General features: G+C 36.9%; 1 protein-coding gene across 3 annotated transcripts; it reads left to right on the top strand.

Moving 5' to 3' along the window:
- The first annotated feature begins 5,045 nt into the window (after positions 1 to 5,045).
- On the top strand, positions 5,046 to 57,406 carry Mbnl3 (muscleblind like splicing regulator 3). Of its 3 annotated transcripts, XM_051178807.1 has the most exons (9): positions 5,046 to 5,396; positions 34,912 to 35,076; positions 46,685 to 46,876; positions 47,946 to 48,188; positions 50,148 to 50,298; positions 51,402 to 51,437; positions 53,842 to 53,936; positions 54,847 to 54,920; positions 56,811 to 57,406. In XM_051178807.1, exons 1-8 carry the CDS (start codon positions 5,220 to 5,222, stop codon positions 54,901 to 54,903), a joined length of 1,116 nt encoding a protein of 371 aa, XP_051034764.1. In that variant the 5' UTR covers positions 5,046 to 5,219; the 3' UTR covers positions 54,904 to 54,920; positions 56,811 to 57,406. The 3 variants fall into 3 exon arrangements, with proteins under 3 accessions (XP_051034764.1, XP_051034766.1, XP_051034765.1); XM_051178809.1 differs by lacking the exon at positions 54,847 to 54,920; XM_051178808.1 differs by lacking the exon at positions 51,402 to 51,437 and having other exon boundaries at positions 5,050 to 5,396.
- The last annotated feature ends 14,683 nt before the right edge of the window (positions 57,407 to 72,089 follow it).

Below are 72,089 nucleotides of genomic sequence, written 5' to 3' on the forward strand. Positions count from 1 at the left end.
GTTGTATACTGGCTTATAGAGACACTGGAGAAAAGGAGTAGATAGGGAGGAGGTAAGGAAAAGGGACAAAAGTAGCTGATGGTAGTGATCTTGCACTCCTGGAATAAGTTTCTATCTCTGTCAGATCAGAAAGTAGTTCTACCAACTTTTTTGTTTTCTTTGTGCTTGTGATATGAAAAATAAAAAGAATCCTAAAAACACAGTGTACTTTTGAAAAAGATGCACTTACTAGTGAGTTCACTGTGTATGCCATTTTAAGTGCGTATAATTTTCTTGTATTTTATCTAGTGGTCTTATAGATGAGCATTATTTTGAAATTTAGAATTTTGAGAAAATACTCATCTTTACGGTTTCAGCTGATTCAAAACCTAGAGATGTGGACAGAGCTGTGACACTTAAAATGTGCTCAGTAATAAAACCCCTTTCTAGCAATGTACAGCTGAAAGGCTAGTAATATTAAATTATCATGCCACCTTAATACCCTTCGAACTAGGATTCCTTAGAAGCACAACGGGATTTGAAATTATGATGAAAAGATAAAAGGCAACGAAACTGAGAAGCCATGTTCTTTACTATACTCTAATAACAGAGCAAAATTAAGTTGTGATGTCAGCTAGAATAATGAAACAGGTGATCTGTGCCATAAGAAAGTATGTTGATATGGTTTAAAAGGTTGGCTCTGTCACCTACTTAGCTATGAGAAGTTGTGCAAGTTAATTCCTTAACTTTCTCCACCTCCATTTCTCCATCTGCAAGATGAGAGCAGTAGAATACTCTCCTGTAAGATTCTAGGCAGGATTAAATTTTAGTGTGAATAATTCTTCAGCTTTCTCTTCATGACTCACTTCTATGCAAGTGTTTGAGTCAAATTAAGTCATAGTGCTTGGTGTACCATTCATGGTGAGTTAGAAGCTTGTGTTGAATTCACAATACCTAGTGTTCACTTCCAACTCTTCACCAACTCTAATATAATCTTTCCAGTTCTCTGCATTAATTCTTTATCTAAACGACCATAGGAAATTCCACAAAACCAGAGAGATCTTATCAGTATCCTTAGTGGTGCCTGGCACATAGCAGATACTAAATTCATGTTTGTTCAGCACAACGTGGGGATATTATGAAAGTGATGATGCACACCAGGCAAGAATGGAATGTTGTGAAGGAAACAAGTATACCACAAAATGACTAGCTTTCCTCTTTGGAGATTCCCAAGGGAGATATATGCTCTCTGTTGAGATATGTGCACAAGTCTTGGAGTCGGAAGATATTGCCCGGAGTCATGGCTCAACCACTCATAGCTTAGTAATGTCAAACAAGTGGTTTAACTTTATGAGTTTCATTCCTTTCATCAGAATATTTCACTTATCACTCACGGTTTAGTGTATTTTGGGATAGCATGAGAAAGTCTTAGGGTTCCATTCTCAGCACTTCAGAAGAAGCCCAACAACTGCAATCTTTTTGAGAGATCCAAGGATCAGTGCAATGTGAACATGTGAAAACTGCAGTACAGAAAAGAACAAATGCACAAGTTTCATGTTCTGCATTGGAGAACTATAAATCACAAAGGCTCACAGGGTTTTCCTGTTGTTCAGATGTAAAGCAGTGAGGCTAAAGTTTTACTGCCTGCCAAACAAGGTGATCGTAAGAATATAGGCATTTATGCATAGCCTTTCAAGTACAGCTGCACGAGAGAACTTCACTTTCTCACCAGCTCATTTCGTTGTTGTACCTCATTTCTTCTGAGCCAGCTCCCCAAATATTTTCACCCTGAAGGAAAACATGCACTGGCTAGAAGCATAGCAAGGAATTGGCTAGGGTCCCATTCAAGGTCATAGGCAAAATAAATAAATAAATCCCTCCTCTCCCACTCCTGATGTTACATAGAATGCATGGCCAGAGGCCAGTTCCTTTTTGCATTTTTCATTTGTGTAAGTTCAAAATTAAAATTTATAATTTATGTCTGTGTCTCTGCATGATGGGCCTCTGTAGGAAAGTCTTTCTCCAGATCTTTGCTGTTTATGTTCAGAGCAAATACTCAACCTTTATAAGTATACTTTTTGTGGTTGTTTTTCTTTCATATATGTTCGGGCAGCCTATGTAATTTAGTTGTAGGATTAAGTGTGAATGTAAACTTAAACACTCCAGAGCACACTCTTTCAGTGTACTTTCCATAATATACTGAGCCACTTAAAATATGTGAACTGGCTTTACTCTTGGAAATTTACTTAGTTAACTAATAGTGCTGATATCTAATGTCCGAGGTGAATACAAGAAAGCTTGGAATAGTCAATCCCATTATTCTACAGATTTGCCTTTTTTATTTATATTTTTTATTGTTTTTGCTTCTGTGTCTCTTTAGACTTAAAAAAGTTATGTTTTATTAGTCCATAACACCCATACTGTCCAATGTATTCATCTAAAGGGGACAACTTGTCAGGTGTGGTAGCACCCTTCTGTCCCAGCATTCTGGAGTCATTGGCAGGTGGATGTCTGTGATTTCAAGACCAGCCTGGTTTCATAGTAAATTCCAGGACCACCAGGAATACATAGAGAAACCCTGTCTCAAAAATTAGTAATAAAAATAAAGTGCACAATTCAATAAATAGGTTATAGTATGTGTAAAATCATGTCAACATAACCACTATCTAATTCACAACATTTTATCACCCCCCCCCAAGGAGGTCCCTATGCTCATTAATCAGTAATCTGTTTTCTATTTCTGTGGATTTTACTATAACTATTTCACATAATGAATCCATGATAACAGGCTTATTTTCTTCTTTTCAAGATTCATCCATATTACAGTATGGGTCAACATTCCATTCCTTTAAAGCACTATATATCATTATGTAAATGTACTACATTTTTTCATCCTTTCTTTCATCTGTTGGTAGGTTAGTTCTACATTTTGGATTTGTAAATGATGTTTCTGTAAACATTGCCTGCATTTGAAGCCTTTTTCAATTATATATTCAGATATATACCGAGGCATTGAAGTGCTCGGTTATATGATACTAACATTGGAAAACTATCAGAAGTTTGTCATAAGCACTGCAGCATCTTTTTTTTTTTCATTTGCCCAGCGACTTTAACAATTTAATACATGGTTGTGTGCAATGCAGTGTGAAGAGGTCCTCAGAGAAGTGAGAGGAGGCCTGGAGCTTCTGTTGAAAGCTCACACTATGCCCCTAGGCCATTATTGAGTAACTAACTGAAACTCCTTATTCAAAAGTAGTCATTAAGTTTTCCAGAAAGGGATTAGAAAATCCACTGTGGCAGTAGTGGAGTTAAGAACAGTTTGCTCCGGAAGGAGACCTATAATATTTCCCAAGACATCAATGGCATGAAGTCTTTAACCAAATGCCAACTAGTTCAGTAACCTGTAAGAAAGCAAAGGAAGTCACATACAACACATTTTAGAAACTGTCTCTGGAGGATGAATCGGGGGGGGGGGGAAGTATGTTCTGCCATTGACTGAATAAGCTTACTTGCATTTCCTACACATTTAGTTACCCAGTGATAACTGAAAAGTCCAGTAAGATTGAATTTCTTCTGGACTACGGAAAAGGCAAGCGAAAAGTGGTTGAACATGTTTTAAAAATTAGTGAAATGTGTTCAAGACTTGTAAATCCACTTCGGGTGACGTTAACATGCTTTCTTGGCTTCTTAGAGCTGACTTTGCTTTACTCTTACTTCAGGTTGTGCGTGTGGTATAACACCAGCAAATTAACCTTGCATGTTTCTTTGTCAGCTGAGTTACTTGCCACTGGTGCTGGCTGACACTGGGCTAATTGCAAATCTTCAAGCTGCATAATTTCTTACATGTTGCTCAACAGTGCTTCCTATCTCACCTACTTGTGTGTGTTGAAGTCTTTCTTTCATGAAAACTGAAGAGTAGCCCAGAAAATACACCCAGGAAAACGCCCTATATTCCCTAGGAATTTTCTAAAATAGAAAGCCCATTTTCTATTTCCATTCCACATTTCACATCATATGAAGTGAGTCTCCATCTAGTTGTGTCATGATTGTTTCATACATGTCACCCTTTAGAGCATTTTCCATTTTCTCAGCACTCCCTGTGCTCTGAATTTTGAGGACAAATAATAGAGGCTGTGACCGGACAACGATAAGTTTAGTTTAAAGACACATTCCTAGAGCCTCTAAAATCCACACACATAACAAGTAAATTGAACGTGTAAGAGGCCGCCATGGCATTTTCGGCATAGTGGACACCACAATGAATTCCTGCCCTGAACATATCAAAAACTAAAGTATCATTTTAAGAGATGGGGATGCTGCCCAGTTTTATACTACAACAGGATCTAAGCAGTTACTTGCTTTTCCTCTGAAAAGCTTTACGCTGGGAAGTGCCCTTCGTTGATCATAGCTGACTGTACTCCACTGCAGTATCAGTGTGTAGATGCTTCCTGGTTTACAGAGGATCCAAGTATGCTTCCTTCCAAGTCTAGAGTTTAAAGGAAGCATTGTAGTGTTTTAGCTAATTTCATTTATTTTTTCTTGCAGGTTCTGAAAAGTGCCTTTTCTGAAAACCCTGCTGCTTGGATTCTACTCTCGAGCTCTCTTTCCAAGCCCTTTTCCATACACCCTGCCCCTACAAAACTTGCTGTGCTTGTAGTCCACTCTCAGCAACTTCCCGTTTATTTCTTTCTCTCATTCTCAGTTTTCTTAGTAATTTCCCCTCCCCTTAATCTTACAAAAGTATTTGTAGGTTATAACATTGTCCCAACCTTATTCTTCAGGGCAAAGAATTGGGGAGACAGACTTTTCTTCCCTGATCTGAGACCATTCCACACGTTGAAGGGCAGCCAGCAACATATGCTTTTTGTAAGAATAATTGAAAACATCAACTAGACAGCATAGAATCCTTTTGAAAGTCTGCCAGTTATTTGAAGCAAATTCAGCAAAGGAACAACATATAGCATTCGATATCTTAACCATTATATTTGCCTTTTTTAGGATTTGGTCTCTAATTTGATTTTTGGTTTTTCTGATACAAGGTTGACTTAATAAGTGGTTTTTTTGTGTTTTACCAGATCAGATTTGACTTCAGTGAGAACCTACGTGCTAACAAACACATTCCACCAAAGCAACCTGCTCTCAATTCACATTTGGTTCAGATTCACTTAGACTTCTTGAACCATCTACTGTCATTCTATTGTCCGAAAGAGGGTGCACTTGGTTGCCATTTTGCTTTCAATATGACAGCTGTCAATGTCGCTCTAATTCGAGATACCAAGTGGCTGACTTTAGAAGTTTGTAGAGAATTTCAGAGAGGAACTTGCTCTCGAGCTGATGCAGAGTGCAGGTTTGCCCATCCGCCAAGAGTTTGCCATGTGGAAAATGGCCGTGTGGTGGCCTGTTTTGATTCTCTAAAGGTGAGTGCCATGTGTATGCACATAATTACTTCAGTTTGTTAATTTCTAGACGTTTAGAAGGAAGATGCTACAAAAGTAAAATTAATAGAAGCATAAAATTGCTTTAAGACAAGGTGTAGCCTTTCTGTGTGCTTAACTAAGCCAGTTGGAGGCTCATTCTGCCAAAGTCTGCTTGTCAAGATAGATATACTTATAAAATAAAAATTCATGAATTTTTGTAGAACTGGGGTATTATATCCTTGCTGAAGTTTAAGCTAGTTCTCCATATGCATCTCTGTCTGCTGTAACTTACTAGGTAGAGCAGGCTAGCCTTGAATTTATAGCAACCCTCCTGTTTCTGCCTCCCCAGTGCTGGGATTGCAGGCATACACCACCACACCCAGCTAATTTACCAACTCATGAGATTTTAATTTCTATATAGAATTTAGACTTTAAATTTTTATTAGAATTATTCATTTTACTTTATCTGTGAATATGCTTACCTATGTGTATTGCATCATGTGCATAACTGGTACCCATGGAGGTCAGAAAAGGGCATCAGATCTCCCAGAACTGGAGTTACTGATGGTTGTGAGCCAAAATGGAGGTTCTTGAAATCAAACCTGGTTCTCTGCAAGAGCAACAACTGCTCTTTATCACTAAGCTATTTCTCCAGATCATAAAATTGGTATTTTTTTTTAAAATAAATTGGTAAATTTTAAATTCTCATGCAACAAACTCTGATGAATTACAGTATACATATAGGTTATAATTCATATTAGTAAGATATAAATGGCCGAGGCTAGTCAGCTGTCAGAGAATAAAGTCAGACAAAGCATATCACTTAAAATCTCATTGTTTAGGAAGATTAAGCATAATGTTATAAAACTAACTTCACTAAATTTTCTTATTGAACACATGATTGAACAGCTTCTGATTTTTAACTATCAAGAAAGTCTTAACTGCCAAAGTTGTAAAGCTTGAGTAAAGCAAAATTATTAGGGTGGGGTATTATATATAGTAAGACATAAATGTTTGCATAACATGAGAATGTATTCATTTTCATGTTTTCATAGTTACCTTAAAGTAAGGATGAGAATATCAAAATTAAAAGCAGAGATGCAAAAGTGTGGATGGATTCTTGGTTTAATTCATAGATTTGCCATCATGCATTTGAAATGATTTTTGAAATTACAGCCAGATGAAATGGTCTTAAAAAGAATTGTTAAATATTTCTCGATACTATGTGACTGTTATGATCAACTTCACCTCACTAACATTTTTATTGCTAGCTGCATTGGCTATTAGAGGTGTATAACTATGTTTGCTAGTTTATTCAGAGCACATTTTCAAATGCTTTACTGTGAATGATTCTTATGTTTGGGATCAGAAATGCTTCAGACTTCAGAGTTCTTCAGATTTAGGGATATTTTCATGTACATGATGAGATATCCTTGGGATGTGATCCAACTTTAAACAGGAAATTCATTTATATCATACATATACATATCATCCACCAGTCACTTTAATGCAGTATTTTAGTTCACCTGTAGTTTATATGCAATATGAAGTCATGTACGGAATTTTTCAAATGTGATATCATATTGGTGTTCAGCAACATTATATTTTGAAGCTTTTTGGCTTTTCAGATTATGGATGCTCAGCAAACCTATGTAGTTTTATTTACTTCTTAGTTGCTAGGTTTTATTGTGAACCATTTCAGTTCAATAGTAGAATTTTATTATGGAAAAACAGGGAGGAATATTACTAACATTGAAAAACTCTGAACTGCTTTTATTTTAAGCAGATATACTAGCAATGTTTTTTTTTTGTTTTTGTTTTTGTTTTTTTGCTAAGCCTAGTCACACTAACTTTTACAGGAGGCAGAGGCAGGTGGATCTCTGTTGAGTTCAAGACCAACCTGATCTGCATATCAAGTTCCAGGACAGCTAGGGCTACGTAGTGAGACCCTGTCTCGAAAGAAGAACTTACTTGTTTCTTCAGTCTTCACTCATTCATGCTTTATTCTACAGTCATTTTCTGTGTATTGCTTTCAATCTATTGCTCCAGGACTGGGTTATGCCTTGAGGCGAAAAAAGAGCACTGAGCTAGTTAAGTAGTGACATCTTTCATCCAGAGCACATGCAAGTCCAGGCACTGCACTAGGCTCTTTGTCATCTTGCTTCTGAAGATCTAGAATAAAGTCCGAGCCCCACTAACCTGATCCTTCAGCTCCTTTTTCTCTCAAACCTCGAGTGACTTTCTGTTTAATAAATACAATGCCTTGATTAACTTTCACCATGTCTGTGGATATCCCAAAGAGACAACACAAATGAGAAGCAAAAAGTATAACTACAAAGTGAATGAAGGTTATTTTCTTGCAATTAATTGTTTGTTTTAGGAGCTATTAAAGATAATTCCATTTAGATAGACTGTATTACTTAATGCTGCAAGCTCATATCCCCAAATCCATTGCTATGAGGGTAATTTTATTTCTAGAATTTATACATCCCTGTTCTGTAGTTTAGTCTGTGATAGGGAATTCATCACAGACTATAGACTCGTCTTTCTAGGTGTCAGAGAATGAGGGATATGTGTGATCTCCCTAATCTTTGATATACTTTAGGTCAATGCTCATATTAAAGGTAAAAGGGTACTTACTATAAAGTGAACACATTGAGGGAAATAGTATGGAAGGTAGTTGTTTACAAAATACATAATAGACATTAGCTCTTGGAAAGTGTTTAGTTCATGTACTAAATAATAACTAATGAATATAAGTTCATCACTTCATTTTCATATGCTGTATACACTGCTGGACCCATTGCTCTTAAAATAAGTCAAGCACTGTGTTAATATTTTGATGACCAAAACCGCAGTATTTCAAATACATAAACCCTTTTAACTTGCTTAAAGGGGTTTCTATATTTAATTTGCCATTTAGATAGCAAAGTCATCAAAGTTCCATGTCTGTACAAAAGCTTTGCTTTTCTTTTTTATGTTGCTCCTTACCCAAGGTATGCAAGAAATCTATACTAAGATGAGGGTAATTGATGTATGCTGATTGTACTCCTATCATGCAAAACACAGAAAGAACATACCTTAATGACTGCTGACACATTCTCTGCTCCTCTTGAATTTGTAATAATTGAAGCACCATTCAAATTTATCTGTGCACAATTATTTTGACAGTGGTTAAAGAAATGAAGCAATCATTTGATGATTTGTGGGCTGTGGGTTTTGATTCTTGGGTCATGCATGTGTATATGACTGTGTGTGCGCCTGTGTGTGTTCACATATGTGTATGTTCCATTAGCACTAGCTACTCAACCAGATAATAGTCCTTTTTCTATGTAATAGGTACAATAGATACTGTGTCCTATTTTCACCTCATAATGAGGGGAGGTCATAAAAATAGGGAGGTGAGATGAATGGATGATCATGCATTATGCTTGAAGAGCTTGTGCTTATAACTGCATGAATGCTACCTGTTTAATGAGAAAGGTTGTGCAATTTTCAGATAGGAATCTAGCTTGTAAAACCTATAGACTAATTCTCAGCTATATAGATGAGTCTCATATCATGTTGCTATGCCGCTGATTTTTTATTCAGTTGCCTTGTCTTCTTGGTACATTTATATCAAAACTTGTTTAAACCATTTTATACTGATTCCTTGGCATTACATACTGTCATTGATTTAGATTGGCATTTTAAATGAATTCCCTTAGATTTAACAAAAGATCATGTTTGTGGATGTTTCCATAGCCAGCTTACTCAGCATCAAACATATCAGGCATAACTTGAACCTTCCACTCTGTTCTTGAAGCAGCATATGATGTCATCTACCTGCTATGCAAGAAGTACATAAATGCAAGCAATATTTCATTATAGTAGATCAACAGTAATCATACTTACATGTCATAATTAGTACTTTGGGTAGTTTTATAAAACTACTTCCTAGTGAAGCCATAGAGCAGTCATATTCAGAGGATAATTATGTCAATTCCTATATATTCTAGAATGATAGGAACAGGGAGAGTAATATACACAAATGACCTCTAAACCATGTCTTCAAACTCCATATATGATTACAAGCACAATGATACTATGACAAGTGAAACTTGCTGTGTAGACATAAATAAAACAATTCTTATCCTTGTAGGTAATAATTGGCCCTACAATCCATATATTCTATATTTAGAGCTTCCAATCACAGTAGTTTTCACTAGCTTAAAATTTAAGTATTTGGGAGCTGAGGCCCAGCACGCTGTTTTTTTGGTTTTGTTTTGTTTTGTTTTTTTTTGCCCACCGTGGTCAAGGCCCTGGGTTTGATCTCCAGCATCACACACAAAAAGAAACTATTTTGACTGAATACTTGCACATCCATGTTTGCTTAGCATGCCAGAATTAAGACCCTTAGCAACATAACCTCAAGGGTTACACTGACACAGAACCACTAATGAACTCCAGTAGAGAGGTTTGCCTCTACTATAAAGAGAATAATGGAACAATAATGCTTTGTTTTAAAATGTTTTCTTTGAATTTGCCCTTTGAAAGGAATACTCCTTCATTTTTAGTCGTCTTTGGAGGAAATTTTCAAAAATCCTTTTTTAATGAAAAATAGATTCGTGATTAGTACCCAAACAGCCTCAGTTTATTTCAACTTTTTTTTTGAAATAAATTTAGAATTACAGAAAAAAATGGCAAAAAATAATAGAAGCACTCCCTGTACAGTCTGCCCAGATTCCTCTACTGTCAACAACTTACATTCCACTCATAATACAATTATCAAAACCAGAAAATTAGCACTAAGCAATGCTTCTAAAGTGGGAACTTTATTTACATTTCCCTAACTTGCTCCGAAAGGCTCAGTGGTTCAGATTATTAATTTGAAGAAATTCTCATGGCCATACAATTTCAAAAAAAACCAGGAAATCGAGAATTTTGGCTGCTGAAAGACTATTCAATGAAAAACTTTTACTATTTATATGTGGGGAAACTGAAGAATTTGTGAGAGAAACAATTAATTCTCAAGATGACTACAAAATTATCAGAAGAACCTGATGGTTCCAATCATTTGAGTGTTCACTACATTAGAAGAAAAAATGGAGAAACTATCAAAAAGGCATTTAAATTAAGGTTTTATGGTTCATGCTCAGTTCTTTTTCTAGGGTTAGTGTTGAGACTGGGTCTTAGAAGTAGCCCAGACTAGTCTCTAATCTAAACAGTTCTCCTGACTCAGCCTTCCAAATGCTGAGATTACTGATATGAGCCAGAATGTCTGACTTATACTCTTAGTTTATTGTTAATCATTTAAATGACTTGTCCCAAAATAGAGAGCAAAGAGGAGATACTGTTGGCTGACAAAGTTACTTAGAGTTATGATGATAGCTTTGCTCAATTCCCAAGCAACAAAACACTGTTGCCTCTACTCCCCTTTCCATTATTTTTCCCAAACACTGCCTTGTTGGATTAGCTAACCAGATTGGTGGCTGACTGTCGCAATGCTCTCTGATGTTGTTACTTACTAGTAAAATGCTCTGTCTAGGTGGTGATATCTGTTATCAATCACCTGAAAATATTGTAGTAGCTATTCAGCCTCAAAATGATTATTTAAAAAAAATAACTTCAACTCTAATTAAGTGTTTTTTTATAGGGCCATAGCTTAAGCTCATTTCTCTCCTGCCTTGCAGCCAAGTTGCAGTTGGGCATCTGATGACTCAGGATTTGGTCAGGAATGTATTTACCAATTGAAATTTGATAATAACATTTCCATGTGATAGGAGAAACTTGAAAATCAGAAATTACAAAATTTATGTATTATATGTCATCTCCTTTGTTATGAAAAACTCTGCCATGTTAGGGCAAGATAGAAATAATTTTAGTTGTTAGCATAGCTATTTGAAGTCATTGCAAATACTGCCATTTTCTAAACCATATTGTTTTGAACTACGGCTGTGTACTTAGGTACATTTGGAACTTGGGGATAGTTTTTTAGGCACATGACTTTGTACCCAGAACATCATTTATTTACTGCTCATTTTCTCCCCAAAAGATGAACTTTCTGCCTGTACCATCTTTGAAGTGACTCTCTTTTTCTAAATCCTGTGTAATTTGATCTTCAGCATAGAGACTTGTGTTGCAGACAAATCATAGCCATTTGCTGTCATTATCTTTTCATTTTCCTAAGTGTATTTAAATATGTAACTGGTGTTCAGGTTTTTAATTCTATTTTTGTGATTATTGTAAAACCTGGGTATGCAATCCTGTTTGAAGTTCCAGCACTGTTTGTATTTTCTCTTTTATAATTATTTTTTAAAGTTTTTTTTTTTTTTCTAGAGAGGCTCTGTGTATCCTCGGTAGGCCTGGAACTCACAGAAAACCATCACCTCTACCTCCTGTGTGTTTGGCTTAAATGCACAGGCCAGCATGCCCGACATGTTTCAGAGTTTTTATTTCTATATTGCCAGTTACTTTACCCAAGGTCAAGTTTATTGCCAGGTGTAATCGCACGTTTATACTTTTTTGTCTTAATGATGTTCTCTTTAAAACATTAGTAAACAATTCCATTTTGGTCCATGTTTTGTTTTCTAAGTGATTCTCCCCTATCTGGACTTAACCATGTGGTCACTGGAGATAGATTAAATTGGTTTCATGTCTTGTTCATGATACACTTGTGCAATATTATTTACTCTCATGCCTAATCTGTTATTTGGTTAAAGAACATATGGCTATAGGATCTATTCATTAGAAATAGTTTTTCAGCTATGACTTCTTCAGAAGAATTTATTAAATGTATGCTTTCAGAAGGATGTTTTCTATCATTAATGGACATTTTTTTTTCTGTTGCAATTCATTTTTGACACACTAGAAGTTAGTATAAAAAGCTAACCTCTGGTCCTACCCATATTCTTCTGGGTAAAGAATGGATGGACAGTGTGGGTAGTTTCCAAACTGTGGAAATTGTCCCTAAATTTAAAAGGGTAGAATACAACAAATTCCGTAAACCAAAACATATCTTGAGTGTTGGTCACAATTTGCTGACAATCTACATAGTAGCAATATTCTAAATTTTCTGCATGCAAAAATGAACAGATTGTGCTGTTGCGTTTTTGTGTTTCTGGGAATGGAAACAAAGGCCTCTTGCCTGCTAGCCACCAGTTCTCCCTGTGAGCTTCTTTCAAAGATCTTTTTTCTGTTTGTGTGTGTGTGTGTGTGTGTGTGTGAGAGAGAGAGAGAGAGAGAGAGAGGGAGAGAGAGAGAGAGAGACTGAGACAGAGATGGAGAGAAAGGGAGGAAGGGAGAGAGAGAGAGAGAGAGAGAGAGAGAGAGAGAGAGAGAGAGAGAGAGAGAGAGAGAGAGATGAAATTTGAGTGTGTAGCCCAGAGTGGCTTTGAACTCCTAGCCCTCCTTCCTTAACCTTTTCAAGTGCTGGGGATGCAGCTGTGTTCCCCTGTTTTGGGCTTCAGAAAACTTTTCCCCTCTATGGCTTCATACTCTTTATCTAGCTTTTTTTTATGCCCTGAAATGCATTGTGTGGACAGCATTGTACTATCACTATCTTGTACCTACAGGTGAGGTTGTTTTTAAGACTATATTGTTATTTTGTCTTCAAACTTTTGTTCCTGGGCCTATTTGTGAAAGATAGTAACACTAACACAACAATTTGAAGATATTTTGACATCTCCAAGAACACTGCATTTTTGTTTTAAAGATTTCACAAATACCTAATCCCCAAAGTTGTTTTACTTTTGTTAATATTTATGCTTATCACTTATGTGAACTTAAAATTTTGTCTAGCTCACCACTAAACCTCAGACTCCTTAATTCCTTTCTAGTGCTAGGAATAAAGGCATGGGGTCCCACATGCTGAAATCACCTTTCTGTGAGCTCTGTTTCTTTTTTAGGCTGTTTCACTCTCAAGCCTTGAACTCACAGAGATCCATCTGCCTCTGTATCCTGAGTGCTGGGATTAAAGATGTATACTACCACTGCCTGGCCTCTACGGCTACCTACTGTGGCTGCTGGTATTAAAGGTGTGTGCCACCACAGCCCAGCCTCTATGTCAGTGGCTAACTTTGCATTCTTATCTTCAGGCAAGCTTTATTAGATCATAAGCAAAATATCACCACATTCCATAAACCATATGTCCAACTTGACATTATATTGCTTGGACTAATTTGCTGTTATTGACTATTTTAAAAGTGAAGACAATTTGAAAAACAATTTAAGAAAAATATTTGAATATCATCAGATTATCACCCAAATAGATATTTTAAAGTAATATTCAATGGTAAGCACTCGTGAAAGTTTTTAGACTGGGGATCAAGTAGGATTCCTCTGTGGATAAAATCACTGGCTACTCTTGCGAAGGACCTGGGTTTGATTTCCAACATCCACAGGCATCTGTAACTCCAGTTACAGAGGTTCTGACGCCCTTGTAGACACCAGGCACAAGCATGTTGTACAGGTATATATGCAGACAAAGCTACCTACCATCAACAAAAATGGCATAATTTTTCATTAAAGTAAATTAGAGTTGGACTGGGGAGTGCCTGAATTGTTGCTGTGCTTACTGTGCAGGGATGAAGACCTAAGTTTACATCCCTATCACCCACATAAAAACCCAGGTGTGTTAACACATGCTTGTAATTTCAGTGCTGGGAAGCAGAGAAAGGATGATCCCTGCCTAGGACATGCTGCCCAGCTAACCTAGCATAATTGGCAGATTCCAAATTCAGTGAGAGATCTTGTCTTTTCTTTTTTTAAGGAAAACACGATATAGGAGGACATTTGATGTCAACATCTGCCATCTACATAATTGCACACACATCAGTGCACCCCTCCAAACCAGTGCACACATGTGACACACACACACACACACACACACACACACACACACACACATCACATATTTTAGCCTAGTTGTGGTGGCACACACCTGCATTCCAATACTTGAGAGCTTGAGACAGGATTGTGAGTTTGAGGCTACTTTAAGCTACTGTCTCAAAAAAATTTTTAAGTGAAATTTTAGTAAAGGCCTCTCCCCTTTCTCTTTTATCTGTTTTGCATTACGTTCTGCCTTACTAGCATATCTTTTTTTTTTTTTTTTTTTTTTTTTTTTTGTGACTAGCACATAATAAGGCCTACCCCGGTAATCAGAATGATGTATACACCAACTATCTTGATGTTGGAGCATAGAAAGACAAAGAACATTTCCAATAAAGAGAATCCATGCACTGATACTTCAAAAAGTGTTCAATAACTGGAATTTAGTAGCAAGAACCTCCTTTGAAAAGAAATAAGAAGATAATAAAAGAACAGTCTAAAGATATTTTAAGGATGGGTATCTAGGCAGCCTTATGAGTTATTTGAGTTTTTAAAGTGAGTACAGTCTCACTCATGTTCTCTTATCTTTATGACCATTCCTAGAGAGCAATGTCTGGTATTCAAAACAGAATAATCTTAGACCATGTGAAATCCTCAGTAACCAAGATATGAGCCAGTTTAAGCAGCTAACTCTGCTTTCTTTCAAAAACAGGAAAGATAAGTTGAGTATACTGGCCAGTGCCTGTAATCCCGAATTTGGGAGTTGGAGACAGAAGCATCAAAAGCTCAGGGTCAGTCTTGGCTATATAATGAGTTCCTGCCAAGCCTGGGCTATATGAGACCCTATCATAAAATATACAAATTATAACAACAGACAGACAGACAGAGGCAAGCTCATGGAATATTTTTTTAATGTTTCAACAAAGCAAAGAAGAGAGTAAGTGAAGTATTTTAAGTATTTAGTAGCACTCAACTGAAGTCAGTGATATCCGTAACAGTGATTTGAAAGTGTTAGTGGACAACTGACCTGTCAAGAGAATCAAGACACTTTTCTTCAAATATTTGGTGCTTTGCTTTGGTGGCACATGACATCTATTTCCTGTTGGAAATGACAAAAAATACTTTAACACACTTATTTCTCCCACAGTTTTCTATTCTCCCACTAGAAAAACAGGCAAGGAAGAAATGAAGTTGCTTTAAGTCACAGATTATAAAGGTAGAGGAGGAAGGGAAGCCAGGAAGGAAAAAACAAGGAGGCGGCACAAAAGGAACAGAGATAGAGCTGAAATGTCTTGACTATAGGTAAAACTATAAAGTGCAAAATGATAAAACATTCTAAGTTGCATAAATGTACAAAATGTATATAAATCAAGATAGTTTTATATTTGTGTGCATCATAAACAGAAGACCCTAAGCAGTCAACATACAGGAATCTAACAATTTAATTTATCAAGGATCTTGCCATTTAAGTTATTTATAGCTAACAGTTGCTAAAGTTAATATTATGTACGTCTACCTATATCCCATCCTAACCATACCTTTCCCAATCATACCCTAAATTTATCTAGAAGAGATACCCGAGTCTGAACATCACCTTCCATACCCAACCCTAAGCAACAGAAAACCAACCATATGCAGGTGTATATTATCCCTTAATGCCAACAGTAGGGAAAGAGGGGGCATTGTTTTCTTAGGATTATTTCCTGCTGAAATGGGACCACATGGCTCCATGAGATCCTGTAGGAAAAAAAAAATTAGGGCAACAAAATTTCTTGAGGGGACTAGCTGTAACATTTGTAGGTAATCTTTTTGGCAGGAAATGCTTGACTGAAGTTCTTATCTGAGGCTCTGGCCAGGGTGTAATATGAAGGTGCATGGTTTTAGCTAGCTACTCTGGAGTTGTCTCAAGCCTGATAGTCTTAAACCAGTTTTGGGGTGTTGTTTGTAGTCCAGATGTATCAAGTTGAATCAAGTGGATTTGATGAAGTGGGGCCCCATCTTCTTTCCAGAGAGTTCAAAGATTGCTGTTAGGAATTTCAGCTTTTATAGGTATGCATCCTGGGAAAGGCAACAGTAAGGATGAAAATAAGTATGAGAGAAATTAGGATTTCAGAGAGAGAACTGACATATGACAGCCTCTACATTTTGTTTTCTTCTGTCTTATACCATATATCTCAGAGAGATCCCAAGCCTCCCCATCAAACTTGCTCTTCCTCCTTCTCAGCTACCCATAGTCATCCTGGTCACCTTGGCTTCCTCTCCTGTTTTCCCAATCCCTCAACGGGCTTCAAGTCTCAGAATCCCCTCTGCCTTTCCTTGGGCTCTGCAACTTCAGGACAGATGAGGATGAACTTCATGGGTGAATTCCATGAGGTCTTTGGAGCTAAACTGGGTCCCCTTCATTTTTTTTCCACTGGAACCTTAGCACAGTCTTTTTGACATGAGAGGTGCTCGGTTTTTTGATCAGGGAGAAAGCTGCAATTCAATACATGTTTATATTTTATTTTGGTTACCTAAAAGCTGCATTACATTTGGGGCCCAGTGATGAACTTTACTCTAAATTTGGAATACTTTAATATAATTATTAAAATTTAAAAGAATATCCTGTCATCCGTACTGTGTCAGAAATAGTCAACATGGGAAGGATCTGATTTTGTGTCTGAGTTGCTGTTTTGCAGTTCATTAGGCTCCTAGATAGTTTTATTTAGACATGCTATTGTATTCTGAGCACTCCAGTATTGGGAACTAGAGATCTCAGTTTAAAATCGGTTTCCAGTGATGATCATACTGTGCCTCATATATTCAATACAATTATTTGTCAGTCTAAAGTAAAAATAAAGAAAAATGAACTAAGTGCACCTGCAACTAATCTTAATATAAAATGGAAAAAGAAAAACATGTTGAACCTATGTGAAAGAGGACGAATAAGGATGTAGCTCAGTGGTAGCATGTTTAAGGTTCTTGGTTCTTTACCCAGCACTATATGGGGAAGGGGAAGGGGGAGGGGATGGTGTGTGTGTGTGTGTGTGTATGTGTGTGTATCAGTGTGTTTGTCTGTCTGTCTGTCTCTGTGTATGTACGCAGGACGTTGGGTGTCTTCTAGCTCTCTGCCATATTGCCTGGAGACAAGGTTATCTCTTCTTGGTGGTTTCAGGTAGGCTGGCCATCCAGGACCTCTCAGGATCCTGCTATCTCCAGGGTTACAGATGAACTTTGTGTCCAGTGCTTGCTTTGAGAGCTGGGAATCTGCTGATCCTCAGTTTTAGATTATCCATATTGTGACTTTGTAGCCAGCGTTGGGCTGTTGGTTTTGAGGTAAAAGCATTTTCTTGCCTTTACCTCATATTTTCCAGGTATGTTTCTGGGAGGTGAAGAGAAGGGTTATGTTTTCAAATGACTGGGACTTTTTGAAGCCAGTGAAGGTATGAATTTAAAGAGAGTTGGGGGAGTTTTTCACTTCCATTTGGGTCCTGAACAAACATTCAGGAAAACACTCTGGCAATGCTTGTAGAGCAAACAGGTCACAATTGAACCAGAGCTCTCATGTACTTGCTTGCCATTATAACTAATAACCCTATTTTTGCAATCAGAAAATGAATTTATTCCCTAGGAACTTTGAGAGGTCCGGTTCTTCATTTAGTGATCTATCTGCATTGGCTTCCTGTCCAACCCTGCAATCACCATTACTGATGTCAGAATCATGAAGTAAAAATGTGCAACTCTTCACTGTAGCCTTTCATAAATAGAATTATCTGTAACAGGAAAATGCTTGGTAAATACCTAAATCTATTGTTTGATAAATAGAACAAACAGTATTCCCTGAGAGCATAGGTTCATAGAAGTATGCTGGCAGACTAACTTCATCTGGAAACTTGCTGTAAATATATGTTTTCTTGCTGCATCTAACACCTGAGGAAGAAAACAATCAAGAGGTATTCTGTTTTTGTTTTGTTTTGTTTGAGACAGGGTTTCCCTGTATTGCTTTGGAGCATGCCGTGGAACTCTAGCTCTGTACACCCGGCTGGCCTCAAACTCACAGAGATCCGCTGCCTCTGCCTCCCATGCTGGGATTAAAGGTGTATGCCACCAAGGCCTGTCAAGAGGTATTCTTGGCCTACTGTTTGCTTTTTGTTTTTTGTTTTTTAAAGAAACTCTCCCGGTGGTTCTGATGATCACAAATATTTGAAAGACTTTAGAGAAAAATACAACAATTCAAGATGATGTTTCAATGTTACAGAATCTTTACAACCATGTGTTGTTCTCTCCGGTGCCTGGTTCTTTCTTCCCACTTGTTCAAATGTGGGAGAAAGTGGTGTCTGATGCACAGGACTCCTATACCCTTGGAAAACCTGTTATAGTTCTCCATTCAAAAACATCACAGTGCTTTTCTTGTGAGGGAAGGCTCTGAGAGGGTCTTCATTTAAGACTGTAGTTTACTGCTTCATATCCTAACATTTCTTAAAAGTCTTTGACTACAGAACTTTATTTTGGTGGAGCACATAGAAACTTCTCATGAAATATTGTGTAAGTGATTAGCCAAGAAGTATATTGTTGGATAAATATGTGAAACTGAAATGAAATAAAATTGCCTTAACCATGCATCTGCTATAATGCTTTAGAAAGGTTAGCGAACTATTGAACCTCTGCAACTCTGTTGTTGGTATTATGGACCTACAAAGTTTCGTAAGCAGCAAATGTGAGGCCAAAATTGGTGTGTGCATATTTGCATGTATGTATTTACATATGATATATATATATATACATGTGTATGCACATGTCACTTAAAGTTATAGATATGTAATAACTAAGCATTTTGTACTTTTTACATTTATATGAATCAGCCTTAGCTTCCAAAAGGTTCGCCTGTTGACAGAAAAACTTTTACAGCCAGATTTAAAATGAGATTCAACTTTTATTATTTAACTACTTTGTGTAATATTTAAAATACATTTGCTATATATAATCATTGGTATTTTAACCACATATAATGTCTTCATTTACAATATATTCTTTTTTGCAGGGAGGTTTTATTTGAGAATTTCTCTCTCTCTCTCTCACACACACACACACACACACACACACACTTTGATCAATCTGCACCCACTCCCTCCCCTTCCATCCCTTCTCTACCCCACTGCCACAACTATCCCCCCAACTTCATCTGTTCTTTTTCATTTACTATTATTATTAGACAATCTGTTTATTGTTTTGTCCTCACTAATCAGAAACCACCGATGACTCGTCTTATTTCGTATCTTTTTAATAAATGTTATAAATAAAATACAATACTGACCACAAGAATGTTAGAAAAACTATCAAATAGTATATTTATTATAAAAATGATTTTTATATATTTCATTAGATTATGACATAAATTTCTGATGTGCTAGTTTTCAGAGACTTTGTTTGTTATATCTTCTGAGTTCTGGGACTAGATCCTGGGGCCTTTGGCATGCTGGCAGGTACTCTACCACTGAGGTTTACTCTAGCCTTTGTTACTGCTAAATCATAATGTTAGGCTGCTTGTAATAGTAAGAGAATGATTGTTCTCTTTGGCGCTAGTCTCTTGACAGTTGACTAGGGGGAAACAAAGGTTATTTGAAGTGATTTAGGAGAGTGAGAGTAATATGTGATTCTGGTCCTTTATGTTCTGTTCTCTACCAACCATAACACTAAGATAGGTTGCACCAATTGCTTAACAGTCATACCAGTTTTCATAAGAGAGATCTCATTTTTAACATTATGTATAAATTATTTGTCTAGGCATTTGATAATTTATATTACTGATATAATCAAGAAGTATATAGAGTATAGTGCATTACTTCCATTAGAGAGCTGAAATGATACAAATGCTTTAATTTGTTAACTGTAGTTAATTATAAGTATTTTAGTTTTATTGAAAAAATTAACAAAATGCATTATCATATGATAATTATTTCCAAAACGCTAAATGTTCTCAGTCCCCATGGTCATTCAAAGTACCTAAAAGTATATGGAATTAGGAATTATTTGTAAATGAACAGAATTTGAAATAATTACAATCTTGTGCACTTGGTTTCCACTTCAGTGTCCTTTCCAGTAAATCTGCATTTGTATATTGAAATTCATTCCTTAGTTTAGGAAAAATACAATTAGAGTATGAATAGTCTGTATTAGTTAGTTTTCTACTGCTATTACAAAACTATCTTTTAAAACAAGTTGTATTTTGTCTCAAAGTTTCGGAGGTTTTTGTCTGCTCTCTGTCCTTGGATCTGTTATGTCCTGTGATAGGAAAGCTTGTCACAAAGGAAGATTGCCTACCTCATGGTAGCTAAGAAGAAAATAAATAGATGGATGGATGGATGGATGGATGAGATAGAAAACTCAAAAGAGAAAGAGAGATTGATTGGAGTCTCAAAATTGACTTCTAGAAAGCATTCCAAGTGATCATAATTTGGCCTAACTTCCTAAAGTTTATGTCACCTCCCAATAGACTAACCATCTGGGTGGCAAGATTTCACACATGACCTTTTCAAGAATATTGCAGATCCAACGAAAAATAATCAGTTAAAAATAGTTGAGTCTCATCACAATGGATATGTCATTGTTACTGGGTTGTTATTTTTTTTTTTTTTTTTTGCCCTGTTACACTGTCTCTAAAAGTATGCTTTTTATTCTCTGTTTTCAGTTTAGATTCTTGTCATCAGCAAATGTCTATAGCAAGTTTTAAAAGTTGTGGGAAAGAACTAAATGATTAATTGAAGAGTTGATATGTATACATTACTGATGTATTTACATCATATAGCCATCTACTTACTGATACCTGATAATCACAAAGTTCATGGAACTAAGCTTATGTTGGAGGAAAGCTTTTGTGAGATAGTGTGTGTGTGTACTTTATTTGAGTTGCCAATTGCCTTTGCTTTTAGAGGAATGGAATACTTCAGATGAACAATCTGTACTGTTCTTTTCAAAACGAGGTTCAACTTTTGTCCCCTTTGGAGTTTTTTCCACTTTGTGATAATGTTGAACCTGTAGCACTCAAACACTTGTGATCAGAGTAAGCCTGCTCCAGAATGAAAACACTGTTTTTAAAGTTCTTTGCTTGGGGTAGAATAATGGTCACAAAGTGCCACTCTTTCCCCACTTTTCCCAGTTTTCCTGGATTGTTCCTTTTGTTGAGTCTTAGTAGCTTGTACCTAAGTTCCCATGACCCAGCTCCTGAAAACTTAACATTGTTTCTCCCCAACAAACTGGCAAAGAGCTGAAACTTGGGTCGAAGGACTAATCATTCCATTTTAGGACAGACGGAAGACTTTCTTTTTTGTTTCAGTGGCTGACTAGTTGGTGCATGTTTTTAAACTTGTGTGTGTGCGTGCGCGTTCGTGCTTGTGTGTGTGTTGCATGTGCTTGTGCATGTGCATGTGGAGGCCAGAAGTTGATGTCCTGTGTCCTCCTCTACCATGCTCTACCTTTATTTTGAGACAGAATTTTTTTTTTCTGAACCTGGGGTGCATGCTTTCAAAGACTGCCTGGTCAACAAGCTCAGGAGATCCACCTGATCCACCTCCCTAACACTTATTTTACATATCAATTCCAGTTCCCTAACCCTCCCATCCTCCCCTATCCCTCCACAAACTCCCATCCCATTTCCTTTCTGCTCTCCAGGGAGGGTGAGGCCTTACATGGGGAGACTTCAAAGTCTATCATATCATTTGGGGCAGGGCCTAGGCCCTCCCCATGTGTCGAGGCTGAGGGAGTGTCCCTTTATGTGGAATGGGCTCCCAAACTCCACTTGTATACTCGGGATAAATACTGATCCACTACCAGAGGCCCCATTGACTGTTCAGTCCTCCTAACTAACACCCATATTCATGGGGCATGGGTCATTCCTATGCTGGTTTCCCAGCTATCAGACTGGCATTCATGAGCTCCCCCTTGTTCAGGTCAGCTGTTTCTGTGGGTCTCTCCAGCCTGGTCTTGACCATTTTGCTCATCACTCCTCCCTATCTGCATCTGGATTCCAGGAGTTCTGCTCAGTGTTTAGCTGTGGGTGTCTGCTTCTGCTTCCATCAGCTACTGGATAAAGGCTTTAGGATGGCATATAAGGTGGTCATCAATCTCATTATCAGGGAAGGGCATTTACGGTAGCCTCTGTACTATTGCTTAGATTGTTAGTTGGTGTCATCCTTGTAGATCTCTGGACATTTCCCTAATGCCAGATTTCTCTTTTAACCTATAATGCCCCCCTCTAATTTTCTCTTTTCTTGCTCTCCTCTATTATTTCCCTGACTCAGTCTTCCTGCTCCCTCATCCATTTCATTTTGGTCACAATGGATTTTGTAAAGAAAACAATTCCTGGTGATGATGACAAGAAAGAAGGACCTACATACACTACTGGTGGCAGTGTGAACCAGGCAGCCATTATTGAATTCAGTTAAAAGATTCCTCAACATCCTAAAGATATGGCTACCATATGACCCAGCTGTACCACTTAAGGGCATATACAAAAAAATCCTAAGCCCGCTAACTACGGGAATACTTGCACATCCACATTTAGTGCACCAGATGAAAACTACTTTTAAAATTCCATTTATTTATGTGCTTGTGCACATGTGTGCTATAGTGTGCATGTGAGGGTCATAAGACAAATTGCATGAGTCAGTTCTCTCCTACATCGTGGGTCCTAGAGATCAATTTAAAATAATCAGACTGGGCAGCAAGCACCCTTAGCCACTGAGCCACCTGAGGAAGACTATATTTAGCATCCAGTTACCTTGTTTATTTTCTATTCACTCAAAATAACTCTGTACTTAATAAAGTATCACACTCTGCATATATATGTATATTAAATAGTTTCTGTCTATACCTAATATCAATTAATGTTCAGTCCTTGCTAGAGGGAATATAGACTCAGCTAGTAGAACTATTAGACATTATCTCTTAAACTATGCTCAGTTTAGCTCTACCAAACTATTACAATAAGGTGTCTTGGTCTTTAGAGTGTGATCTGTGGCGCACCTAGGTTAAAGTCCAAACTCTGTTCCTTTGTAATCTCGGTCAGTTAGGCACTTTTTTCATTTTGTATTTCAGTTCTCTCGATTATGGAAGGTCAATGAAGTAATGCATTTATAACTCTTTGACGAGTGTATGGTAAATACACAATGTCCATATTAAGATGGACACACTGAAAAATGCCATCCAACAAGGTGGGATACACACATCTGTATTCCCAATATGTAACATGAATTAATAAAAGACCCAGAGACAGATATTGGGGTTCAAGCTGGAAGAGCAGGGAAGCAAAGCAGCTAAGCTAACAGAGAGCTTTTACATGTAAAAGGGCTGGGGTGTTCCTATTTTCAACATGCCTGGAGAATGAATACCTGATACTGAGACCTTGCTCCTGTCTTTAATACATCCCTAATGTTAGGATTAAAGGTGTGTGATTCCAGGTGCTGAGATCATCTTTGTGTGAGCTCTTTCTCTTTAGTACTGGATCTGGGCGGCCTTGGACTCACAGAGACCCATCTACCTGAGTCCTAGGATTAAAGTTATGTACCATCACCTCCTAGATTCTGACTGCTGAGATTAAAGGTGTGTGCCTGGCTTCTATGGCTTGTGGTTGACTTTGCTTCCTGAATCCTTAGGCAAGCTTTAATAAATCATAAATAATATATCACTACACCAATACCCCAAAGCTGAGGCAGGAGGGTTGAGAGTTTGAGGCATAGGATGGATGGATGATAGATAGATAGATAGATAGATAGATAGATAGATAGATAGATAGATAGATAGAAAGTTTGAAACCAGACTGGGCTACATGGTAAGACACTGACTCTACGCTCCCCAAAATTAAGAGTTCACATCATTCTATAAATTCTTAAAACAACTTTTTGCAGTGATGGGGATAGTTAGTGGAAAACATAAATGTTAACAGTATTCTCGTGGCAAATCCAGCATACTTATAAATAGTGTGAATTGCTTAATACATCAGGGTTTCATACTCATTTGCCTGTATGGAATGTTGCATGTCATAAACTCACTGAAAAACATGAAATGGTATAAGACCACTCCAGTTATTTAGTAGAAAAGTACATGTGAAAGACGTGCATGGTGATGTTTTACACTACATAGCTTATTTTGCTTTATTGGCTTTATGAAATATTTTCAAGAATGGCATTTGACTTGACTTACATAAAAAGTGAAACTCATTTTTTCAAAGACCCATTTTCTACATTTTATCCTGATTGACAAGGAAGACATCACATAGATAGGGTAGATTTGTTTTATTGTTTCTACCAAATGGAGGACTCCATTTAATAAAGCATACTGATCAGACTGCACTATGGCATGCTGACACCTTTCTGTGCTGAATATATAAAATTTTCACATTGTAAAAAGTACCAAGTCTTCTTCTAGCTCTTTAAGTTGACTTTGGGAGGAAAATTGATAGATTTTAAAAATAGCTAATTAATTCTCTCCTCTCTGTTCTTTGCTTTCTTTTTCTCCTTGTTTGGAATTTGGAGATAGACATCTTTTGGCAATGATTATATTTCAACTTCTCTGTAAAGGAATGAAGCATTTATGGTTGAAGGATTGATTTATTCTAAAACAGAAAATCTCCCTTAATCTCTTTATTTTACTTAAACTAATCCATACTCTAGTTACATTGTTTGTAGCTGGCCTTGTTTAAGTCTTTGACTAGTAGGAACAGTTTCATCATTGTCAAATATTAACAGTCCACAAGAAGCAGCAGGTGAGTTTAATAAGATTGCTGTACTTCCTGAACCAGGTTTGGAGATGACCTTAGTCTTAAAACACATTTTTAAAGTTATGGTAGCAATCTCATTTAGAACTTTTTGTTAATTCAGTTTATATCTCTGAGACCTATCTGAATTTGGTTGAAATTGAGGGAAGTTGGTGGATGTTAAGGCAAGCAGAATCACTTGATTGTTTTCTTGTCTACAAAACAGAAGAGAACTGACATAACTTTTAAATGAATTTCAGATACATGTTGCTGAAAATGCCATTTATTTAAATATAGTACACTTGCGGTTTGGAGTTTTATTTTGGAATTTGTATGACACTCAAAACTACCTTGACTCTACATAGTACAGTTTAAATAAATATTAAATAATAGACTTAGACATAATAGATATACATACATATATATATATGACTAAGAAAATGTGCCTTAGAGCATGCTGCCAAGTATTTTAGAGGTGGTCCATGTCACCAAATAAAACTTCCTGCTTAGAAATTGCATTTTTAACTGGTTGGGAGTATGATAGCCTTGTGAAGAAAATAATAATTTTAATATGAATGTATTTGTCTCTTTTTTTAATGTTTGTAACATGATCCCACACTTACAAACTTAGCTTAGCAACAACCTGTAAACATTTTGACACTGTTATCTTAAAATTCATTATCTGAAGAAACATTCATCTTTAGCACAAGAACACTGATTTTTATCATGATTTCCCTAATTTTAAAATGCAGTGCTGAGTCTGTAATTGTAGTATTCATTATACAATCTGCGTGGATGGATAAGCGGCTTGACACATAATTATCAAATTTATTAGCAACACACCAAATCTTGCAAAGCCAACTTGTGTAAGTCTGAACAATAATTAGCATTTTTCTCATCTTATGTTCTACTTACATATTTGGAAGATATTTATCTAAATTAAATCCTTGTTTGAAACATATTTTACATAGAGGCAGGAAATTTAATTTTAGTAAATGGAAACCCCAAAGTTTAAGCATAGCCCATAACTAAACCCCATAGGAATGGAGAGAATTGCCAAATACCTTCCTACTTCCTGAGTTTTAGTACAGTTAAAACTCACTTGAGACCCTTAAGTCATGGAAAACCTGGAGTAACTGGCTTGGTTCCAGGGAAAAGAAGCCCAAATGTAGGAAAGTCAGTTTGACAAAGGTGACTTGAAGTTTTTATTTGAAAAGTTGCTTGAGGAAGACTTCAAACAAAAGAAAGCCACAGTAGACATGGCAAAATTCCTGATGAAACTAACAGCTTCTGAGAGGCCTTGGGAAGATGAGAGTGGGATGTTGTTTTGTAGCAATTATAGTAAAACGAGTCTATCTTGTTAGCTTTGAGGAGATTGATTCTAGGCAAAAGAACAAACAACAACAACAAAAACCATTGCAACAGAAAAAGTTCTTTTTCAATTTAGGAGAGAAATGAAAATGAAACTAAAACCAAACCAAAACAACAACTCAAAAACAACCCTGATCTACACAGTGCCATGAGTTCTAGTTTGAGCTTCATTTTCTTTATCTGTAGCGTTAGGAAGATGAATTGGATTGGGGTTTTCATGAGGCACTCTATAGAGAGATGGTAGTGGTCATTTAATGTAATATGGTAGATTTTAACAATTAAAAATGTTATAAAATACCAAATGAACAAGAGTGAGCATATTTCTTTACTGTACGCCATATAGGACTCTTGTATGTTTTCACTCTCTCAGAGAGTATCTTTCCAGTTTTGTCATTTAATGTTTCTGTCATATGTCCATTGATGTATAAAGTTCCCCATCATAGTGTAATTTTATTCATTTAGAATTTACTAATTCTGTTTTTTATAATTCCACTCAGAGTCAACATTACTAATGATTAAAAATAAATTCAGGACTGTGACTAGTAAGTGATTCCTAAATTGATTGCTATCTGTGTGATATATATTTATATTCAGTAATGAGAGCCTCTTATAGCCATTTTCTGGAACTACTATTTTGTTCATTAGAATTAGCCATGGCCTTGACTTGTCCCTTGTCTTAATAGGAGTAATCAAGCACTGACTGGAAAAGCTATTCCAATTTTAAGTATGTAGTTGCATAAATTTTATGTGAGTATATATAGTTACATGACACTAATCACTCATTTTCCTGGACATTAATGAATAACTTCTGCTGGAATTTGATATTCAACAGACAGGAATAGAAAGAAAAAGCCAGCTTCCCTGATGAACCTCTCCCTAGCCCACAAATTGAAAAGAAAGCCTTAAAAAATATAAAAGCCTAATTTTCATGCAGTATTTTGTATGTTCAAAAAATGTGTTGTATGTATTTGGAGTGAGGTTGGGAGTGGAGCTCAGAGCTCCCTGCAGGAGGCCCAGATTCCATCCATAGCTCTACAAAATAAAGTCAGTCACATACCATGCACCTTTTCATCTTAACCTAAAGAGGGAGCTCCAACAGGCATTGCAGTCACTCAAACATGCAAGTAAGTGTACAGCTTTGCCTCTGTGGCTTGGAAGGTGGAGTGGCTGACAGGCTAAGTGATTGGTCTAAAGCTTGTGGTGGGAGGAGCTATGTAGTGAACAAATTGCTGTCTCCAACAGTCAACTTCCTTCAGTTCCTTGCAGCTGGTCAGGTAAGCTGGAGCTTATCATTCCATTCCTTCTGGGTGACTTGTGTTCTGACCCTGGACTGATGGGTCCGGTCTGGGCCTCAGTGAAATGGGTTGGGGGGGGGGGGGTGAATTGACTTTATTTAGCTCAGTTCGTAGCATAGAGTACATGTGGAGAAAGTTACCAGACAGTCCTGAATGGGACATACTTAAACTCCGATCGTTTATCTAAAACTCAAACTGAATTAGGAGCCTTGTATTTTATTTGATAAATTTAACAACCCTAGGTAGGATTCAAAGCAAAAGCCTTAGGGGGGAAGAAAGGGTCCAAGCGGCTGGTGTTTTTTTTGTCCTGCCTTCCAATTGCTGTGGTAGATGCTGAAAGGGGTGTCCAGACAAAGAAGGTAGAGGAGCTGTAGTGCACTAGATTCTATCGCTGGGCAGAGACAGACACCCTTTTATATTGTTTCATAACGAAGTCTACGTAGTAAGTAGCATGGCTGTAAGGGTATTTGCTTCCTTGTGGGTAGTACTCTAAGTTTTCTGTATTTAAATGGCATTTTGCATTAACTGCTACCAGATACTGAAAGCCCGCTTCTATGAATACTTACCACCAGAAGCGCCTTCTGAAATTGATAACAATTTGGCACCAATGTGTTTCTTTATCTTATAAAGAGTTTAGAGTGGTTGTGGTTCTCTTTAAAATAGAGATGATTCATTCACAAGGAGCTTGTGAATCCAGTTAAAAGTTTATCTAGAATGATTGAAGGTATTTGATTAGAGCAGGGGTAAAAACTGTGTGTGGAGTGGGGAGGGGGGAGCAGCAGCAGTAGATTTGGGATATTGGTGAATTCAGCTTGCTTTGCCCGTGAACAACAAATAGGTTTTTTACTGTTACTCTTTCCATTTTTTCAAAGAAAAAAATTCAAGCTCGTGATCATTTAAAAGCAAATCTTTAATGCGAACTAAGGAGAACTTGGAAGGAATGTCTTTCTTTAAAGCTGGTATACAGTAGAAAGCCACAGTAAAGCCATGTATTCCACCTTTGTCTAAGTAGCTTAGGGGAATTTGACCTCCAGCGTTTTCTGAGAAATTCTGGGTAGGGGTGGGGCAGGTAGAGAAGCATTTTGTTGTAAACTGCCCCTAGAAATATAGAGCTCCCCTTGGACAGGCCCAGGCGCTGATTAGATATGGATCGGTGACGGGATTTTTTTTGCTGCTGTTGTTCATCCAGTGTGGGGAAGGGTATATTTTGGGGGATCTTGAAAGTCCTGAGAGCTAGGGGCCGTGTCTGCGTGCCTCATGGATTCATGTCCCTTCTGGTTCTGTTATACTAAATTACTAGGTTGTTTGAACCGTGATGGTCATATATTCCTCGGGGTTCATAATTATAACATCAAACTTATAGACTAGCTATGAAATATTAGTTTATTTAGAAAAATTCAACCAGGAGTCATCTCAGTCATGTGCTGACTAATACCTTTCTGGGAGAAAGAAGGATCTCATGAAGGGCAGTAGAAAGGGGAACAGGAGAAGTTTTAAGTGTGGTGCTCTATAAAATTGTTCACCCAGAGTTTGACAAACTTGTGTGGCCACTATTCACCAGGAACAGATACATCCCTGGGGGAATTCAAAGATGAGGAAGATAGAGTTCGTCCCAGACTACTAGACGCAAAGGCTAGTGGAGGAGATAGGCATGCAAACAATGCATTGATGTATTTGGTGATAAGTGCTAGGGCGATGCTGAGCATACAGGCACAAATAAGGGGGGATAGGGGTAGGAAGAAGGCTTCGGGAACAATCTTTCCAGACACGGACTCATTTGAACAGACTCCATATTGGGTAGTGAGAATGTGGAAATTTGGCTTTTGTGCTTACTAAGCTGCTTGTGAATTAGGACATACCCCTTCGCCTGTTCGGCCTTCTTTTTCTTTCCCTGTCAGATAGGGATGCACAAGATGTTCCTTCAAGTCTGGTTCAGCCCTAAAATGTTTCACTCCTCAGAATCAAGTTATCTTAGTGGGCTCTCCTGGAACAAGAGACAGTTGTTGAGCCCAATCATCCCTTTGTTCTTTGGAGGTCACAGCAGCAAAGCTGTCTTGAAGAAGATAGGCCAGAAAATTCTACTCTCTTCCCAGAGTCTTACCTCTTCAGACTGGATAGCTGGTTGCATAGAAGCCATGACTGCCCTGAGAAATGTGCCTTTGGGTTGTTTCAAGAAAGGATTCTAATAGTATGAAGGGAATGTTGACGAATTCAGAGGAGCACTCAGCTGGCCTAATTTTGCCTTCAACATATTTTTTAAAAAAATATTTGTTAAAACTTCTTTTTCCAGTTTTCTTATTAGCATCTCAGATTTATAATAAAGGTGGTATGTAGCATGTTAAGGACACTCAGTGTGATACATCAATACTGACTGGTGATAACCTATTTAGAAGAGAAAATTGCACAGATTATGCACAGAACTCCCAAGAGAAACAAAGTGGGGATTTGCTAGTATTTGCTGTTAGGAGGCTAACACTCCATTGGGGTTGGGGTAGACTCTCCTTTTGCCCTTTCAGATTTATCGGAGATTTCAGTAGGCCTGTGATGGTTGCAGAAAGCAGACATCCTAGTGCCCAGGAAATGCAAATTCAATATTCACAACTACATCCTCTGAGAAGCCACATCTGTGAGCATACAGATGTTACAATATAACATCACAGATCAGGATGTTTTCCTTTTACCACACGATCGTTAAAACAGGTCATATATATGGTGTGTTTAACATTTAATTTTTAGCTGCTGTGTTTAGCAGGCCAATAAAATAATGTCTTTAAAAAATTAATTCAGGTATAATTGTATTTGAGAGAGATTATTTTAATTCCCCCATAGATCCAGATGAGAGAGATTATTTTAATTCCCCCATAGATCCAGATGTATATGAAGAACCAAGTTATTTTGCAAACAGCTTTTTTGTTAAAGATACAGTAACTGATGGGGTAGTTTTCAGCTTCTCGTGCTCCTTTTCTTGTATATGGCAGGGCTTTCTCATGAAACTTAAAGGTACTTTTCATGATTTTTCCTGCAAACAGCACTCTGTTAGACTCTCTCCTAACTCTCAGGACTTAGGTAGGGTTTGAATCATTACAGTGCTGCTTTTCTTTCTTGGTTAACAGCTTTCCGTTCACCTGTCAAAAGCTTGAAGGTATGGCAGAGGCAATAGAGTGAATTTTGGAGGTTTTATTAATGCTCTGAAGTTTCTCCTTTATCTGTTATCAATTTGTTGATGTGGATGTGGTTCACAGATGTCATCAGCTATTCCCTCACCCTGCTGCATTTTGGTTGCATTTTCCAAGGGGGAACTGAAGATTCATCAGGGTGGGGATATTTATTTCAGCAGAGAACTACTTTTCCTCTTGAATCATTGTGCTAGTTGCTTAACTTAATAATGTAACGATGAACCAGTGAGAATGATTTGTTTTTAAGGTCAAATAAAGTGGGGAAAGAGGGAAACCGAGGCAAGCATAAATGAACTCACTCTCTAATTCCCTTATTTAAAACAAGTTACTGTGTATGGTTAAGGGATGAGGAAGATTGACTGCAATGTCTTGGCCAGCCTTAGATGCTGTTTTTAAGATTAAAGTCTCTTAGGCCAGAGGATGTTTTCTCCTAACATTTATGAAATCCTTAGTGACATGGTCTAATACTTACCATTATAATCCATGGCACCTCTGAGCCTCTGGGTCTAGATAAGAATACAAAAGGCTTGAGATGCCATTGACTTGGCTGTGAAAAAGGGTTATTTTTCAGAGCCAAGATTGGTACTGGGTTATTATGGATCCATTAAGAAACCGTGTCTTGTGGCCCCCTCAGGCTGCTTAGTGGTCCCAGGGACATCATAGGAACCTTTCTGGTCTAATGGTCATTATTTCCCAAAGGACAGCAGCAGTCTTTTGGGATAGTACCCATCCACATCTTATCCTATAGATATACACGTTACCAAAGCCATTTTACTGCTAAGAATGAAAAACAAGGGTTACCAAATTTCAGAAACTACACATATTCCCCCATCGTACCAATTAAAATATTTAAGCCTGTAACTAAATTTGGGGTTCTTGAAGAATGAACCTTATCAACAAATGTGCTACATATAAACACATTACCCTGAGTCCTAAAGTGAGTTTTAAAAATAATATATGAGGGGCTTGGTTTTCATTTATACCAGTGTATATCACATATAACATAGATATTAAATTACATGGTCTCTTCATCTATTGTTTGTATAGAAAATGTAGATTTTTTTTTTATTTTATAAGATTTTTTTAAAAACACAAGCAGCAGTCTCTGGTAAAGTGGTATTGCTGTGCATTTGCATTGGTATAAAATTAAATTTTGGAGTCTGTCATTCAAAAGAATGCTTTATAAATCAAGTAAAATCTCATAACTAAGATGAGTAAGTTCTTGTTTTGTTTTACTTTGTGGTGCCTCATATCCAATGCTTTGGTTTTATAGCCCAACTTGATGTAATTTTCTTTTTTTCTCTCCTCGATTTCTGTGTACTGTTTCAGCTTTGTAAAAATCCCATTAGTTTCTGAAAAAAGAACCTTAAGGAAAGCTACTATTGAAATGGACAGTAATATAAAATCATAAAGGAATTTTCAATTTTTTTTCTCTCTAGGTTGGCAGAAAATGTGCCAGATACACAGTACTTCCTTCATTCATTCTTTCTCTTTCTTCTATTACAGTAAATGTTGATGTTAGAATTCTGTAACTTTTAGCACATACTAAAATCCCAGTTAGCCCCCTTTCTCTCCCTCTAAAAGGCATTCTATTGTTTGGAATTCTGGATGTATTTATGGTTTTTCTCTTTCGCAGAGGGGTTTCAAATCATATTCCATAGTTACATACTTCTAATTTTCTTAAGCTATCTAGGCTTTGCAACCCAAGGCAGTTCTGCTCAGCAGCTGCCTGATTTCTTTTCCTCACTGCCCCAAACCATAGGGATTGATGCAATGTCCCTGACTGTGAGTCTGCAGCAAGATGAAAGATAGGCAAAGGTCAGGAGTAAGGTATTTCCACCTGGTTAGAGGGCAGGAGTCCCAAATGCAGCTGCAGCTGCAGATAAAAAGAACTGAAATTCAGAAGAGAGGTCAGAGATAGAGATTTAAGATCTGGACAATTACAGGGCTGCCTGCATCTTTGGAACAATTCCATTTCTCTGGGGGAAATGGTATGAGAAAAGAGGACAGGGCTTAGGCCTGAGCCTTAGGGAAATCTTTGCTGTTGGGATCTGAAAGGAGTGGCAGGAAGGCTGAAGTGGAAGCATAAACTGCCATGCCATGAAAGAAGTCACCAAATACTATATATCTTCTAGGCTTTGGATTTTTGAGCCAGGTAACTTTAGTTATGCTGCTGGAGGGTGAAGGATCTAGGCACTGTAATCCCCATGACTGTCATAGCCTTTAAGAGAGGCACAGTAGATGTAAACTGATGTTTATGGCTTTCTTGGAAAAAGGCTCCTGGGGTTGTTAGTGTGGGTGAAAAGTTCCTTACAGTTCTTGTATGTGTTGGAGTTGTATAGGTTTTCCTAAGCTACTTGGATGAATTCAGGAGAATCAGCTTAATAACATTTCCAACTCTCAGTGTGTATAATTTTTTCATTTTCCAGGATTTAACAGTAAAATATAAAGATATATTTGAAGTCAGGATATTATTAGATTTTTATAAATTATTTTAATTTGCTTAAAATAAATTTATGAGTGGAAGAAACAAAAAAGAGCAATGACAGAAAGCAATAAGTTTACTTTCAATTTTTCACACTAGGTTTTAAGTTATACTCTACCTCATGAATATGTGTAATTACCATGCAAGTGCATCTTGGAATTAATGAGGACTCTTCAAGAAAAGTGCAGTTACAATGAATTCAAATTTGCATTATATGTAGCTTGGTAAACATTTTGAAGTGCACACTGTGTTTCTCAGTGAAATTGTAGAATTGTCTTCATAGAAAGATACTGAAATATGAATAAGTGAATGCATATACCATTTAGGTATCTCAAATAAGTAAAATGCATAGGATCTGTTGAATGAAAACTCTTGGTGAACTAACCCATTTTTCTCCTGGGAATTCAGGTAGCCTAGCAACTTGCATTCTTGAGTCCAAAATGAAAAGGTTGCATTTTTTTCTCCGTTCATCTTCCTTCTCAAATAACTTCATGCGCTGTAAAGCATCAACATCTGTGGGAAAATGTTTTACTTGAAGTTGTGCTTATCTTAAAAGGCTTATGGTGGATTTAGTAAACCAAACAGGGATAGCTGTTAGTTGCTTCATGTAAGGGCCATAGCTGAATACACTGGTTGGTTATATTAAGACATTGTAATAAACAACTTGTCCAGTAACACTCTTTGCTACCACATAATTGGCAGCTGAGTCAGCATTTAGGTGACATCAAAGGCATGTGGGGGGTTTGCATTTGATTTTTTTGAAATGGGCTTCATTCTGTAGCCTAAGTTAACCTAAATTCATGGTAGTCCTGCTCCCTCTGTCTCCACAATGCTGGGAACACAGACATGAGCCACTATGCATGGCTTAATGGAATTAAAATATTAGCCTTTCTTAAAAGTGTTTAAACTATGAATAAAACATTGATGAGAATCCAAGATATACTTCAGTTCCAAGTATCTAAATGACCTAAGGACATTGCTGCTAGAACCTGAATAGCAATGTAACTGCCAGGCATACAGATTTATTCTCAGATTATCAAAACCTCATTGAATTCAAGGATATCTTTCACATCATATAACTTTGAGGAAATAAAAAGCTTTGGAGCCTAGAATGTCTCAGGTAATAGAGTCCAGAATTTATATATTTGTATGTGATTCTTAAATATCCTCCCTGAATTTTCTTAATTGGTTGTACATATGGATCCAGATCCCAAGTTTTAAATAAATGATTTTACATCTGCAGTTGAAAGCTTTTTATTTAACGTTTTAATTTCTACTTACATTTTATGACATACCCTTCCTAATACTTTATGGTCTAAATACAATATGATGCATATCAAAGTAGAGCAAAACAGAGCAACTAAGGGAGTTCTGGAGTCAGCCCAACTAGATTTTCATTCCTGTTCATTTTAGCACCTATATGCCCTTAGGCAAGTCACTTCATTTCTTCTCATCTCAGTTTCTTCAGCTGGGAGATGAAGATTTAAGAGTAGCAGTTTTGCAGAGCTGGTAGGAAAAGTAAAGGAGTGACTTCATGGATAGTGCTTGTGACGGTTGGCTCCTACGAGTTCACAAAGATTCTATTATTTCTTTAGTTATTTCAGAATTTCAGAAGTACTAAACAAAAGTTTGTCTAAATTTCTGCTGAAAGGGTCGGTGCACTCGAGAGAACTGCAAGTACCTACACCCTCCACCTCACTTAAAGTCGCAGCTGGAAATTAATGGGAAGAACAATCTGATTCAACAGAAGACTGCCGCAGCCATGTTCGCCCAGCAGATGCAGCTTATGCTCCAAAATGCTCAGATGTCATCCCTTGTAAGTTATAGCAGAGTGTCTGAAAACTTCTAGTGCATGAGGGGTATCCTGGTTGCTCTATGACTGTTTTCCTAAGGCTAGGTGCTGCTACTCACCAGCTCCATGTCTGTTGTCCAAGCATATATGCTTACATTGGAATACCTCTGCAAAGCCTTTGGTAAGTTAAGTGCCACAAAATTTAGGACAATACGTGTGTGCTAATTAACAGTTCAGAGCTGTTCATATGAAGGAAGCAGTCAGGTATGTTGGATTAAAAATTCGGTCACATTTATAGAGAGTTTGGATTTCATTCATATATATGTGTGTGTATATATATGAATAATTATTACAATGAAACCTTTGACTTGTAGAATATTATTTCAAACAAATTTCTCTTATTTGGTAATTTTGTTGTTTGTTGCTTGTTGTTGGTTTTGAGGTGAAGTTTCCCTATGGCCTCAACCACAAAATCCTCCTGCCTAAGCTCAAACAAACACTGGGATGCATAAGCATGTGCCACAATGCCTAGTTTTGTGATTACTTTTAAATAAATTCTCTTTTAAAATAATTTTAGATTTAGAAAACTCTCAAAGCAAAACATGGAACTCCAGTTGTATTTTATTTCTTACCCAGACTTCTTTCTTTCTTATTTTTGTGAGGTGCCAGAGATTGAACTCGGGGATTTGGACATGCTAGGCAATAGCTCTACTACTGAGCTGTACATCTAACTTTACACTTTGATCTCCAACAGTGAGGGTAATGAAATCTAAGACCTTGTGCATGCTATACAGAAATAATACTACTGTGCTGTATTCCTCCCACACACAGTTAATATATTACCATTATAGATGTATCAGACTCAACAAGCTGGTAGTTAAATATCGTTATATATACTCTGATTTCACTAAATTTTCCATTAATGTGTTCTTCCTATTTCAGTTTTCAATCTAGTAGGTAGCATGGTACATATATTTGAATTGTTCCTTTTTTGTCCTATGGTGTCTGACAATTTCTCAATTTCTTTCCTATTTCCTATGAGTTTAACATTCAAAAATGTAACTAAACTCCATTTATTCATATTATGCTTATGAGAATTAATCTTGTCCTGACACCTTAAATTATAAATCTGTGTTTTAGTCTGGCAATGGAAATTGCCCCCTCTCTGCTATAGTTCTTCACGTCTCCTGTTTAACTCAGTGGTTTCTCATTCAAATTCTAGCTAGCATGCTTCCTTTTAACCATTAACAAGACCAATTTGAAAGGACTGTGCTTCCTTTGTTACCCATTCATCAGTGACTGTGCCTGAACATTGAAAGTTGTCTGTAGCATTTAGATGCAGTGAAAATATGGTCATGGGACAATCTGCTCTCAGTAAAGCTTATCTCATTACAAAATTGATTCTCAGATTTCAAGGAGTAGCATGTTGACATGGTCCTCTAACTAGCATATCTGTTTAAATAAGTCCAACCACAGGAGGCTATCAAGTACTTCATGTTTTTCTTTATGATACTGTTTCCAGAATATCCAGACAGAGTAAGGTAGGTTAAATTTCATATTCCTCACCATCAGTTTGCCAAATATGTTTGCCTTCAAACACAGTGCTAATAATTATGTTGATCAACTAATCCTCAGGTAACCATTGCACTCTTTAGAGTTCATTTGACCTTCAGTAATACTTTACATGGTCAAAGTTCTTGTTGAACTCTTGCAGAATTGTATGTGCTGAAGAATCACAGTTCCTCCCTACTCCCTGTATGGGAGGATACTGGCAATAATGTTCACAGCAAAGTAGACATGTTTGTGACCCTAGAAGATGTGAGTACACAAGAATAAACAAAAGGAATGTTTACCATTTTCCACTTCATTGTGGTAAAATTGACAAAGTATATCTACTTAAGGTATATGATGATTTATACATATAATACATATATGCTTTATTAATAAAATGAGGCAACGTGGATTAACCTGAAGGATATTACATTAAACCATGTGGGACAGATCAGATAGAGAATAATAAATACTACATGATTTCACTTATATGTAGAATCTCAAAAGTGTTGAACTCATAGGAATAGAGAATAGATTATTGGTAGAGACTTTGGGTGGGGATGGTGGTCAAAGCTTGACTATGACAAAGAAATATTTAATTTGCCAATACTATTCTCAGCATCTTATGGGAACGAGCAAGAAATGGTGCAAGATTTTACTTGCACTTGAGCCCACCATGTCCTATAGTGCCCAGAGCAGACATTTTTTCAAAGATCAAGATACAGCTTCAAAGCACCAGTCAAATACCCTGTTTCATGGGATCAGAGAGGCCTGATAGGAGTAATAAGAAAGGAAGAAAGACAGCTGGGTGGTGGTGGTACATGCCTTTAATCACAGCACTCGGGAGGCAGAGGCAGATGGATCTCTGAGTTTGAGGCCAGCCTGGTCTACAGAGTTAGTTCCAGGACAGCCAGGGTTACACAGAGAAACTCTGTTTCAAAAACCAAAGGGACAAAAAGAACAAATATATTCTTTCTATTCAGCCTATGAGACCCTCTCTCTTTCAACTGTACTAATGGTTAAAGTGGCTCCTACTGGGCAAGTAGGGAGTGGCTTTTTAAAGGAAAGCCATTCATTGAATTTTGAAAGTTCTTTTGTTGTGCTTACTAATATGATTCTCCATGTGTGTGATAATAGGCTATATATCCTCTATTCTTCAGTGGGGGTAATTTCAGATCTCAGGCTTCAGAAGCTAACTGGTATGTTTCACCAGAGTACAATTTATTTTATGGCATGTTACATTATATAAGTATTACATAGAAGACCCCAGGGAACACTTAGAAAATTTTTCTACCTCATATTATTTAATGATAGCTGTTGTGATATAATAAGTTAATATAGATTAATTTCTGCAGCTATTATGTGCATAAAAATCTAATCCTAAAATGGTTGATAAGTTCCTCCTCATCTATCTATAGTCTAGGAAGTTGCTTTTGTAGATCTGTTGTAATTGAGATAATGTGTGCAATTTTAAGTGAAATTTACCAGTCTCATTTGTAAGAAATGTCTAATATGAATCCCAATCTCAGTAGTACAGAGGTAATGTATAATTTTGTTTAATTTCTGTGGTACCTACTTTTCTTATGAACTGCTCTCTTTATCTCTTTTAATCACCCCCTTACTAATAATTTGATACATGTCCTTAGAGCAGATTTTGTTAAAAATTTCCAGACCTGTGTTTGTGTGATAGCACACTAATAAACATTTGTATCACTGGCTTGAACCTCGGGTCTTTCTGCAAAGCATACTTAGAATTGTTTCTAGGATACCAGAGAGCGCATCTGCCTTTAGAGAATTGAATATAGCTTGGTTTTTTATAAGCCCCTAGATAAAGGGAGTGTCAGCCTACAAAGGATGGGAGCAAGAGAACAGATTCTGTTCAGTGTACCTGAACAATGAATCAAAACCCCACCTAGTCAATTTAGGTGAAATGCTTGCTATATCAGGCAAGTCGTTCACTGCATTTATCAGGTCTACATTGGCATTTGCTACTGTAAGGTCTACTTTTGAAAGCTTTTTGTTGACTTTATTAAGAAAGTTTAGCAGGTAGAGCAAACAAAGTGGCTCTCTAACATTTTCCAATGCATTGAAAAAGTCATTGTTTTTGATACACTGCATTATCAGGAAGCAAAATAACACTGTAGAAGAATAATAGAAATAGACACACTAGAAGACTTTCAAATACAGCAAAATTTTAAAAATCTCAGAAGAAGTTTAGTGATAGGAAAGGACTTTCACTACTACAGATGATGCATGTACATCATATAAAGTAAATATGGTGCTATGAGACTATATATATTTTTCTTTAGACATTTAGTATACCTGGACCTTTCAATATAGGGAAATTCCTTTACTTCTTTGAAAGTAGTGGTTGTCATGAAAGCAGATCTTGATGAACAAGTGACCTTGACCTAGTGAAGTACAGTCGCCTGATGATTTACATAAAGGGTGGTTGGCTAAGCACATTTGAGGTCCCATTGCAGTGTGTCGAGCCCTCAGATTCTGCCTTATGCTTTCCATGACTTTCATTGTGACTAAGTTAAGGAGTCCAAACCACAAATGCTATAAACCACTTCATGGTTTACCTTCATCATGGGTGTTTCAAATTGAGTCATACAATGTCTGTTGGGACCCATGCCCATCATTTTAAATATTTAATAATAATATAATATATTTAATAAATATATTTAATAAATATATTTCTCTAAAACAATATTATGTGTTAACATAATAAGGATTGAAGTAATTATTGTAGCCCTTTAGAAACAAATAGAAGACTGAAAGCTGAAGAATGAAATGGGGCATACTAATTAGCTATGTGCTAATAATTATAGACTCCAGTATTTTTGTTGTTGATCCTCTTGAACAATTTTAAGTAAGTGGAAATAAAGTTGGAAAATATTTGCTTTTCAATTTTTGAAAATCAGTAGTTATAAAACTTACAATTTGAACATAAAATCAAAAGTTATCCCCATTTTGAAAATTTTATTATTTACAACTGACTTTGTACATGACCTAAGCTCGGTTTATCTACTAATATGTTGATTCCATAAAGAATAGTTATTATGGTGGTCCTTTTATAAAATCCCAGCGATAAGATAGGGCCAGATATTTTCTGGATTTAATGGAAAAGGAAACTACGTCCATTGTTTCAGAACAGACTGATAGTAAGCTAGAGCCAATGAGTGCCATCTCCAAACCTATGTAATACCGAAGACATAGATACTCAGATCTAGAATTATATATAGTGTAGTTTATTGTGAGACTTCATGGCAGATGTATAGCCATGAATGGCAGTCAGATCAGCCCTGGGGTTTGTGTCAGAAAGAACAGCATATATAATATTGATTAACTGAAAAAGGATTTTACTTTAGAAAGAATGTACCTGATTTACTATAAACCAGTACCAAAGATTCTAGCACATTCATTGCCAGGGTCAACCTGTAAAGCACCACATAACTTTCTAATGGTTTTATCTAGTTATATTTTGTTGGGAAACTACACACAAAAATCTAGCAATGACCCTAAGCAGATCATTTCTGATGGTCTTGATTCAAAATGGCTTTGGTCATGTTACATCAAACTGAGTCCAGACATCCAACAGAATTCAGATTTGAATACATGCGCGCGCGTGCGCGCGCACACACACACACACACACACACACACACACTTGAGTTGGGAGAAGGAATAAAGGAAGGTAATAAGGGAAATAACAGCAAAGTATAAAAATTATATATAATTTTATACAATAGGTCATAATGAAACCATTTTGTGCACTAATAAAATATTTTAAACAGAAATAAAAGGAGTTACAATATATTTTGATGAAGGCTCTGCAGTTTGGTACTTAGTTTTCCATCTTGACATGGCGACACTGAAGTTGACAAGATCGCATCACAAGCATTGCCAGAGTGCTACTATGATGTGAGATCAGAATTTCATCTAGATTTGAATACGTTTTTTTAGAAAAAAAAAAAAACCTGAAGATTATGCTATTTATTGTTTCAACTTTATTTCAAGATGTAGACTTAACATTGAGACTAATTAAGGATAAATGCTTCTGGTTTGTATTGTTTTCTTCAAGTGTCCTGAGAGGAACCCTAGCAATGCCTTTAAAAGGTGTTTGCTTGCCAGGCAGTGGTGGCACACACCTTTATTTAATCCCAGCACTTGGGAGGCAGAGGCCGGTGGTTATCTGAGTTAGAGTCTAGCCAGGTCTACAAAGAAAGTTCTAGGACAGCCAGGGCTACACAATGAAACCGTGTCTTGGAAGGAAGGAAGGGAGGGAGGGAGGGAGGGAGGGAGGGAGGGAGGGAGGGAGGGAGGGAGGGAGGGAGGAAACAATGAATAAAAGAAGATAGGTAGGTAGGTATCAGGGCAATCTACAAAAGTAATTGATATGTTCTTTGTCCTGAGAGCCTCCAAAATGTTTAGGTCCTTCTTCATCACATTGTATGTTATACATCTTAAAGCTCCTTTATATTAATGTAAATTTCATATCTATTAATAGGTTTACTTCTGTACCTCAGCTGTTAGTAAATAGGCTGTGTGAGCTCGGTCTGTTCCTTTGAAAGGTTAAAGGAAAATGCTACCCTTTCGTCACCAGAGGCGCTTCTACATTGTATTGTTTGCAGTACCTAATTTCTTTGAGGGTAACAAATATCAACATCCTTCCTTTCTCCTCCTTCAGTATTCTCATGGGATAGATTAAAGGTAATCTGGTCATGGCCTGTTTTGCCTCCTCACCCTCTGGGACTGGTTAGCTAAGTTTCTGACATCTTGATACTAATGAGACCATGTGGGCATCCCGGCTTCACTACTCCTGTTCATAGTCTAAGCTATGAGCCTGCCACCACAAAATTATTTGCTCTTGATCACAAGTAGAAAGAAGGGTACAGTATCTGAGGGAGGAGGGGCTGGGAGGAGCAGAGGGTGGGGAAACTACAGTTAGGCTATATTAGATGAGAGGGGAATGAATTAAAATGAAAGGTAGGATTTTGGAGTGTGCTCCTTGATAGAAATTAAACAAAGCAATTTGACAGTCTCATCTACAAATAATGTTAGGTTGTTTTTTCTATCAAAATCATTCTCATGTATGGGTGAATATAGTTTAGAAGATTGCCACTGAGAAGACTGCCAGAAGATCATGTGTGAAAAACTATGACTGCCTTGATGACTGTAAATCTTTAACACTAAATTCCTAGCTTGCCTTTAAGGAATGTTCTGTATTAATTTAGGTTCTTCACGTACTCTTTTCTTTAAAATATCCAGTGCATCGTAGTCACATTAGTGATGCACTAACCTAGAAACCAATAAGAAGTTGTGTATTTTACCACATGACCTCATTCACATATGGAGTCGTCAAAAGCTGTTCTCGTAGAAGTAGAGAATAGAATAGTTGTTACTAGGAAGGGTAATGGGGAGAATATATGAGGAAGTAGAGAGGGAGTCAGTGGTTAGAATTTCACAGTTAGATGGAAGGTGATATTTGTATGTATTATATACACACCATGCATAATATAACACAGTTGAATAATGCATGGCACAACTGTGTCTTTAAAATAGTTTTCATTCTACTGAAATACTAAATTAAATATAGATGCATATATGTTATATAAAGAGGGCGAGTGTATATTCACTTAGCATATTATGCCCAATAAATATGTATAATTATGAATAATTTTAAAATGGACAGTTACATAGCTTGATCTGCTACATCACAAGACCATTTTGTTTGAAACTCTTCATTTCTTAGCCTCTGGTACTACCTGGGTAACTAGTATTGGTACTACTAGCTAGTAACCAAATAAAAGATATGTGTATACATATGAAACACACATATATGGATGTGAATATAAAATATCTTGTGCTTTTGAAATTGATCGAGCTAACATGTCACATCTTAATCAGAAATGGGAGTATCCATTTGCCTAAAATCTTCCTTAATTGAAAGACTGGTGCATTCATTCAGTCTCTGTACCACTACTTTTGAAACTACTTTGGTTTCTTTTTCACTGCGGGGTTTTTGCTTGTTTGTTTGATTTGTGTGTTTTGGTTTTTGGTTTTTCGAGACAAGGTTTCTCTGTATTGCTTTGGAGCCTATCCTGGAACTAGCTCTGTGGACCATGCTGGCCTCGAACTCTCAGAGATCCGACTGCCTCTGCCTCCCGAGTGCTGGGATTAAAGGAAAGCACCATGAATACCCAGCTGCACTGTGGTTTTTGAATTGGGATTTTTAAATTTGGTAAATCAAAACAAGCCAATGGTTTAGGAATCTTTTTTATCATTCACTTTAGTAAATATTTATTGGTCCATATACTTTGTGCTAGGTGGATAATGGGTAGATCAAAAGATGAATTTTTATCTGTATCTTTTCAGTAAGATATTGAATGAATGTTTCTGGTTCTTCCAAGATTTTCCATATGTTTATCACTGCGGGCTATTCCTTTTATACTATAACATTTTCTTTCTAATAACCATGCAAGGCTTTGTCTTTGCTTCTATTGTTTTATTGGTGGATTACCTTTGTCCAAAACTTAATAATAGGAACTCTTAGTACTCATTCATATCTTGGTCTTGCATTGAAACCTTTGTAAATACTTGTGGGGTCTGGGTTCCTCTCAGTTCTTCCCATCCCCCAGCAAAAACTTTGTGCTTTGTTTCATACTCTGTTAAAACCAAGTAATAATTTGAATTTTAAAAATATTTCACTGGGTATTATTCACATAGTTTGGTATCCTTGGAGATGAGCACATATCATGAAGTCACCATAATTCATGCCACAAACTGTGTCTTTAAAATGGTTTTCACATTTCTATAAGAATACTAAATTTAATGAATGCCATTATTAACATATGCTAATAACCAACAAATGATTTTTAGATTCATTCTTGCTCATTCCTCAGAATAGTCAAAATTCCCTTGCTTATAAGGTCTTAGGCTGTCTGCATATAGAAGCAATCATTTGCTCTTTTCCTATGCTAATGTGAGTTTGGATACCCTATTGTAATTCCTAGACCTGTATTGCAGCTTCTCAATCCACCAAGTAAGTGTAGACCTGAACTGTGGTGTATGTTCTCCTTTGTGCATCTCTTTATCCTTTATATTTACAATAGTCTATCAGTCATTTGCCTACCTGACTACTTTAATGTTTCTTTTTTACCCAAAGACATATTAATCATTAAGATCAGAAATGCCAGATGTGGTTGAGGACAGTTATTTAATTTTAATACTTGAACTTTTCCCCTTAGCTTTCTCAATAGCCAGAGGGGCTTATTATTAACAATTATGATTAGTATATAAACGCTACTATCAGTTTGTATTTATTTATAAGGTTAACACATAGTTATTGAGGTACAATTTAACTAGTCTGGAAATTTCATGGGCCTTCTGCAACCTTCCTTTTGACTGCTTCTGTCCCCAAAGAACATCACTCAGTAGGTGACCAAGTAAAAATGAATGAAACATGGGATATTCAGCTGTTGTCTTTGTGAACAGTTAGTAGAGTCTGATAGAAACTACAATCATGCTTTCATTGTTCTTCAGAATTTTCTGACAAATAAGTTGGATGATGATACAAAGGGCTTACTTCTTTTATAAAGCCCAAATGAACAGTAAAGGGAAGGTATTATGAATGATAGTAAATTTTAAGGGCCCTGTTTTTCTGGTATTAAAATTGAGTCAAGAAATTGCTAACAAGGGTTTACCCTTAAGTAAAAGAAAATGCTTAGTCTTCTACCTCTAAATAGAAGTTCATAGAAGGCCACAGCTATTTTGTGGCTTTTAGGCTGGGATATCATTTGAATCACTTAAAATCTTTTGTATTCGTCAGTATTGTAAATGATGTTGGATATTACCAAGTGCAAGTAGGTCTCTTTTGTTAGACAAAGCAATGGATTTGGCATAACATTTAATTTTCATTTATTTCTTCTAACTTGATGAATAATACGTTTTAAGTAATAGGTTAGTTTCTGTTCAATACATCATAGTTGTAATTTTTTCAGTTTTAAGAAAAAAGCAAAATTAACAAGAAACTAGGATTGGGAGAGTGACTTCAATGAGAATGTTTATAGAAGTCTGAGAGAAAACAAATAGAAAACAAACAAGGCTTCTGTGTAGTTCAAATGTGAGGTTTTAACTTTCAGAGATTCTTGCTGATTTTGACAAGTGTATGAGTCTTTGAATTATTAAGATCTGACTTGTCATGTGTAATTCCTGAAGATGATGAGAACTTTGACAGGTTCCTGAGAACTGTTCCATCACAGGACTTACCTGGGCTTGGTCAGCCTAAAGCTACCTGTCCTCAAACCTGAGAGTCCCACCCCAGACTACCCTGTCTTCTTTTTTTGCCATCTAGTGTGGTCCATTCATCTTTAAATGCTTCCTCCCTTACCCTAATGAGTCCAGTTCCTTTGACTTGAATTCTTTCTGTTCTTCTTAACAAAGCAGACAGCTTATTTAATACATTACTTAAGGTGGAATGCTAAAGTGGGAGCACTTCCATCTCAGCCAACTTGGCCTTTAAGGGTTGTCAAGGCAGCTGTGCAAGTGAAAATTTGAAGTAAGCCTGAAGGATAAGATAAGGATGATATATATGACCCCACCAGACTCCAGAGATTCCTATTGTCCCTGTATTTAGAGGAAGCCCTTTGACTGCAATTTAGCAGTCCAGTGAAAGAAAAAAAAATTGAATGCAAGAAAGAACACACAAACACATAATAAAATACAGTGAGATACCACCTATTAAGTCTCTATTAGAAATATATAAGTAATATATATATATATATATATATATATATATCATTCATTCATTACACTTAATTCACTTAATTTTTATTTTTAAAATTATCTTGAATTGTATCTACAGGTCATACATAGTAAGTATTCAGTACTCTAGGTAGGACAGGGGAACTATCAATGAAATGATAAACACTTTGAAAAGAAAAGAGGCACACATGTGGCATGAACTGAAAAAGAGCACAGTAAAATGATTTAAAAAAAAAGAAAGAAAAAAGTGCCATTCCTGATACTAAAGGCAATACTCATACCAATCTCTTTGAGTCCAGGAATTTTAAAGAGAAACAAACCAGTAAAAGCCCTTTGCATTTCTAAGGCTTTTCTTTACTAGTTATACTCTACATTATGGACGATATAACCCTGTTATCTTATCTCTTATTCCTTAATAGGGATCGTTGTAGCATTTCTAGGGCCTCCTTTTGAACTATGAGTATCTGGCCCCTACATAAAGACAAGGCAGGGCAAGTCAGATCCATTTATGAAACAGGACCCGTAGTAAAATAGTAAAATAAAATGGCAATGCTATCCTCATTTTATATAGCTGGTAAATTGTTAAAGTATTCCCTTTTTCTAAATTTTCTTTTTCAAGGCTTCTATAACTATCAGTGGGACAAGAAAAGGAAGAAGGGCGCTACTGGGTGACTGGACACATAGTAGGACAGGCAGCCTTACTGCCAAGCATTATAGCTAGGAAGAGGAAGAAGATGGAAGGAGAGAGGCTTTCAGGAGTATACAAAGTCCACAGTGAAAGGCATGGCTATGTGAGAAATCTTGTGTATATGTGCTATCATCCATTGATGAAATTATGGCTTTTTCAAAAATCACCTTACGAGTAAAGTTCATGCTATATAGATAGTTGTTGTTTTAAAAGCAACTCCTAAATGGGAATTAGGAAAAGACAAAAGGATCAAAACACAGTGATAATTACGTTTAGAATATATACATATGTATACATTTCATTTAAGAGCATTTAATAGAAAAAAGGACATAAATTTCGAAGAGAGCAATAAGAGGGTATATGGGAAGATTTGGAAGAGGAAAGAGAAGGGTGAAGTGATATACAAATATAAAAATTAATATATAATTCATAACATTTAAAATATATAAAAGAAAAATATATAATTATATAATAAAGCAATATGATTATATACTCTCAAAAAAAACAGGACAACAGAAATAGTGGCTTAGGAAATGCTATAATTCCTTTGAGAATGCCTAGTATAAAAAAGTAGTAAGAAGGATATATTTAGCTCAAATACCTCTTTTTCTCTCTTTTGAACACAGGCATCTTTTCCTATGAATCCATCACTTGCAGCTAATCCTGCCATGGCTTTCAATCCCTACATGCCTCATCCTGGCGTGGGCCTGGTTCCTGCTGAACTTTTACCGAATGCTCCAGTTCTGTTTTCTGGAAACCCACCTCTTGCACTGCCAGGAGTTCCGGCCCCAAAACCACCTCGTACTGATAGACTGGAGGTATTTGTGAATACATAAATGCTTGTAGAATGAATATTAACTTTATGCATAATGTACCTTTTCAGAGCCAAATTTGTTGAATGTTTTAAATAAGTGTATCTGAGTACCTTTTAGCATAAGGAGCCTGAGAAAGACTGGTAGCCATTTTTTAAATTTCAGTTAAACCTTGTTCTGAAGTGAATAAATTCTGTTGTGCAGTTGGTCAAACAAAGTTTCAAGTATACCCATACATGAACCACTATATAGGAAGTCTGAAATTTTTCTTTATATCCATGCTGGAGCTGTATAGAATGGGATAACTGCATTTGCTCATGAGTTTCTACTTTTTAGAAGTGTGAACTAGAAAAGAACATAAACCTAACATTCTATGATTATAGAGTGTAAAGCTATATGAATGGAAGTTATAAGTGAATTTTATCACATGTAAACATTTTCTCCATGTTAAGAATGATCTACTTCATAATACCACATAGACTTAAAGAATTTAAAATAAATTTCAGACATCCTTTGATTTATTGGCACCCTTTAGTTTTCCTTCAATTGTTATTCTTTGTTCACTAGAATAAATAACTGGTTAATTTCTTAGAAAGTCAGCTCCGTTGGCAACCAGTTGAATACCTGCTCGTGTATTATAATGGAATCGAAAATTACATGTGACTCAATGTGGTTTACAAATTGGCAATATAAAATTCTGCAGTGCATTGTTATATGATAAAGAACCACCCCAGACCTTAAATAATTAATTACACTTGAGACTATATGTTAACTTCAGGATTCAAACACATTTTCAGTAATACTTTAAAGTCCTACTATATCAGTATAAGGCAAATAGACACTCTCATCTTTGTGAAAAATGTGATCCTCCCCCCTGGAGTAGAAATTGTGGAGATTTTTTATCCTAGGGTTAATATTACTTTGTATTACCCTTCATCTTTTATAGCTATTTCCTACATAGATGACAAAATGCATATGTGACACTCATATCTTCTAGGAAGGTAAATAAAAGCCAGTCACCTTCCAGTCATCACTGGAAATGTGTGTGTGTTTTTGTTTTTGTTTCCATTTTAAGGTTTGCCGTGAATTTCAGCGTGGAAATTGTACCCGTGGGGAGAGTGATTGCCGCTATGCTCACCCTACGGATGTTTCTATGATTGAAGTGTCTGATAACACTGTGACAATCTGCATGGATTACATTAAAGGCCGATGCTCCCGGGAGAAATGCAAGTACTTTCATCCTCCTCCGCACTTGCAAGCCAAACTCAAGGCAGCTCATCACCAGATGAACCATTCTGCTGCTGCTGCTGCTGCAATGGTACGAATAGGATGGGTCTGTGGGCTTCATGTAAGCCTGCTTTGTCTAATAGTTTGCATACATAAAAGACTGGCTACTCAAGAGTGCATCTTTATATGAATAGCCGAAGTTTAATGCTTGAAAAGAGAGAACCAGTTTATTCTACTTTATTTGCTAAGACTTTTAAAAGATAATTATTTAAAAGCTTTATTAGTGATTTTTAACCCACGATTCCTTTTTCCTAATTTTAGAAAAAGGTAAATTTTATGAGTTAAACAGTAAATTATGTTGAGTGCCTCTCATAGTCTGACTAGACTGAATTTTTAAAGCTGGCAGGGTTGCCTCTGTTCAATGAGTCACTTTCACGGGCACTTTGTTACTCAAGTCCTTAATGCCCTTTGAAAACACCGTGCTTAAAAGATGGGGTATTGAGTAGCTTCTAATTTCCCAAAGGTCAAAGTTATCTTTCTGCTCTAGTTGTGTGGCACAGACAGTGACAAAGAGCAAGGCATAAGCCTGAAAATCTTCCAAGAGACTTTGACAAGACTGAGGGAAAAGGCCTCTCCTTTGAGTTGGCGTAGCACTCAGTGACGGGGAAGAGTTAATTCTGATTGATAACCCTAACAAGTAGCAAGCAGAAAAACATAATTGTATGGCACTGTGGTGTGAGGTGTCAAAGTTAGAATTACGCAAGTGTTTCACAACTATGAAATATTTTGATGTGTTACTTGCCACACTCTTTGCTTGTTTGGTGTTTGCTATTAAAGATCTTTACTCATATTCCTAGTGGGGGACAAAACTGAATAAACTTCATATTACCTGTTTAATCCCAAATCAATCCCATAATCAGTATGAAGCAAATTATATGTGCATGCATTGTCCGAATAGAGACCTTGTGTTTTCCTAAGAGACCATCCCCTTCCATTGTCCTTTCTTCTCTCCCATCCCACTTCCCATCAGCTTTATCCGTCTCTGTTTCTCTGTGATCTTCCTTTGCTCCCCTTTCCCTTTCTCCTTTCTTTCTTTTGTCTCCTGTGACAGGGTTATACTCTGCACTCCAGACTGACTTCAGATTCCATATAGTTCAGGCTAGCTAGCCTGCAATTCATTATCTTCCCGTTTCAACTTTCTATGAGTAATATATTCCTTTTCAGCCATCTCTCTTTACAAGGTTTTCCTCATACCTAGATGAAATGTATTTTTCTGTAACTGGAATTTCGTGTTATAAAGTCCAGTCACTGTCCTAAGAGGATCTCATGTCCCTGGAAGAAGGGCTTCAAGTTTCTGATAGGTTTTAGAATTAAAACTTGGAGCTATTTAATGGATCAAACATTCCATACTGAAGTGTGCAGTCAGCCTCTGTAAACGAAAACTGTAAACACTTAACATTTCACTTAACCATATAAAACAAGAGTGAGACTGGCGATAGTGGGGATGACTCACCTGCCTTTTCCTTACAGGCCAGTTTCTAGGTAAAGCCTAGTAAGATTTGAACCTGAGGTCCTTGTCTAAACTAGATTTTTGTTTTATAGGTCTATAGTATTATAGTCTGTTATATCAACCACATGCCATTTATGCCCATCCATGTTGGGACTTTAAGGGGCAGAAATCTTTGTTCTCTTTTGTCATTTCTGTTCTCCTTTCTATTGTTTACTAGGTGAACACATCTCAGAAGTTAATTGTGTATGACACCTTGCTGTTGGAGTTTTGGCATATCCTGTCACACGTGTTAATGGATTAGGGACATTAAAAAGGACCTTTCCCTTTATATCTCTGTTTCATACTAACTTTTTTTGCACTGAAACAGCCAATATTTATTGTTTGCCCTGCTGAGTAACTACCACTTATGGAAAGTCTTGCTCTATGGATACCCTCGGATTGGCTCCCCAGGCTGTAGTATCTTAGATAACTGGCACTTGTTTGGTTAGAGTACATTTTTACTTCTCTGATAATAGTGACTATTTCATCCCTTCTCTATAGGCTCTGCCACCTGGTGCACTTCAACTGATACCAAAGAGGTCAGCCCTTGATAAGAACAATGGTGCCACCCCAGTCTTTAATCCCAATGTTTTCCACTGCCAACAGGCTCTGGCTAACATGCAGATTCCGCAGCCGGCATTTATCCCTACAGGTGAGAACACAGCTCTGGGAGTCTTGAGTTTAGCAGTTTGAATATGTATACTGCACCAGCAGCTACTAAAGGATTTTTGTTGGGTAATGGTCACCATGCATTTTGACTACAAAGTAAAATAAAGCAATTACGTTTGATTTGCTATTACCTAGAATAACATATGATTTTAGGGATGAATGGATTGAAATTCAACTAGAAATTGAGTTTTGGTTTTTTTGTTTGCTTTTTTGCTTCTAAAGGTTGATTCACTAGTTTTTTATCTCAACTCATTACTAAATTTGTAGTCATTATTTCACAGACAACAATTACCTGTCAAAAGAATTTTCTAACTTCAATATTATAAAGTTCTGTAGTCCATATAATGATATAACAATATCAATAATTTTTAAAATCCTTAAATTTATAGTAAATTTACAGTGTATGGAAACAGGTTGTTTTAGCCTCTAAATATTGGAAGTTATTATTAAGTGAAAGTAAAGATTTGGGGATATATGTCTAATAGAGAACTTGTCTAGCATGTGCAAAGCCCTAGACTTAATCCCAAGTACTATCAAAAAGTTGTGGAAAGTTTTCTTTAAAATTGTGAAGCCTTTAGTAAGTATGGTTCCATTTGCTTTTTAAAAAATGACTTTATAAGATTTAAAAATTACATAAATACGCCCAGACACATAGTATTGTGTACTCAGATATAGGGAAAATAATAAATTGATCAGTTAATTAATAGATTAATTCTCTAAATACAGGCTTGGATCCTGGAGCATACCTTTAAAAGGATATTTGTAGTAAACAAAAAAAAAATCTCTTACGATTAATAAATTATTTACAATGCATTTGTCTAGGACTAAATATATAATTTAAGTGAGATGATTCCTTTAAAGAAAAAGTAAATTTCTTTTTTAACCTAAAAATTACTTTTTTCCCTGGATCTGTGTTCTTAAATCTAACCTGTAATTATAAGCATGGGTGACTACTGGTTTGCATGTGCTGATTAATTGATATAGCAAAAAATTGTCTTTCTAATTAAAATTCACTTCTATCTGTAAGGCCTTAATAATGAAATCTCTCTTTTCTTTACTTTCCACGCTTTTCTGCATGGTGTACAGGGCCAATACTGTGCATGGCACCCGCTTCAACTTTTGGTAGGTTTTGTACAAAAATTCTCCACTTTCTCTAACCTAAAAAGATTTTTCTACTGTGACTATGAAAATATGAGGGACCACATGATATAAGTGGACATCTTTTGAGTATTTAAGGTTTAGGGCAGTATTTTTTGGAATCAACGTAGACCTATTTCTCAAGTTCTCCTAGGTTGCCACTGTAGCCAAATTTTAACCCTGCCATTTCCATTCTAAAAATAGCAACTAAATATTTATAAATGCTTCTTTCCATAGTGAAAGTGTATGATTTTCTTGGCCTTGTGCCTCCTATTTTAAACATATATTTCAAATGTATAATTTCTTTCCATGGTGAAAGTGGATGGTTTTCTTGGCCTTGTATATTATTTGAAAAATGCATTTCATATGTATAATTTATAAACTACAATGAAACAATCCCCTTCCAAAGTTATCCTTATAGTGTAATTCATTACTACACAGAGAAAGAATGACCTTAAGCAAAGCTAGAACATTCTGCTGTGTTCTGTGATGGGTTCTTTTTATTATTTGAGCTTAGCCTTTAATGGCTGAGCGATCTCCGCAACCCCTGTGATGGATTCTTTAGTGTTCAAGGATGGAACATCATCTGCTCAGAAATTAGGCCCAGAATCATTTCAAAAGGGTCTTGGGGTGGTGATGTGGTTTTCAAACTACCAGTCACACCCTCTTCATTCTTTTGGCTAAGATCAAATGATGTAACCAATTACATACAATTCTTTAGTTAACCACCACCATCATATGGTACCCATTCCTAAGCAATCTTGTATTTCACTAATAGAAAAGAAGATGAGAAAGCCACTGGGAGGTCACGGTTCCTATAATCTTCACGGGAACCAGGAACAGAGCATGAGAAATTAGTCTTGTTTAAAGGAGGGAAGAAGGAACACATCTTAGCTTCTCCTATCAACTCAGGTCCTCTCATCTTTAGAGAATTTGTGGCAATTTGATATCAATCCCACTAGTAGACTAAAGTGACTACAGAGTGATTGAGATAAAAAAAAATAAAAGGAAAGGTCAAAATGATGACCACATAGAAGCAACACAAATGCAACAAGATTTGAACCCTGGCAAAGTGAGGAGACCTGTTATTGAAGGATTAGCTGTCACCATAAGAATTAACATTGAGTTGATACTAACAGGAACATTCTGTGAATGCAAGTGGAAGAACAGATAGATGCCTGCAACTGTTGAGAAATGTTCCTCTGTTTCTTGGGGATGCTTCCTTGTCCTTTTCCTTTCAGAGCTCTGCTTATGAATGCAATTGCATGCTTTGACACTGCTGCTCCCTGCACAGATGCTGTACTTCCAGTGAGCGAAACATGAGTGTTTTTAGATAAAGTTAGCACGTGAGACAGTGAAAGGAGGCTGAAGGAAATAAGTAGCCAGAGATGTATAAAAGGAACAACTACGGAGTTTCGGTTGATCACTATTTGGGGGACAGTCTTTCTTACTTTGGCATTGATTGCCTTTTCCTCCTGGCCATTCACATTGTCAGTAGACTTTCAGAAAATCTCAATTTGACCGAGGTAGACATGATAGATTATGATATGTGCATTATTCCCAATCCCACATTGCCATTCACATATTAATTCCATGGTTGGAATTAATTCCATGGCTTTTCAAAACAAGTAGAAATTAGAAAAGCAACCAAACTTTGAAGATGAAATAGAAAGTAGCAAAGCAAAGGAAAACATCCTGAAAGAGATTTTGCACCTGCTAGCCATTGTAGCTCTAATATTTGCTGTGAAGACAAGATTTACTGTGGAACACTCAGGTATTTGGGAATAGCTAAAATTTCCAAGGAACTTACCAAACTGAATACACAGTCCACTGTATTCTTCATCCCTGCTCTTCTACCACAAGCTTACCAACAGAATCACCATTCTTTTTATATGCAGATCAGGTAAGTACTCATAAAACTGCCACTTGTACCAAAACAATCTAGTCACAGACTTGTCAATGAAACCAAACACTGGTTGACAATTCCCTAATTAGTTTTGACTGTCCAAGCCAGTGATTTGTCGGCTTACCTAACTTCAGTACGTAGTCCTGGTAACAGCAGAATTTTTTCATATACATTCATTACAACCCTTCTTGAAAATTCAGCCCTTTGAATCCATTATAGTGTCATTTTGTTCAAAATGTTAGGAATGGCTCTGTTTTCCTTAATAGTAACTATAATTGGCTTTCCCCTTTTCTCTTTTTAAATTCTCCACCATTCCATGCTGTGCTGCTTTGCACTGACTTTGATTGCATGCTGTACCCTGGTGTATATTCATCATGATGGCTTGTTGCTGGGATATCTCTCCGCCCCATTCCATCGTATCTATCATGGTTGTATAAATGCGTCACCCTTCCATGTGTTGCTTCCATGATTTCCTACTGAAAGTGCCCATGATGCACGGTGCTACACCTTCCACTGTGTCTGCAGCAACAACACCTGCCACCAGCGTTCCCTTCGTTCCAACAACTTCAGGCAATCAGGTTTGACCATTTATTTCATCTATTCAGACCTAGATAACCACACGGTGTTGAAAAGACACAGTATATGCCTTTTGGATTGGTGAAAAGCCTTAGTCCATATGCTTATATTTTGCATAACCAGTCATTAGATTTGGAACATATATTTGTATGTATAATTAAGCTAGTGTATGTGATTTTTTTATTTTACTCAGTTTTAATTGGCAGCAGTTTACTCATTGTTAGTTGGTAAGCAGATGCTACTTATGTCTTTCTATGTCAAATTAGTGCTAACACACCAATCCTCAAATGCATATGCTGTACTGAATGTCTTAAATGCTTCCTCATCCCGGTGAAGAAGAAAAGTGATTTTACTGCCCCCTTGTTTTGGTTATTGTGTTTGAACCTTGATTTAGTAAACACATCACCTTTACTTGCAATTCCACTGGAAAGAAAGCATGCAATCACATTTCTTTTCAAGGAATGCACATCTTTATTATCACCCAGTGATTACATCAGAGATTCCTTCCCATGTAGACAATAGATGTGCTTGTGTCGTTCCCATTTTCATTTGGTTTAGGTTTTTCAGGCAGCGTCACAGGCAAATGGCCAATTTTTGGAAAATCTTGAAGTTGTGAGGCAATTAGTACAATAGGTACTGAATACTGTGATCCCTGTTTTGCCTTAGCAAAAGTGCTCACTTGCAGGCTACTGCTTAAATTTCAAGCATGATAGCCAAGAAGCACACAGCATTCATTTGATGGATAAACCACATTCCAACCTGTGCTCTCCCAAATTGATATGGTGGATATAGTAAATATAGTTTTCTGTGAAATTTATTATCATTTTCATGGAACAAACTCAAGCACTCAACAAAATTAATGGGATTCTCCTAAGAAATCATTTTAATCTAAAATCTTTTTTACTACTATAGATGCCCCAATTATCAGTAGATGAGCTGAATAGGAGCATGTTTGTTTCACAGATGTAGACGTTACCAGTAGAACAGTAAGTTTCTTTAAGTATTAATAGATGATATTTGTAGGCTTTATCTTTTGTTTACACAATTGTATTTGTTAAGGTTTGGGCAAATATTTTCACTGAAAGACATTGCTTATAACTTGATTTTGACTGTAAATTCAAAAGTTTTGAAAATGAAATGTGAGCAATGATTTTTTTTAATGTGGAGATGACAGCTGTTGCTGTATTTCTTGATGAGCTCATAGACTCATGTCTATTTTCAAAGAGCCAAAAAAGTTTTAGCCAAAAGCACAAATAAGATTTGAATTTTAATTCCTTAAGCCTTTTTTGTTTTGTTTTATCTTCAAAGCAAGATTTCTCTGTAGCCCTGGCTATCCTGGAACTCACTATGTAGACCAGGCTGGCTTCAAACTCAGAGATCTGCCTGCCCCTGTCACCTGAGTACTGGGATCAAAGGTGTGCACCTCTTCACTGGGCTTAATTATTTAAGATTTTTAAGCTTCATTTTTTTTGTTGAAGTAAAACAAAGTAAACTTGTCAGAATTTGGGTGATATGATCATCTCAAACATAATCAATGTTATGTTTCTTTCTGAGTCAGTATAGAAAGCTTTGCTCTTTCTGTATGTTGCAGTATGTTGCTTCTCATGTAAGTCAAGTAGAATTGCACTAGCTGTTTTAAAGTTTGAATGATACAAAATAATGTAGTAATTCAATAATTATTTTCAATCTTTTTTTTTAACCTTTAACATTTGACCTGTGCTTTGCCTGGGTCAGAGGCCATTAGTAGCACACTTAGTTCAAGCAGCCATTCACATGGAACATGTCTGTTGAAGATACTTAGGAATCTCTAGATTCCTACTAGGATAGTCTAGATTCCTAACAAATGAATCTTCTCCAAATTACATTGTTAGTGTAGAAAGCTTGAAGGTCTCCCACCTTCAGTATGTCATTTGGTTGAAGGATGTAGCTGATATGTCTGCTGCTGGCCTAGTTCCCTGTCTCCCACTAATAAGTTCATAATCCTGTTTCAGACAAAGCCCATAGCTATTATACACTAGGTAAGCAGGTCCACTCAGTCATAGGAATGTTTTAAAAAGATGTGGGAGAGCTGAAGGAGCTGGAAGTTCGAATCCTTTTCACAGGTGTTATTTGGGATAGTAGCAACTTGGGAAAGCCCTAGACGTGAGAGTGGAGGTTTGTCCAGTGTTTGCCAAGTTCTCATAGGCTACTCTACATGAAATCCAAACAATTAGAATGATTTTTCTTCTACATGATCCCTTTAACAATTATGGAGGGTAGCCTTGCTCAGAGTTTGAGGATTTCCCATGGGAGGCCTCACCCCTGAAGAGTGGATGGGTGTGAGGTGGGGAGAGGGTGGAGGCAGAGGGAGAAGGGCCTGGGATTGGTGTGTAAAATCAGATTGTTTTTCAAAGAAAAAATAAGACATTTGGCAGAACATAATAACTTTCCCGTGTAACAGGTGTGAAGTTTTTCATCAAAGATCAAAAATGTCGTATAATAGTAGAAGACTTTCTCAGGATATTTCTGGAAGAGTGTAAGATATTCAGCTAAAAGTGTAAAGCTTTTCAAAGTGTTTGCTATTAAATACTTCTTGAGGGTACAGGTCTGTTGAATGAGTTGAACTGGTGGATGATGAGCAAAAGTTTTGGCATTGTTAGATGATGCCTTAAATATGGCCATCAAGGGACCCTCCCATGTACTGTCCTAGCTATGTCTGCTTAGTGATTGTTTGCATTAGTCCCACTGCCACAGACAGACTCTGAAATTCATCGTGAGAAACATCTTGGTTTATGCCATTTACAGAAGGAGAATACAAACCAGTCTCCTGACACCTTGGACAATAACCCTTCACTGTTTCTTACTGACTCTCCCATTTTGTTTGTTTTCTGTTTCAGTTGAAATTCTGAACAGCAGAGTTACAGAGTATCAGAATCTTTCAAGAAGAAACTCCATATGGCCTTTCTATATAAATTCTCATACGTCCTCTTCTACCAGCACAACAATAAGTATGGTGCAGTCAATATATTAAAGCACATACACCAGTCGAAAAATTAAAATTTAAAATAAAGCATTCCAAAATCTGTGAAGATGTTAAAGCAAATAGAAAATTGACCACTGTGTGTTACCTAATTTGGATTATTAATTGTACATGAATTAGCATATAAAATATAACCATACAGCTTTGTCATTGATATGAATTATCAGGCCCACATTAAAATGAATTATCATTCAGACATGAGTTATAGTGAATATAACAGTAAAAATTTTTTTGATTTTTTTTTTCCAAAAATGATTTATGTTAAATAAACTTCCACAGTGTACTGTAGGCTTACTGTACATTCTTGGTGGATCAATTCTGTTTTGGAAGTGTTACCTTACTGTTTGTTTACAGGATAGTGTATTGGATTGATATAGAATGTAACTAATATGTTCAGTACCATTTTCCCCCATTGATATATTGTATTAAATTGGGTTTTGTTTAGCTTTCTCATGCTAGTGTTTTGTTGTTTATATGTTGTGTTTGGTTCCAATTAAATGTCATTAGTGGGCAACACAGGTATATGTGATTGAAAAACATGACAGGTTCATGTTAATATGCACTCTTTAAAACATTTCTATAAGTTTCTTGAGGCATACATTTAAAAGTCCTCACTTTTGAGTGTACAAAAAACCTGTTCATAGAATTTTACATGTAGATCTGACCTTGCATAGTCAATAATATACTCAAGTTTTAAAAGAGAATATAGTTACCAACATATGCCAGGAAAGTTCACATGTTAACCTCAAACCATTCCTTTTAAATAACTTGAAAGTCAAGTATTCACATTCCAACAAATTTCTGAGCATGTATAAAAAGTATGTAGAGTAGCTATTACATTTATTGTGTCACAAGAATCCTATCTCTCAGCTTGAGTGACTAAAATTGAGCCATTTGTCATCTTCAGTTGAGAAACTGGTACTTGCTAGTTTAAAGGTATGCTAATCATAGGTTCTAAATCATCAAGCAGAGAGATGTGGGCGTGGAGACAGTTTTTATGTACTGGCAGAGAGTGTGTAAACCCTTTGCGTTGTAACCCTTTGCACAAGTGCCATTTTCCAAATGCAAATGGCTCATGCACTTTCAACTATTCTTTGAATAATAAGTGAGATGCAGTTTAGTAAAAGCCAATCCAGGTGAAAGAGAATTGTTTCCAAATGAGGCCTTACCACCCCAAATGGACAATCTTTTCTATTGATCACAGAAGGAGGCTGAGTACAGGTTTGGAAAAACAGCATGGATGGGGACAGGGAGACATTTAAAATGGCAGATTATGCAAAAGGACTATAAAAGGTTTCCACAACTGTCTTTTACTTCATTTTAGTCAAGATTTCAATTTTCTACAAGCTCCAGTAAAGTAGCAAGCTTTGACAAGGTTTTTCCTGCCCAAACTTTAACATCAGAGTTGAGGGGGGGGGTGTTTGTTTCTCTCAGAACAAAACCTATTTTTTTTCTCATTTGAGTTTATTTGCCTTTATGTGTGATTCAAAATTATAGTTTTATCATCATTTGGCTAATATAGAATAGCAATATCCCATGGACGTGTAGTATGAATTCGTCTTACTAATACGTATGAAATAATCTCACAAGTACCAAATAGCAATCCATCTATTTCTGTGACATATAATGTACCTTTTGTGCTTTACGTAGTTATTAGCACTACTATTATTATAACATGGAAGAAACATTTTCCAACAGCTTAAGTAGATTCAGTGTTTTCTACTCAATACCCATGGAAAGTATAAAGTCGTCAAATTTTGGATGTATAAAATTTGTTTCACTTTCTGAAAATCACACGAAAAGAGAAGACATTTGGGATACCTTAGGACAGGTACATGGATTAATTTTCAGAGTGGTGGAGTTGGCAAAGACTTTATTGCTGTTTCCATAGTTGATAAAACAGAAAGCCAGGCCATGTGACTTGCCTAAGGCTGCCTAGCCATAGTGGGAACCAATTGTTCCTCTTTTTTACATTTTTCTTTGGAACGTTTGAGACTCCAACCCAAAGTAAATCAGATTGGCTCAGAATACAAAAAAAGCAAAATTACCTGGTGGTTGGTGTCCTGTTGATCATACTTGTCCAGGTGAATCGTGTTCCCCTGTGATTTCTAAATAGTCTTGTATTGTATGTTGGGCCTCTGCCCTTTGTTAACTGTTGCCTGGAGTTAGAGATTGAGAGTGGTGTGTGCTCTTTGGACCAATTAGTTTCTGTTTTCTAAAGTCATAATTTCAGAAATAATGTATGAGCTAGTCTAGATGTAGTTCTTAGTGGATATGGGAATATTTTGTGCAAAATGAACTTTTTGTAGTGTGACATTTTAACGCAACATACTATCTCGTTGAACTTCTTAAACTTTTGACAAAAGCAGACAGATGAGAAACTTAGAGTAGAGGTGTTCTTATGTTGCTCTAAGCACCAGAAGATACTAACATTGACTTATTGTTAGGAAGCAATTCAGTGAAGGACATTCAGGGTCGTTGTCTTTTTGGTGCAACACACTTCTTTGACATTTTAAAAGTTGCTATGTACGTGAAGTTTAAGAAAGCAAGCTCAGAGCTCGGATATTTTGATCCAGTTTTATCGAGTTTTGAGGGAAATGAAACTTTAAGTTGGCACTCTTTAGTTGTGTAATGACTAATGATCTTATTGAAGAAAAAAACAAGTCATTCGACTCTAAATTGAATTAACGAGACAAGTCACAATGAATCAGTGACTCTAAACAAAAATTTACTGAATCATTTGTAAATAAACTAAATTCTAATCAGTTGTGATTCTTAGTTAGCATTTTGTAGTCTTTGCGTTTTACAATGGCCTCTCTTTTTAGTTCTCCAAAATTACTGGTTTTGTCCATCTTCTCAGGCTTTTGCCAAAATTTGCAAGAGCACTGAAACTTGGATAAAACATGTCAAATATAGAGATAAGCAATCTAAACATGTCATTTCAGAAGGGCTTAGTAGTTTCAGTTTTTACTAAAAGCACTATCTATGAGACCATAATATTTTAAATAGGGATGAAAATTAAATTAAATGGATTCATAAAATTGCTATACAGCATTTATTTTTGAAATTGGAGCATGAATCCACACCCAGCTGTTGCTTTTGATGTCACTTTTCTAGATTAATTTTTAATTTGCATCTGGTCATGAAAACAGTCTTCTTATTCCATCCATCTTGCTCATCCATTTCTGATCATGCTCAAGCACTTTGATCTTGCCAATAAGTGTTGTCCACTAATGGGAGCCCTCAACTCCCCTGATCTCCAGGACAAAGCCAGTACCTGCTCTCAGCTATCAGCAGGAACCAAATGGAATTAATGTTTTTGACTTGATTTAGCCTCAACTGGCACGACCAGTAAGACAGTGATGTGTGAAGAAGGAACCGCATCTACACTACATTGTAGGAAATGATTGGGGCAGTTGAGGCAGCTTGTTTGCTACTTGGAATGCCAGTTGTTCCTTTTCCTTGTCTTTGAAGAGTGTGTTGCGGAGGATGCCCTTAGGCGAAATACAGCCCAAGTTAGCTGAAATCTGTCAGTCTGGGATGGGCAGTGTTATGGCAGAATGATTAATAATTGTAGTTCTCTTTCCCCCTTAAATAAAAAAAAGCTCTTCTACATTTCACTTACATTAAAATGAAAATAAGTAAAATTGGGGGGTCCAATTCCCAATTTTGATTTGTAGATTTAATAAGATAGTGCCCTAATTTTACCAGTGCCTGTCGGGTAGTAGAATAAAATAGGTAAAACAGTTGAACATTTTTTTGCAAGTTTAGCAGATAGTCTAATCAAACTGTAAATATAATTACAAATATAGGCTCTGAGTACCAAGTCACTAATTGGTGCCATGTTTTCATTTTTTATTATTAGTTTTTAAGGTTTTTATTGTACTACATTTTTATATCTAAGTAACTAATGAATTTAATTTTGAAGAAGAGTTAGAGCAAATTTAAGTTTTTACTACATATATTCAGACCATTTATTAGGCTCTAAACTGACACTGTAGCATCACACGGTATAGATTACAGACCACAACTACACTCTGCCATTCAGTTTAAGAATAAATTTAGCTTTATATGCAAATACTAGTTGTCGGCTAAATATATTTACTTGTTGCTTCGGCAACAAAACTACAACATGGCTACCTTTAGACATATGTGCATGTAAAACTTTTGTTGGTAAGCTATATGGGGTTCATGGCAGTGCACACATATAGAAGATACAGCTCAAAACTGATGATGTTTTTGAAGCTCTTAGATCCATGTGAAAACTGCATTTGAGTCCTCTTGTAGCCTTTAGTTTAAAAAAGTTTGTAACACATGGATTCTAGAGTCAGGCTTTATATTTCAAAGAACTGGTTGTGTTGAGAGGGTTGATACAGTATTTTGACACCAGAACGAGCCTGGCATATATATTACCTGACCTTTTTTCATAAATTCATTCAAAATTACCTATTCATGTAGTATCTGTAGCTATAAAAAATCCTATTTTCTGGAGTTATATACTAAAACATCATGAGGATGAAAGCATAATGCAATGTTTAGAAACTAACTCCTATTAATGAACCAACACGTAAAGATACTATGGAATGACCCCTGAACAGTGTTAAGAAGCATATGCTGCAGTTACCTAACTGTCTCAGTTAGGGTGCGAATGTGTGAGACACGCCTTTTTTTGTTTGTTTGTTTTTTTTTTTTTTTTTGCACTTATGTACATAGTCCATGAGAGCAATCCTTGGAGCTAAAATATAAGAAGTCTGTGGTAATCGCAGAAAGTTAGTGAAAGTGGTTTCCGTGGCTTTGAGAAGACAGTTATTCTTTGCTCTGAGAATTAACAAAAGCATAGTGTTGCAGTGCTGTTGTGGACACTTGCTAGTTTGCTACAGTTCACCAGAAGCTCAGCCTGCTAACATATGCCAGATGCCCCTTAACACCACTGAGCAAAAGAACAAAGCACTTCTTTTAGTAAGGCTACTAGCAAAGGTTATTTGTTTTGTGGATTAATTCCCACTGTACACACACACACACACACACACACACACACACACACACACACTCATGCATGCTTCCCAACAGAGGTTTTCATTTTTTTAATTATAAAATGCAGGAAAAAATACTCTGCCCCTTACAAAATAGTTACACATCCAATTAAAACAGACTTCATCCTTCACTGTTAATACATATATCAATTAATATGGATTTAAGTGACAAACTGTTAATGTTTTAACTAAGCAGAAGAAAACCAACCCAAAGCTAACATAACATGGAAGTTGGGAGACAACATCAATCTATCTAACCCACACTATCAGTTTTCACTCCACACTTACAGATAGCCACGGAGCTTGATTGGTGTCCCCCCAGCAAGGCACTGAGGCTTAGCAGTAGTGGAAGTTTGAAAGGGTAAGGGATGGATTACCCTGGCACTTAGACTCCTTCCCATCTTGAGGCAGGTGTCGGTCACACTGGAGAAGAAGCCATCCTTGGCTGAAGGTAGTTATTGTGAGGTGCTGCTACCCACAATGCTAACCCTAATAAGAGCTGCAGCCATAGGTCAGTAGTAGAGCACTAGCCTAGATGAGTGAGACCCTGGATTCCATCCTCAGCACCGCAAAAGGAAAAAAGGGAAGAAAAGGAGAGAAAGATGGAAAACAAACCAAAGCCAGAAAGCAACCCAAGCCTTAGATGTATCCTGTAGCTCAGGGCCGGTTGGCTAGAAATTACTTTTCTTTTTCCCTCAGCTCCTGATCACTTAAGGGTCAACCATACCAAACATCCTGACAATCTGAGCAGCCATTTTGGCCAATAGAAAATGTAAATGGACATTTATTTTGTAGTTAGGAATGCCCACTTCAGCCTTATTACCCCCATGATTTCACTTTGTCTTCACATGGACATTCCCTTGAAAATTTGTAATTCATAAAAATATTTTATCATAAGGTCAATAGATGAAATTTTGTGTGGTACTGGGAATACAGATCAGGGCTTTGTGTGCTGTGCAAGTATTCTAACACTGTGTCTATTCAGATATAAGAGTTTAAATCCAGAACCATCAACCATAAATTAGTAGCATCACAAAAGATAGACAATGAATTTACAACATGTGCATGCTCACAACCACTTGTCACATGCTGAAGCTTAAACATAGTGACTGTATTTAAAGCAGTAAGACAGGATAGAGAATTAACTATAACATGCATATGACTAAAGCCAGAAGAGAATTGATATTAAGTTATGACTAATTCATAATTTATAGCCCTCTATCTGCCCTTACCTATAAGTGAATTTACTCACTGACATTAAAGATCTGAATTATCCTAGAGGAATTTTATGTTTATTGCAGAACCCTTCCTCAATTGTAGTGTACCTAAAAATGAAGAGTGCTTTTGTCTGAAATAAGTTGCCATTTTTATAGATACTGCAAGAATCTTCACTAGTACTCTTTTACTTTTAAAAATACCTCTGTAAGAAGACCTAAAAGAATTAAGCAAGCTTTTTATCCCACACACACAACCTTAAGACTATCTGTCATAGAACTACATGGTTCCAAAGCTTTATTTCTGTATACAGATGCTATCTGTTAATGACAGAAACCAAACTGTTTTGTTGCTGTGTCTGTGTCTAGCAGTTGAGTGAATGATACAACCATCCATTTCATTAGATTCTGGAAATAGTCTTTTCAAAATGAGTTCCTTTTAGTATTATAGGTATTGCTTTAGTTATAAAATGAGCCATTTGCTCCCAAATTACAATTGAAATGAAGTCCATTTTTTAAAAGGTGAAGTCTCGCTCACTACACTGTGTAAACTAATCCAAATTCTATCGCCTTAAATGAATTGATTCTTCCATCTCAGCCTTCCAGGAGGCTTATTTTGTTTCAAATGGTGAGCTAGGTTACTCCCTTATATAATTTAAAGGGATAATTTATGCTTATCTAACAATGATCTGGATTATAGAAAGTGGAAGCATTTGTATTGGGCAGAAAAAAAATGGCAATTTAAGAATGCTATAATAACCGGGTGGTGGTGGCAGACGCCTTTAATCCCAACACTCGGAAGGTAGAGGGAGGCGGATCTCTGTGAGTCCAAGGTCGGCCTGGTCTACACAGAGAGTTCCAGGACAGCCAGACTGCACAGAGACCCTGTCTTGCTATAGGAAGAAAATACTTAGAACTGTGCTACAATTACACGCTTAAGTAATGACCAAAATATTTTGCAAATAAAAACTGTTCGCATTATATCCTGTCCCCAAATGCAGTAATTCATTCCCTCAACTGCAAATGTTTGGACTTTATCAAGTTACAGTGTTGTATTCCCTGTTTGTGTTTAGAAGTATGCATTATATAGCTCATTTTACTTTTTTATGTTCATTTTTTATTCTTTTAATAAAGTTTGCAAATTCCTTGGTTATGACTTCTTTTATGAATCCGAATTCACACATTCAGCCAAATGTTATTCATGTTCTAGTATGCCAAACTTGACATTAATAACTCTAATATAAATAACTCTAATATAAAATTTAACTAGTGACTTGGCTCAGTGTTCTATTCCATACACAGAGAAAGTTTATTTCCAGATGCCTTAAGTATTTTGAAATAGGTAGATCATATATTCATTATCTTATCTTTGTATTGTAGTTAGTAACACAGAAAGTTATACTTCGTAAATAAATAAATACATAACACCAAAAAATAATATCCTAGCTTTTATTTGCCTCACAAACCCTAAGGTACATGAGAACTTTGTGTGTACCAGTTATCCATTTTATCCTCTACTTTCAGTATGACATGTGAAACCAGTGCTGTTCAGTCCACTCTTGTCAAGATGGGAGTCAGTGGTTTCATGACAATGAAATTTATGGATTTTTCCATTAAAATGTTTTCTGGTATTTTAAACTATTCATCTCCAACAAGTGACAGAGGAATGAAAGGGTCCTCCTTTTTCTCATTAAAAAACAAGTGTAAACTGACAATACTTTATTTCACCAGACCTCCAAAAGTCTCAGGAACTCTAATGGGGGGGGGCTGTGCATCTGTTAACCATTCCACAGTTGAGCTGATAAAAGACAGAGGTAAAGAAAGTTTGTATCAAAAGCTGGAACAGGGTAAGACATTGCTTATTTGTTTATGACAACGACAAGGACCAAAGAGGAAGTCTGGTCCTTTCTGGTACAAACTGTTAGCATGTTCATCTCCTTTACCCTTTGTGCCCTATTTTAATTATTTCTAATGAGATCTTCACTTTGGCATTTCATAAGCCACCTTTAAGGCCTTTGTTATATGTTCTATGTGTTTCTGTAAGTGACAATCCCAAAGCTAAGATTAGTTCAGTATATAACTAATTATTACAAGTTTGAGGCCTCTTCTGAATTCAGCTTTTTCTTTGAAACTGCTGAGTTACAGGTTTTATTTCATGCATCTCCACATGAAACCATTGATGCACACCTTGACAAGAATGAACTCAACAGCACTGGTTTCACATGTCATACTGAAAGTAGAGGATAAAAATGGATAACTGGTACACACAAACTTCTCATGTGTTTTAGAATGTGTCACAGAATTTCTGAGGGACATTAGAAACTTAAGATATTTTGTGTTATTCATTTTATGTAATAATTCACTGCAAACATTCCCAACTATTGTCAAAGTGGAGAGTTAAGAGTTTCTGTTGGTACCTGTAGGCAAAGCCAGGTATCAACCAAGTTTGCCTTGGGAACCTTTCGCTTTATTCCACAGCATCCTTTTGAACCCCACTTGACTCATTCCTAATTGCCTCTAGTTGTCTGAAAGTCCCATGGTAGCAACTTAGCAGTCTTACATCTTCAGGCACATCTGAAAACTTCCCTACCCTAGAACCTTACTGTTGGGATCCCAGGTTTCAGAGACATGTTCACAAATGAAATTTAAGAGAAAAACTGCAGTCTAAAGAATAGAAGCATTTAATGCACCGCCTATCCTGGGGAAGTTTGTACTTAGAAAGGCACACAGCTGACCTGAACAAGGAGGAGCTAACGGCCCCCAGACTGATAGCTTGGAATCCAGCATGGGACTCATGGGTCTCAGCTAGAAGGCCTGAGCAGTCTAAGGGACCTCAGACAGTGGAACCAGGATGTATTGCTGGTGCACAAAAGGACCTTGCGGGCACATTCCCCATGGAGGGATACTCCCTTAACAGGAGAGAAGTCTTAGTCCCTATTCCAAATGACTTGACAGATTTAGATGACCCCTCCTGAAGGGCATCACCCTCCCTGTGGACTTGGGGGTATAGGTGGGAGAGAGGGAAAAAGGGAGAGAGGAAGGGAGAGGGAACTGGGATCGATATGTAAAATAAGAAATAACAATAATAAAGGCATGGCTCTCCTGTGGTTCAGTATCAGGCACCTACATGTATAGATAACAACCAGTCCCAGTATTTGGGAGTAGAATTCAACTTTCTATAGGTTAGTAGGTCAGTCACTTGCCACCTCAAAAGGGCTAAAAGATGAAAATGCATGAGTGCAGAACCTATTTAAATGATCAGCACTTTAAGAGTATGCCCCACTGGGCCCCTGGCAGTAGGACCACGATACAAACCTGGTACATGAACTAGCTTGTTGGAGCCCATTCCCTAGGGTGAGATGCCATGCTCAGTCTTGGGAGAGGGACTGGGCCATGCCCCAACCTAATGAGCCAGACTATGTTGACTACTCATGGAAGCCCTTGGCCATGAGAAGGAGTGGACTGGGGGGGAGGAGGTGACTGGGGTGGGAAGAGGCAAGGGGGTGGGAGGTAGAACTGTGGTTGGAATGTAAAAAGAAATCAAAAGGTATAAAAAAAATGGGGAAAACCCCACTATACATACAAATTCTTCAGTATATTGGAGTAAAAATGGAAGTCATTTACAGTTAAAATACAAGTTAACTTGGGTTTAAAAAGAAAGTATGCCCTACTGACCAGCCTCTTAAGGGATTACAATCCTTTGTGATCTAATGCCCATACTTGTTAATTAATATTTACCAGATGAACACACACATACTCTCATTTTAAAAAATTGAGTCCTGCTGGGCAATAGTGGTAAACCCCTTTAATCCCAGCACTCAGGAGGCAGAGGCAGATGGATCTCTGTGAGTTTGAGGCCAGCCTGGTCTACAGAGTGAGTTCCAGGAGATGTTCCTTTTTTTGTACCTAGCTCACACTTTTTCCATAGGCAGAAACATAGTATGTATCCGTGGAACTAAGCGAAGAATACACTAGATAGAAGGGGCAGCCACCAGGGCATGGGCTAAGGTTTATTAGAATTATGCAAATTGATTGTTACCCACAAAAGCGGAAAAGTCAAGTAGATGCAGAACTCATTAAAAAGACATTCTGGCCAGAGTACCCCAGGGTTTTGTGTTGTGCATGGAAACAGTACAGGGCAGAGTGTTCTGTGCAAGATACAGGAGACACATGAAAAAGTGGTAAGATTGGGTATATTTTCGTGTATATGATGGAAGGTAGTGCTTCTTAGACACGTGCAATGAGAGTTTGGTGAAAACAGCAACAGTGGCTATAACAGCAGAAACACCCCCTGTTAAAGTGGATACCCTGTTGAGTCCCTGTAACAACTACTTTCTCCTGACGGACACTCTAAGAAGTATTCTAAAACTTAAATGTGCTTGGAAACCATCCTGAGTGAGGTAACCCAGACACAGAAAGACAGACCTGGTATGTACTCACTCAGATAAACATATTAAACATAGAGCAAAGGATCACCAGCCTATAATCCATAACCCCAGAGAATCTAGGAAACAAGGAGGAACCTAAGAGAGACACACATGGGCCTCCATGAAGGGGAAAGGGATGATCTCCTAAGTAAATTGGGAGTATGGGAGGAGGGGGAGTGAGGGAAGAGAAGTGGGGAGGAGAACACTAGGGATCAGGAAGATCTAGTTAGGGGAAAAATAGAGAATGAGAGCAAGGAAAGAGGGAGCCATTATGGGTTTAAAGAGAAATCTGGCACTAGGGAAATGTCCAGAGATCTACAAGGATGACCCCAACTAAGACTCTATGCAATAGAGGAGAGGCTACCTTAAATGTTCTTCCCCTATGAGATTGATGACTACCTTAAATGCCATCCTAGAGCCTTCATCTAGTAGTTGATGGAAGCAGAAGCAGACAAGGGCAGCTAAACACTGAGCTGAATTGGAATCCAGTTGCAGGGAGAGAGAAGTGATGAGCAAAGGGGTTAAGACCAGGCTACAGAAACCCACAGAGACAGCTGACCTAAGCAAGTGGGAGCTCACAGACTCCAGACTGACAGCTGGGGAATCCTCATAAGATCAAGCTAGGCCTCTGAATGTGGGTGTCAGTTTGAGGACCTGGGTAGTCTATGGGGTCTCTGGCACTAGAACCATGTTTACCCCTATTTGTATGAATGGGCTTTTGGAGCCCATTCCGTATGGAGGGATACTTTTTCAGCATAGACACATTGGGAAGGGCCAAGGTCCTACCCAAAATGATGTGAGAGACTTTGATGATTCCCCCATGGGAGGGCTCACCCTTCCTGAGGATAGGGGGGTTGGTGGGGAGCTTGAGAGAATGGGAAGCAGAGGAAACAAGCATTGGTATGTAAAATATGAATTTTTTAATTTAACTATTAAAAATAATTTCTTTTAAAAAAAGAATCATTAGGATGAGAGTATGATCCCAGAAGCGCATCAAAACAATTAAGGAAACGGTCAAAGAGCATACTCAACATACGGCGACAGTCACTATTTTGTGCTTCTGATCCTGAGGAAGTGGCATTATGAATTTTAAATGTGTCATTCTTGGGCCAACCAGGTAGTAAGGGCACCCGCCACAAAGCTTGGTGACTTCAGTTTGGGGCCCGGGACTCACATGGTGGGAGCAGTGAAATGACCTCTGCCCCCGACATGCCCCCACATGCCACATGTGGCATGTGTTCACATTCCCTCATGCTTGTGCTCTCTCCTACCTCTGTCCAGCCCCCTTCTCTGTCTCTTGATTCTATCATTTCCGTCTCTGATCTCTGTCCTTTTGTCTGTCCCTCCCACCCCCACCCCGAGTAAAATTTTAAAATAAAAAAAAGTGATGAACTACTCTGGATATTGTGAATGGCATATCTCGATACATACATACATACATACATACATATATATATATATATATATAATCTCAAAAAATAGTAAAAGCTTTTTGCGTGATAATGGGTTAAAATTCCATAAGTGGTATTTACACTTATTGTATCTATTTACTGCTGTGTTACTGCCATTCTCCCTTCCAATTTTTCTTCCTTCTGACCCATTCGTGTAACTGTAGGAGTCATTTTCTCAAGTCAGTAATTTTCATTTACTTCCTTCACTGTATTATATGAGAAATAAAATAAGAAAACAAAACAAAATACAAATATATAATCACATATAGATATTATACAAACAACACACACACACATATATACACATACACTCATACTTACATGTGTACACAACATTGTTCTTCATTAAAATAGTGACATTTTCAAGTGTTAATTCATGTTAATATAACAGTATACAATAATGTATGTGTATTTTGAGAATTATTATAGCAGATTTACTACTATATTTTTAAATATTAAATCACAATTGTAATGGTACTAATATATAAAACATCAAAGATTTCTTTTGAACAATGTTCCATAGTTTCTTAATTCCTATGGAGTAGAGTATACATTGCATCATTGCAACTTTTTGTTAAATAATAATTTATTCATTATACATAGTGATAGGTTTCATAAAGACAATATCTCTCAAGTATACCATTACTTTGACCACATTAAGTCCCCAGATCCTCTCCTTTCTCTTTTCTCCCCCTGGTTGTTCCCTTCCCTCACTCAGTCATGCTTCAACTTTCATATACTATGTATATAAATAATTTATGTATCCTTATAAAATCTAATTGGCCTAAGAGAGAAAATGAAATATTTACCTAAGGACAGCTTCTCTTTTCATCTTCCTGCAAAAAGACAGAATTTCATTCTTTAACAATTTTATTTAACAGATCATCTGTGGATAGGCACCTGGGCTGATTTCATAACATGGCTATTGTGCAACCATAAATACAGATTAGCTGTTGACTTAGATTGTTTTAGGTATAGTTTGAGGAGTAATATGGCTGGATCACGTGCTAGTTCTATTTGTGCTGTTTTTAGGCACTTGTGTGTTGACTGGGTTAACTTAACCATTCTACCAGCTGTGTACAATTGCTCATTTCCCTGCCCACATCCTCACAACATATGTGCTTACATTTTTATATTCTCATGGTTTAACTCTGATAAGTCCTTATGTGTCTAGAAAGGTATTCATTTTTTCATTTTAATTTTTTACAGTATATGTGTGTATGTGTGTGTGCCATGCATTGTGTACAGAAGACGACAACTTGACAGAAGTTGGTTCTCACTTTGTACCATGTGGGTTTCCAGTACTGAACTTGGGGTTTCCGGATTGGTTGCAAGCACCCTTAACCATTAAGCCATTTTTCTGGCCATATTCATTTATTTTAGGTAGTCCTAGTTATTTGTCATATAGGTGTTCAACATATGACCTAATGATCCACTGAATCTCATTGATATATTTTGTAATCTGGCCCTTTTATCACTAATTCTATTACTTCCAGTCTTCTTTTGGTTAATTTGAGTAAGAGTTTTTCAATCTTTATCATTTTTAAAGCACCAGCTCTTTGTTTCATTGATACTTTGTATTGTTCTTTTGGTTTTTATTTAACTAATTTCTTTCCTAACTGTCTTTGTTTGTTTCTATTGCTGTGAAGGGACACCATGACCATGACAAGTTTTATAAAGGAAAACATTTCATTGGGATTCAGTCTATCCATTATCTTCATGGCTATGACATGAAAGTGTGCAGGCAGACATGGTGCCGGAGAAGGAGCTGAGAGCCCCACAACTTGATCCATAGGTAGCAGGAAGTGAATTAAGACTCTCCGTGTGGCTTGAGCATATATGAGACCTCAAAGCCCATCCCCACAGTGACACATTTTCTCCAACAAGGCCACACCTACTCCAACAAAGCCACCCCTCCTAATAGTGCCACTATATATGAGCTTATGGGGGACAATTACATTCAAACTACCACACTAACTTAACATTTTTCTACCTACTGAATTGGATTTGTCATGTTATTTTTCTAAGGCCTTGAAATACACCATTAAGTTGTTTATTTTTGACTGCTTATAAAAAAAAAAATGTAGGCACGTATAGCTAGAACAAGGCCCTTTAAATCAACTGAGCAAAGCTCATATGGACTTACAGAGACTGAAACAGCAAAACATAGGGCCTGCAATGGTCCATACCAGGTCCCCTGCATATATACTATAACTTTTGGTTTCATATTCTTGTGGGACTCCTAAGTGGGAGCAAGAGAGTCTCTGACACTTGTGCCTTCTCTTGAAGCTTTGTTTTTAAAATGTTATGTTTGCTTGGCTTGTCCAGTTTTAATATGATGGTTTTCTTGTTATTGTATTATGTTTTCTTGTTGGCCTGTTCTTTTCTAATGAGAGACAGAAAGGCAGTGCATCCAGATGGGAGATGGTGGGGAGGAACCAGAAGGAGTGAGGGGGGAAATTGCACTCAAATTATATTTTTAATAAATAAGGGGGAAAACAACACTTTCATTGAATCCCAAAGGCGCTGGTGTGTTTTATGTAGTCATTTGGTGTCAGGAAGTTTTAAACTTTCTTTTTTTCCTATTTGACTTCAGGAAGTTTTAAATTTCCCTTCTGATATATTCAATGACCTTTGCAATCTCCACAAGTTTGTGTGTTTGTTGTAGATGATCCTGCTATGGATTTCAAGTTTGATTCCATGTGGTTAGGTAGAATACAAGAATTTATTGCAAAGTAGATTTTTACTATTTTTATTTTTGAGATTATAATTTACATTTCTCCCTTCCCTTTTCTCCCTCTGAGCCCCTCTCCCATATACCCCTACTTGTTCTCTTTTAAATTAGCACCCTCTTTTTCATGAATTGTTATTACATGCATATATATTCCAAAATATAACCTGCTCAGTCCATATCGTGTTACTTGCTTGTATGTTCCCTCCAAACAGGAAGTGTTTTTAAAACTTGCCTTGTTTCCAAAAAATACAGCCCACTTTGGAAAGAAGATCACAAG

Source organism: Phodopus roborovskii, unplaced genomic scaffold (genome assembly GCF_943737965.1).
Source record: "Phodopus roborovskii unplaced genomic scaffold, PHOROB, whole genome shotgun sequence".
In the NCBI taxonomy this organism is placed as follows: domain Eukaryota; kingdom Metazoa; phylum Chordata; class Mammalia; order Rodentia; family Cricetidae; genus Phodopus; species Phodopus roborovskii.

Coding starts and splice junctions, on each gene's coding strand:
- Mbnl3 (XM_051178807.1), top strand. CDS start 5,220: ATGACAGCTGTCAATGTCGCTCTAATTCGAGATACCAAGTGGCTGACT. Junction 5,397..34,911: donor CCTGTTTTGATTCTCTAAAG/GTGAGTGCCATG, acceptor TTCTGCTGAAAG/GGTCGGTGCACTCGAGAGAA. Junction 46,877..47,945: donor CTCGTACTGATAGACTGGAG/GTATTTGTGAAT, acceptor TTCCATTTTAAG/GTTTGCCGTGAATTTCAGCG.